Here is a 65,030-nt window from a genome sequence, read left to right as displayed (position 1 = left end):
AGTTGTTTGTTGCTGTCCTCTGACATTACACAGGTCAGCCATTTTGTCGACTCACTTCTGCATGAAGAACTTGTAGTTCAATAGGAGGCCACTAGAGGGAGAACAATGGGGATATTCTGATCATAGGCGTTAAGATGCTTGTCCATTTGCACAAGAAGTACTGTACTCTAAACCTTTGCACCTACTGTAATCTCTGTCATGGTCAGTCTCCTTGCGAGCTCATACAACAAACTCCATGTGATCAGAAGAGGGAGCATGTAGCTGTGCTCTCCTCTTCCTTTGGTGCCTCTCTCCTCTCTCCTGCATGCACACCAGACCACACAAGATCTGCAGTGCTCGTTCAATAGGAAGAAGTCACTTTTGTCACCTGCATGCATTAATAAATCCAGCTGGGCTTAACTGCAGCACAGTGCTTCTACATTGAAAGCGTGGTAGTAAATGATTAGAAAGCAGGGAAAAGCATTTCCAGTTGCTTGTGCAACACAGCTCTGATGTTGAGGAAAGACTACGAGGATCACAGGCTTCCGTTAGCCAGCACATAAACCAGGACTGTTCATAAACAGCCAGATGATAGATGATAACACCAAAATAATAATAATAATACTATCCTGTGTGTGTTTGGTCATTTTATGTCTGTATATCATTTGGCAAGGAGCCAACATTTTGAAAAAATTGATTAAAAAAAATTATTTATTTGTTTTCCAGATATTAAATGACAGTTCAAATGATTTGGAAAACGTGGGTGATGTGCAAAAGCTGCAATGCGCCATGGTGTTATTAATATCGAATTCACAGGATGTATCCTGTTTTTCAAAACTGATTGTCACCCGGGCTGATTAAATCTTTTAGATGGATGAATAATTTCGCTATGGTTAAGGTTTGTCTTGTAACACATCGTCACCCCCTCAGTCAGTCAGTAAAACATTTAATTAAAACAAATCTACAATGGTCCTTACCTTTTTCATTCAGCAGGGGACTGCAGAGCACACGCTGTTCTTTGAACAGCTCAGTCATGAAGAACCAGCAAGCGCGTTCATAAACTTTTCCAACTGAAGGATGCCTTGCAGGTGGAACCCGAAGAATCCATCAGTGTGCAGGTGGTGACCTTCTGCACATGATTAACGTTAAAAGGGACGTATAGCTGCAAAAGTTTGGGCGCCCCCTGGAGCGAATGCACACTTTATAGATTTTTGGTGTGCAGACAATAAGACTGAACTCCTCTTCCATTAGAAACACCATTGCCACATTTTGTTTAGTGAAAATGAATACTGTCTGTTTTCTGCACAAATTTGGGCACCTCGCTTTGTCAGCTGTGAGCAAATGCCCCATGTAATAGATGTTTCATCTTGCGCTAGCCAGCCAAAAGCCACTTCTCATTCTGAGTGGGATCTTTCAAGGTCGTTCACTGATTTTGAATGATGTCCAGGTTAGGGTACTGTGAAGGCCTTTCCAACAGATTCATCCTGTCTCTTCAAGGCAGATTTACTCAAAAAATCTGCCTTGAATTACAAGACAGATTTGGAAGTCCACATTGGATCTTTAAATTCAGTTTAATTCAAGAATACTTTAATAATCAGAAGAAATAGATAATGATTGACATGGATACAACTAAGAACAACTTGTCCTTATAAAAAGTCACTGTGTAAGGCTTTTTGTTGTAGGCAGGAAAGACCTGTACCAGTCCTATTGTCTAATAAAGATACGCAGAGGGTGTAGAGTGTTGTCCATTATATTTAGGCAAGCCAATTTTATTTGTAGAGCACAATTCGTACACAAGGTAATTCAAAGTGCTTTACAGCTAGATAAAATCACAAGAAGGCAATAAAATCATTAAAAAAAATAATAATCATTAATTAATTAATTTAAAAGTGAAGAGTGCAGATAAAATACTTTCAGGTGTCATATGCACAGCTAAACAGAACTGTTTTCAGCCTGGATTTACACTGTTGTGCACACATTTACACTGTTGTAAATGTTGCTGCACAACATTTAGCATGTTGAGCAGCATTCCTCCTTGCACAATCAGCTCTAGGGCTTTCAGATTAGTCCCCAGCACACAGCCAGCTTTCTTTGTCAGTTTGCTTAGCTTCTTTGAGTCATCGGTTCTTATGATGCATCCCCAACATATGCCCACAAAGCCGATTGCACAATCCACCACAGACTTACTGAAGATGTGCATCATCTTGTTGCAATCATTGAAAGACCTAAGCTTCCTAAGAAGTAGATTCTGTTGGGTCCCTCCCCATAAACAGTTACAGTGTTGCATATCCAGTCCAAACTGTTGTCCAGAGGTCAGTTTCACAAAGCAGGTTTAGTGAAAACTCTGAGTTTATTAACCCTGAAATGAGGGAAACTCTGAGTTTTCCGTTTCACAAAGGGAGGTAACTCAACCCCGAGAAAGAGGGGTAACTCTAGCCTGTTTCACAAAGAGAGGTAACTTAACCTCTCGGTCAGTTACCGGAGTAACAGACTCTCTGAACCTAACCTGGTCAGGACCAGGTTTTACTCAAGAAACCTCGATTTTCTCTCTGTCTCCGCCCTCTTTCAGCCACACACGCCATCTGATTTCCTCATTCATTCAGTCAGCAGAGCGAATTCTTCTACTTCTAGAAGTCCATTAGGCACTTTAGGAGACGACCTTTTTTCAAGAACATGCCGTGTCCTTTTGACAACGATCCCGTGGATGAAGGAGCAGCATTATTGAATTAAATATTCGTCGGGAGATGGTTATCAGACCGCGCATAGATGTTTTAGCATTTCCAGACAATTATCTTTTAGAGCGGCACCATCAGAATTTTGTTGGGACAAAAGAAAAAACGACATAAAAGAAAAATAAATATTTGCATGAATAGACTTAAAAAAGATATATATATATATATAGGCCTATTATATTTTATAAAGGCACGTGTATCTTGGGGGTGGATTCCCTCAGCCACTGCCCTTCCGTAAGAGGTGGCGGCCCACCACTCGTTTTACGGGCATCTGCCTTCTTTCTGTTGGCTCAGTAGAAGTCTGTGTTCGTTTAAATAGGCTTAATTATTTAACAGAACGTGATATAGATGAGAAGACATAGTTTATGTGTGTGAAAACAGCATTATGTTGGGAATAAAATAACTGCACAGTCAAATAGGCACTTAGTATTTACTTTACAGTGTAAAACATGATCAAAATGAGGTACGTCCATGCCGAGGTCTCACCTGTTTGAACAATGTTTTTATATTTCACCTTAAACTGGTGAAATGCTTCTCCCCCGTGGGATTGCACCTAAATGAAATAAATGAATGGGCTACCCCTGTTATATTATTGTGATTGCAAAGGACAACATTTAAACTTACGCTTTTGCAGCTGCAGCAGTGTTGCACTTATTTCTAAAAACGTGTTGAAACTCGCCGTATGAGCGCATTAAGATTTCCAATTCGAGGTTGGTGAAAAACGTAGCCCCTCCTCTACCCCGTTGCCATGGTGACTCGTGGAATCGGGGCTCCATTGATGCTGGCTTTTTAAAGTTGTGGTGAAACTACTCAGAGTTGATTAAACTCATTCAAATCAGCGTTTCTGGAATCGAAAACTCAGAGTTTTCTATCTCAGAGTAGATCAACTCAGAGATCAGGAATAGACTCAGAGTTTGTTGAACCTGCTTTGTGAAACGGACCCCAGGTGAACACCCAGGCCTGTGTGTTCAGTGATTTTTAAATGTGGAGGTGTTCGAGGGGTGGCACATGAGCACCACATCCTGCCTGCCTTTGGCTGTTTCCCTCTCCCAAATGAATGCTCCCTGACAGTATTCAGAGGCTCTTCCAACATAGTCAGTCATTATGAACTGAGAGTCATTCATTATGAACATGCATCTTTATTAAAACAATTTTAATCTGTGATCCACTTCTCCTGCACAATGTTCAATTTAATTATTTTCATTGTTTTTCATAGTAGTTTAATTGTAGGCTATCTTATGTCCAAAAAAGCTAAAATAAACTAAAAATAAAATGACATCACCCCTCAAAAAAAAACAATTATGGGTGAAAATCTCAAACTATTAACACAGAATTTAGTTGACAAAAACTGCACACATTACCAAACCAAAAAACCCAAAAGTGTTCTTCTAAGTGTTCTACTATTTTTCCCCATTAAAGGTGGGGTATGAAATGTTTTCTGGAGCATTTTTTATCATATTGTCTGAAAACCTCCTCACGACCCCATTGCACCCACTAAAATAGAATGTTTGGGGAAAAAACTAAATCTTTTACTCCATTGTAGAGGGTGTAGCAAGAGGAAATGTCTGACCAATAGAAGTAATGATGAGAGTTACTTCTATTGGATTCTGACACGCCAATCAACCGTCAGCCCCCCTCCCCCCTGCGCGTTCACAGACTCGTGACTCGTTCATGTGTTTTGAAGGCGTGGTTTCGAGGGGTGGGCTGAAGGGAGAGGCAAGGTTGTGTATTTTCAAAAATATAGCTTGCAGGAACCGTTTTTCCAAGATCTCATACCCCACCTTTAAAGGTAGGGTAGGAGATCCTGGATTTTGAGTCCAGCGAAGCTGCATTTTGAAAATACACCGGTAAAAAGTCCCAACCCTTTTCTTCACTTTCCCCCCGAAGCCACGCCTCTAGAGTACATGAACGCGCACGAGGACGAAGGTTCACGAGCGCTGTTCTGACAGCAAGCATCGATCGTTGCCGTATTTAGTATTTAGTTTATGCTAACTATACGTTTAATAATGCTAGGTGCTAGCCAAGCTGGCTCTAGTTTAGCTTCCTGCCAAGCTTCTGGACGCGTAATTGTTCACGGAGCAGGGTACGCGCACAGGGGGGGAGAGCAGATTGCAGTTTGATAGACGGCATCAGAATCCAATCATTGTGAACGGACCGTTCACAATGATTGGATACTGTTTTTCCTAGATTGTACGTTCTAGAGGCCACTAAAACTTTTCATATTTGTGTCAAAACTTTTAATTAATTGGTTGCAATGGGGGTGTGAAGAGTATTTCAAGCAATATGGAAAAAAATGTTCCAGAAAAAGATCCCCTACCCCGCCTTTAAGTTCGAGTGTGTTGCTTGGTGCGGGGGGGAGGAGGGTCTCTGCCGAAAGAGAGATGGTGTTGATTTTAGGGGTCGCAGAGCCGGCTTCCTCTGCATTCACTTACCAGTAAATGACAACTTGACTTGAAAAAGAAGACAACTTTCTGCTGCCTCTTCATTTTTGGCATCTCTGCCTCCTTCTTCTCTCTATTCTCTTCTCAATTTTATTCACTGTCAGCCATCGGTGAGTAACAGAAGCTCCGACTGGCACGTAAGTCTCATAATATAGTTAGTGTCTGACGTAATATAAAATTTCCCGGGCCTGCGGCCGGGTCATGGACAACAACCCCATCCCCCACGGGTGCGACGCCCATGCACAGTGGCGCAAAAAGCGGGTATGCAGTGTATGCAACGCATAGGGGCGCTGCACTACAGGGGGCGTCAAAACCCTCTCTAGAAATTTTTTTTTTCTAGTAGGCATTTTCTATGTTTAACAGCATTAAAACAGGGGAACAGCACTGATTAGGCGCCGCCGCGCCCCTCTGCTCCTTCACCTCCCCTCCTATAGAGCTTGAAAGTCCCACCTCCTTGACGTCATTCAACTTCCTCCCCTCGGGACCACGGAAGTGTAATAATTTGCAATTCAAGTCAATGACGGAGCCAAGACGGAATAAAACTATTTTTTGCGCTTGATGGAATTGAGTCTTGCATTTCACATATGTTGTGTAGGACATTTTTTAATATTTTTTCATACCAGTAGTGTAACAGTTTAGCGGGCATAAGTGCTTCATTGTTAAGTTATTTTTCTGAGCATTTCTCGAACTACAGCATGTAGCGTTTGGCACGGAAAATAAACGTCATCACGTTTGGGCGCGCGGAGGAGTGGAAGAATGGCGCTGTCGTTGGCCAGTTTCACTCAGTTTTTCGAGGGCGAACGAAAACTTGTGAGCCGAGGAGAGAACCACTACCAGTCGGGGCACGTGGAGAGCTTCTGCTATGCTGGTGGTGATATGTCTGGCTTCGTCCATGCCAGCCAGCGAGACCGCCGGTAGACAGTTAATGTGGGATCAGTGACGTAGCATATGCGACGCAATGTAGTCTTTTTACCCTAACTTTTTTTTACAACGTTTAACCAGGCACTCCTACGACAAATCGCCAATGTTTTTGCATGAACTCATCCATATTTAACCCCAGAACATCATGCGTGTACTGTAAAAAGGCATATAATGACTGGGAACAGAAGACATCATCCTGCCCATGTCAATAGATCCAGGCATGAGGTCCCATGGGGACGACGGAAGTAGGAAGAAGAAGCAAAAAAGGGGGCGGGACTTTCAAGCTCTATTGCTCTCCCTTCCCACACAGGTGGCTGTGAACACGGCCCTAAGAGACGCACTCAGGCGCGTTTTTTTTTTTTTTTTTAATCTTGGAGTATCACTCGTTGTGCACTTGACAACAAGATGGAGCAGCAGAAGAAAAAGCTATCCGGGGCGCAAAACAGAAAAAGGAAAAGGGAGAAGGATAAAAATGTTGGCGGGATGAAAAGAAGCCTTTCAATGTGGTTGAAAGATAGCAGGTAAGTACCGTCAGTGTGTTAGCAGGACAGTAAATATTAAGGTTAGCTAAAGCTAGCCTAATACGGAATCGTCCCATATTTGGCTATTAAATGTTGCCTCCCCTATTGACGCGATTTGTTTAGTATTTTTATGAATATTTGATACATACGCCTGTCACACACACATATCCACACACTAAGTGTAAGAATGACCGAAATAAAAGTCGGGAAATATTAACACAGGAAAGCTAAACTGTTTTAGCGGCAGTTCCCAGCTATGTTTCAACGCTTAGCCCTCAAGTGCTGCAATTTATTCACTCATATGTACATTTATTATTATTGATTCTTTAATTAAAGATGAGCTGTACACGTTAATGTGTGTATCAGACAAATTAGTCCTCAGTGTCACTATAGCCCTTCGACTCAAAAAGGTTGGTGACCCATGTTACCAACCTTTTTGGCAGAGGGACACTTGAGTTTAAATGTCTTATTCAATATCACTACAGTGGTGTGTGTTGTGATGTATCTGGTAAGTCAGATCAGATGAAATGTCCAGTCAGTAACTGTTATCCAACAAGGAGATCATTTAAATTAAAGTTTAATTTCTATTGTGGTTTGACTGCTGTATTTTTAAACCTACTTAACACAAAATTAATGTCATTCAGCTGTGAGGATGGAGAGAAGGAAGAGAAGATGACAGAGGAAGAATCAGGACAGACTGGGGAAGGCACCAGGTTGGTCTAATGCAGGTGGAAGTGAGGGAATAGCTACTTAATCCCAAGCAATAACGTGTAAACATTATTTTTAAAAACTGCATTAAGGTCTGTAATTTTTACAACTAATATATAATGCTTTTTTGACCATATGACTTAGTGCTGAATGCCACAGACAAAGGGTGAAGGAGACAGACACGAGGTCAGTGATAGAGGAGACAAGTGATGACATCAGGTAGGAATAATTACATTAGGGAGGCAACAAAAACCTATATGTAATGGGTTGGCTGTTGATTCCACTTCCACAGTGACTGCCAATCATATTTGCTGTTGTTCATGTATCTTGGACGCTCACTGGTCGGCAGGGCTCTCCTCAGTACATAAATATGGGCTGTGATGTAGGCGCAGTGCCAGTGCACGAGCATTGAGCCCATGGTACGTTTGTTACACAAAGCACAGCGTTATACTGAAACTGTATTTAATGTAATAATGCAGTTAGCATTATTATTATTATCGTATATTATGCTCAGTAAGATGGCGACAACATTGTATTTGACTAAATGTGTTTTTATTTTGTAATGTTAATGTAATGTTTGTTAGCGATCTTGGCTCGAAGGCTAAGCTAAACTTGCTAACTTTCTCTCATGAAGCTGTGCCGAACGTGTGCTGTGCTTGACCGTGAGCTGACCAGTCGTATTCCTTATCGTTATTCAGGTACATGTGTTTTTGTTTATACATTTATTTTTACCTGTTGTTGTACACAAGCCAGAGCCAGTGCACGAGGATTGAGCCCATGCTGTGCCGAACGAGTGCTGTGCTTGACCGTGAGCTGACCAATCGTATTCCTTATCGTTATTCAGGCAATAAAAGTCCAGTCCTGAAGCTAAGAGTGTCGGTCCTTCTTCAAAAAACTTAACGACGCAGACTACGGTTACATATATACCATGACGGTTTAAATTTCTGATGACCATCTTTCATTGTGTTCTTTTTTGGGAAAATTAGTTAGGCAGACATGGTGAGTTAATCCCCACAAAGGAGAATGTGGCACAGAAAGGTGCAGATGAGGGAGAGAAGCAGAGAGGTCCAGATGATGGAGCAGGAGAGGAGCAGAGAGGTCCAGATGATAGAGAGGGAGAGAAGCACAGAGCTGCAGAGGAGAGGGCTGAGGCAAGGCTTTATTCAGAAGATCCATCTGAATGGCCTTTACCACACAAAATGGGGGACACATTTAGGCAGTACATGGTTGAAAATGGCCCACAGAAAGTTTCTGATGGCCCATATCCTAGATCAGAGAAGAGTAAGAGGTGTTTTTCCAAAACGTACTGTTTTCGTATAATGTCTAATGGAGAGAAAATTGATTGGTTACTGTATTCCAAAAATACTAACAGAGTCTATTGTTTTGCGTGTAAGCTTTTTGGTGAAGCTAAAGTTTCTGATACATGCCTTGTGGCAGGGTACAATAACTGGCGATGTCTTTCAAAAACACTGAAGCACCATGAAACTGTCAAGTTGGGTGAGGAGGGAGGACACGGATGCGGACTTTTAAAAAAAAAAACCAGGAGCTCCGCAGCCGCTCGCAGCCTGGCAAACGCGGAGTCCCGCTCAATACTTCGCCACAGGTCACCGTAGAGGTCCCAAAAGCGATCTGAGTCCGCCGCGTCCATAGTTGGCCGGATCTTTCTGTCAAGTTGGGTGAGGAGGGAGGACACGGATGCGGACTTTTAAAAAAAAATAAGGTTTGGTTTATTAACAAAGAAACAAAGTGCAAACAAAAGGCGCGGCAAAGCCGGATTCAAAAAACAAAATGTGGCAAAATAAACAAAGGACTCAACATGGCATAAATAAATACTTAACTTTGGCAATATCGACGTGGAACATGGATCAAAAATCTTGGCATAGAAGGCAAACAACATACAACAAAGATCCGGCAAACTGACAGGGGAGGCAGGAAACTAAATAGGGAGTGAGAGTGATTGGAGAGTGAGTGCAGCTGAGGGAAAAAACACAGGTGAAGTGAGTGAACTAATAAACAGAGTGCAGGGAAACTAAGACATGACTAAACTAAACATGGACTGAACACAAAAACATAACCCAAAACATGAAACTAAAAACGTGAGTCCATGGGTGTGACAGAGCCCCCTCCTCAAGGGGTGGATCCCAGACAACCCCTAAGAAGTCTGAGGGTGGGAGGGTGGGAGGGAGGGGCTCGAAGCCGGTCAGGCGGGGGACCAAAAACAGGCATGTGGTACCGGCTTCGGGCAGCAGGAGGCAGTGGTCTGGCGGACGCCCCGACCTCTGACGGTGTGGCAGGAACAGGCAGTGGTCTGGCGGACACCCAGACCGAAGAGGTGAGTCCATGGGCCGGGGCCCCATGGGCTCTGAGGCCTTGTCGGCCCCTGTAGCCTCTTTGTCAGGCTCGTGGTCAGGCCCTGAGGCCTCTTGGTCAGGCTCGGGGTCAGGCCCTGTGGCCTCTTGGTCAGGCCCTGTGGCCTCTGGGTCGGGTTCATGGTCAGGCCCTATGGCCTCGTGGTCAGGCCCTATGGCCTCTTGGTCAGGCTCGGGGTCAGGCCCTGTGGCCTCTTCGTCAGGCCCTGAGGCCTCTTGGTCAGGCTCGGGGTCAGGCCCTGTGGCCTCTTCGTCAGGCCCTGAGGCCTCTTGGTCAGGCCCTGAGGCCTCTTGGTCAGGCTCGGGGTCAGGCCCTGTGGCCTCTTGGTCAGGCCCTGTGGCCTCTTGGTCAGGCCCTGAGGCCTCTTGGTCAGGCCCTGAGGCCTCTTGGTCAGGCTCGGGGTCAGGCCCTGCGGCCTCTTGGTCAGGCTCGGGGTCAGGCCCTGCGGCCTCTTGGTCAGGTTCTGGGTCGGGCCCTGAGGCCTCTGTGGCTGGGGCCAGCTCCTGGACGGCTGGGGCCAGCTCCTGGACGGCTGGGGCCAGCTCCTGGACGGCTGGGGCCAGCTCCTGGACGGCTGGGGCCAGCTCTTGGACGGCTGGGGCCAGCTCTTGGACGGGACTGCTGGGTCGCTGGACACTGTGGCTGTGGCTGCTGGGTCCTGGGAGCCTGAGGAAGAGGAGGGAGAGGAGCCGTACAGCTCAATTACCTCGTGTGGCTCCAAGCCGAAAACGTCCTGTGAGGCATCGCGCTGTACAGTCCTGGCGTGGTTCCATACGCCCTCCTGGATGTTGTCCCACTCCCGGAGCCCCCGCTTCGCCGATAGAAAAACCAGGAGCTCAGCAGCCGCTCGCAGCCTGGCAAACGCGGAGTCCCGCTCAATACTTCGCCACAGGTCACCGTAGAGGTCCCAAAAGCGATCTGAGTCCGCTGCGTCCATAGTTGGCCGGATCTTTCTGTCAAGTTGGGTGAGGAGGGAGGACACGGATGCGGACTTTTAAAAAAAAATAAGGCTTGGTTTATTAACAAAAAAACAAAGTGCAAACATAAGGCGCGGCAAAGCCGGATTCAAAAAACAAAACGTGGCAAAATAAACAAAGGACTCAACATGGCATAAATAAATAAACACTTAACTTTGGCAATATCGACGTGGAACATGGATCAAGAATCTTGGCATAGAAGGCAAACAACATACAACAAAGATCCAGCAAACTGACAGGGGAGGCAGGAAACTAAATAGGGAGTGAGAGTGATTGGAGAGTGAGTGCAGCTGAGGGAAAAAACACAGGTGAAGTGAGTGAACTAATAAACAGAGTGCAGGGAAACTAAGACATGACCAAACTAAACATGGACTGAACACAAAAACATAACCCAAAACATGAAACTAAAAACGTGAGTCCATGGGTGTGACAGAAACCAGTAGTTCTCACATAAACGCTTATCTGATGTGGAAAGAAATGGTATCTCGCTTACGCCTAGGTAAGACTATTGATAGTGAACTGCAGAGAACCATGGCAGCTGAAAAAGCACACTGGAGAAGTGGGTCTCGAGGACTCGAGTTATTGACTGCATACTCTTCCTTGCAGAGAGAAACATGCCACTACGGGGGAAAAATTCTCATTTAGGAAATCCTAAAAATGGAAATTTTCTGGGAATCCTTGAGCTCATTGCACGATATGATGTCACACTGGCAGAACATCTTAGAAAGGCTGCCTCCAAACAAACCACTGGATATCTGACATGGTGCACTCAGAATGAATTTTTAGATTCAATATCAGAGTGTGTTTTGGGTAAAATATCTGCCCAGATCAAAGCCTCTAAGTACTTTGCAGTGGAACTGGACTGCACACCTGATATTTCAAAGCAAGAGCAGGCCTCAGTCATTATTCAACAGTGGCGGCTCCTGACATTTTTTTTAGGTTGTGCAATTTCCAGTCTGTGAAAGCTGCATTAGAGTGTGCTGTGCGAAGCTGAACCGATTGCACTGATGCAAACCTGTTATGCTCCCACACATGAAATAAAATGTCCAATCGTCCAGAAACTTCTTGTCTTCCTTAAATAAACACAACGCAGAGTCGAGGGGTTATTTGGTCTGCCAAATAACCAAAGTGACTGCAATTTCCCCCATTATGTCCATAAGTACCATAAAAGTCCATAGGACTGAGGTATATTTGTCTAGGTAGCATAATTTATTGTAATAATTTAAAAATAATTTTTTGTTATTTTTTTGCATAATTTGCCAATCAGTTAATATTACACCTTAACCATTATTTATTTATTTTCCTCATATTGTTCCAGGATTCAATGAAATAAGTAAACACATAAGCTCTTAATGATAAGATTCATTCAATTTTCATTCTAAAGAATGTAATTAAAATGACAACATATAAATCCAAGTCAAGTGTTTATTGAAGTTTTGGATAAAAGTATAACCAGTTGTCAAACATGGTTAAGTGCAGCTTACTTATGTGAGATTTCTCTCTTTTCTAAATATATATAATACTGCACCATTAACAATGAATGTGTCATTATACATTCTGCTATCATTGTCAACATTATATAAAAGATTTAAATCATTACAAGTCAATGATTGATCACAAAAGGGTAAGTTATTTAGCTACATCAAATACTACCTGGAAAAATAGCAGGGTTGGTGGTGCCCTGGGTTTCATCTTTGCCTCGCAAGGCTAGCCCGAAAATCCTGCAAAATTCTTCCAAACTTCCTTCTCCGCATTAGTACGACGACTAAAGGGTACTTCTGTCAGAAATACTACCGTATTGTTGCACTCGACACTCGCCATCTTCTTCATAGAATGTTTTTTTTTTTTTTTTTCTTTATTGAAAACCACAATGTTACAACAACAAGTAGAATGTTCATGGTCCCGCGCAACAGACATATGACGAAAGCACGTTGTGCGTCGTTTGTGCGAGCACATAAACCCTCATAGAAAATGCATTGGGAGCAGGATTTTTGAAAAAAACCGAGGTCCCATTCATGTCAATGGGAGCTTCCTGGTGCAAATTCGACCCTGACAGAAATCGCACAAAATGGGCGTAGCAACACCAGGCGCGACCTTAATCTGATTGGACAATGACATATACAACCAGTTTGCCTACAGCAGATCAGTCCCACCTTAGCAACTAGATTAAAAAAAAAAAAAAACTCCGTGTTTGGTAGTGCGTCGCACAAATCGCCCCTATAGAGGAGCCGCCACTGTTATTCAATATATTAATACTGATGAGAAGAAAAAAGTCACTGTGAGATCAACTTTGCAAGCAAGGCACTACAAGCAGCAGCTGTGTCAATGGACACAGCCATTAGGCTAATTGAGTCGCTGAAAGAATTTTTGCTCAAGTATAGAGAAGAGGGCTTTCAGAAGTCACTTGACATTGCAAGCAAAATAGCCATCGAAATGGATGCTTCTCCTGAATTCAAAGAGAAACGACTTAGGAAGCAAAATAATTTCCCAGATGACAATTCATGCACTGGTCATCATGAAAAGAAACCCACAAGGCACTTCAGGTTCATGGTTTTCAATGTTATTGTTGACACACTCCTCCAAGAGCTGTCTGAGAGGTTTTCCAATTTTCATTTGTGTCTGAGAAATTTAAATTCATCACTAAAATGGAGCACATGACAAGAGCTGAGCTGGAGGAATCAGTGACCACATATGCCCTGACCACTTGTGATGTTTCAAGAGATATAATTCAAGAAATATACCCAGCAAGCCGTCTACTGAAGGGTTACAAGGCTCTAGAAAAGTTAAATTTCCTAATTCAAGAGGACCTTGATTTGGTATCTCCAAATTTGACAGTAGCCCTTAGAGTATTTTTAACCATGCCTCTGACAGTTGCATCTGCAGAGAGATCATTTAGCAAGCTGAAGCTCATCAAAACATACCTTCGTTCAAATATGAGCAATGATCGCTTGTCCCAGTTAGCAGTGATCTCTATTGAAAACAGTGTGGCACGGTCTATTTCATTTGATGTTATAATTGACAAATGGGCAAATGCAAAGTCACGGAATGAAACAGTTTAAATGTCATAAATGTAAAACTCTGACATGGACTCCAGGCTGTTAAGATTTCATATTTCCGCTACATAAAATGTTGAGCACTGAGAACCACTACTGTTAAATATTTGTACTTTATTGAACTTCTTATTTGTTTATGATTGAAATGATCACCTGATATAATTCTGTTGACCCACCTGTGTAAGCAAACCAGCACATATCAGGACCCCCTGCAGTTTGCTTATCGCCATGGAGTTGGAGTTGAAGACGCTATCATACACCTGCTTCAACAAACCCACTGTCATCTGGACAAAGCAGGCAGCACTGTGAGGAACATGTTCTTTGATTTCTCCAGTGCATTTAACACAATTCAGCCTGATCTGCTTCGTCTGAAACTCCAGAAGACTCAGGTGGAGGCCTCAACAATCACCTGGATTAATGACTACCTGACAAACAGACCACAGTTTGTCAGAATGAAGAATTGTGTGTCTAACCAGGTGATCAGCAGCACAGGAGCACCACAGGGGACTGTGCTCTCACCATTCCTTTTCACTCTGTACACTTCAGACTTCCAGTACAAGTCAGACTCCTGTCATCTACAGAAATATTCAGATGACTCTGCAGTTGTCGGGTGTATCAGAGATGGACAAGAAGCTGAGTACAGAGAGCTGGTGGACCGCTTTGTGGCATGGTGTGGGAACAATCATCTCATCTTGAATGTTAACAAAACAAAGGAGATGATTGTAGATTTCAGGAGAAACAGGGTCAGATCAAACCCTGTTTCCATCATGGGAGAAGAAGTGGAGGTGGTTGAGGAATATAAATACCTTGGTGTTCATGTGGACAACAGACTGGACTGGAGACACAACAGTGAAGCCATCTACAAGAAAGGACAGAGCAGACTGTACTTCTTGAGGAAGCTAAGGTCCTTCAAGGTTTGCAGCAAGATGTTGCAGATCTTCTACAAGTCTGTTGTTGAGAGCGTCATTTCCTCTTGCGTCATCTGTTGGGGCAGCAGATGATGTGTTCGCATCCACCTAAAAAATATGTAGTTGTGCCCCTGCCCATGCACCCAGGTATCCATAGTCCACCACCTTACAGGATGGGAAAAGAAGTTCGACTTATTCCTGGTCCTCGTAAAATCCTATCGTCTCATGTTTATATTTGTTGGAGATCACTGATCTAATTCTGTGCAAGGCTTCCTTTACCCCTGGCCACAACACAACTCGAAAGCAGAATATTTCCAGCTCACACTTTTCAGTTTTCAGGTGGTTCTTTTCAACAAATGTCTCCCTAGTCTTCTCCAAGTATGTCTTTGATGATCTTCGTCAAAGAAATGAAGTTCACTTTGAATTTAATCCATTTACATCAAGGGCTCGTTTCAAAAAGAAATTCGGCATACCTACGTGCTGCTTTTAAGACTCTGGATTCAGAAGTCATTGGTAACGTCTCCCTTATAATGACTCCCTCACGCCGACGTTTATTCAGGAGCGCTCCATTCTGCTCCTTTTCAGTCCCAAACATTGTGACATTACATTTGGACATTTTTATCGTATTGTTGCCGTCCCCTGCTTTGGGGTAGTCAGTAAGTGAAACATAAGACGCACAGTCAGTCACTAACAGGTTGGCTCGCACAAGGTTTGAATGTAAAACCTCGACTTGACGAGAGTTATCCTTACAAGTTCTGTGAGTGAATTACAGCCCAGTAGGAGAATTGCATTCAAAGACCTTTGAAAGGTGACCCTGTTTTGAAACGCCTGACAAAAATATCTAAGTAAGAAAATAGATTGGTTGTTCTAAGGGATCAAATGAATATAATCTGTCTATGCATTCTGTCTGTTCCATGTTATAATGTGTTCAGTCTAACTTTAAGAGTGTTTATAAATGCAGTTTCCATAATGAGCTTTTAGCAAGACTTACCTTGAAAAATGTTCACAGACAGTTTTATCTTGAATGTTTCTTTTAAAAAAGCATCGCACAACAGAGCTTTGCCATGAATAAATGTTCAGTTTTGGGAAGATTCAAGTTTGTGTAGCCGTGTGTACATGTTTTAACAGTTGAAAAAGTTCATGGCGGATGGAGAGTTTGGCAATGGAAGTTCTACATATGACTGTTCGCCAAAGGGACCAGAGTTTCTGAGTCCAACCCTGTACTTCTCAAAATGTAAAATGTTTGCTTCTGCTCTTTAACCCAAGGTACTAGATTTAGGAAGAAAAAAAAAGCTTTGTAAAATTAAACGATTTCTTCCTTCAAGGAGTTGCCAATATCATGGCAATATCCTAATGTTTTTCAAATACAAATGCATAATGGTGGCCCTTATACAACAAAACTCTCGAGGGTCACCAAATGGGAAATTCATCGTTTGAATAACACATTTATCCAGTCTGGCTGTTCCTGTCATGATGTGTTTCGGGGAGGACCCAGGTGCAGACACGACGGGAGGCAAAATAAAAGGGTTAAAGGGTTTATTTGATAAGGGAATGAACCAAAAGCACAGCAAAGCTGGTTTATCAAAACTAAACTGGACATGAAACTAGAAAACAACAAAACACTACCAAAAGGACAGACGAGGAAGGCGGACTAGAAATAACAGACCAGGGGGACAAAACCAGACCAGGAGACATGACAAGACTAAAGACCAAAGTATCGAAGACCAAAGTTGTGAAGGAAATGAAGAGGATCCGGCAAGGAGTGGTTGGACTAGACAGACATATATACTGGGGAGGTGATTACTGGAGTAGGAACTGGTGGTTGATTGGAAACGGGTTGCAGGTGAGTGAATGAGAGCAAAGGGCAGGAGAGAGAGACTGAGGAGAGAGAGAGATGGCAGAACACAGGGGGCGAGAGAGAGCACACCAAGGGAATACACAAGGAGAAAATAAAACAAAACTGAATAAACAGAACTAGAATGAAACAAAGACTAAATCTAAATACAGAAAACACAAAGTACTGAATAAAGACACCAATAACCAAGTACAAAATATAACCAAGAATGCAGATCCTGACAGTTCCTTCTCAGAAAAATCTTGTAGAATTTGAATGTCTCAGTGATACAGTGTGCAAGAGCGAATGTTGTGAAAATCTTTGTTTAGGTACCATGAACGTCACCAACAGGTCTATTAAAGTCTGGTCTGTGGTCGTTGATTTTACTTTGAACTAAAGTGTTGGACAGACGGACTGCCGGACCAACCTATCACTTATCACCAATCTCCTGCAAGAGAGCCCGTCTAATAAGAATTGAAGAAGTCTCCGGAACACTCAGCTTAACTTTGTTCAAAGATCCTTTTTCTTTTCAAAAGCTGGAGACATTTTGCACAAAATAGAGTGTAACATAACACTTTCAACCAAATAAAACTTGCTTGTCATAGTGCCACACTCTGAGGAGTAAGTGTAATTACAGGTGAGGTTTGAGTTTCGTCTATCAAATTTTTTAAAATCCTCCGAACATATGAATCCCTTCTAAGGTAAAGGTAAGAGTTGTGTTCCAGGACGAATTTTTTATTGCTTCACAATATTATCTGTGAAAAGATCAAATGTTTAACGTCAAAATAAATTGGAGCTTAAATTTGGATTCCCTTACAATATGCTTATACTCCTTCTAATCCACGAGCAGCTGGTGAGCTGGCCCAATCCAGTTAAAGTACATTTTCAATAAAGTGAAAAACTCTATACTAAACTAGAAATGATGTGACACATGACTCATGTTAATTGCTTACTTTCAAAGCTGATCTGATGGTATCCAGCTGCTGGTTGTGTGCACTGCGTCACTCTTCCTGCCACAGTAGGTGTAGCTGCGGATGGATAAAGTTACTGTGGTTTAATCTGTGCTTTCATGTATGTGACCAGCTGCTATTTGAACGTGTTGTGTATCTGTGATGAATGTTCGCAACAATTCAATTTAGTTTAATTTAGTTTAATTTAATTTAGTTTAATCTATGTTAAGCCTAATAGCAACACATGTATTCTCTGGAAACTAGACACAGATCTCAACCATATGATATCATAGAGAGAAAAATCCAAGCATATCCCTTTAAACAAAGAGTGGTGGAATTCAGCTTTAATACAATGCTCAGCAAGTAAAAACAATCACAGCACTCTTGCTTTTGTAAACCTATTAGTCACTTAAGGAATGTTTTTTTTATGTTTATTATTCCTAAGGGCCTTTCTGCATAATTCATTAAGCTTAATTAATTGTGTGTCTTTAGCCGCATTCGGACTGTAGGAACCTTTGGCAGTTCTTATAACCTTTTAATCCACGGGGCCGTTTTCTCCTGCATTCGGACATCCAGGAACTCGGGACCATCGCCGTAAGTTCCTATAACCATTTAGCTCCTTCTCCTCAGCTGGGTCTGTTCTGGGTTCTATAGGAACACATCTGACGGAGGTGTTTGGTGGTTGGTAGCTCCGCCCCATGTCATGTTGTCACTGCTGAAATGTTTCCTCATACCACACAGACACAACCGGCGCGTGTTTAATAAGTTAAACTTACACGTCGTCTCCTTTGTCTGCGGCGCTCTGCTCTCCTTTCTTCATGAAACCAAAAAGTAAGGCCTGCGCTCCATCCTTCGTCTCCTGACTCTCTGTGAGCTCTTCCAGCCTCCATGTTAGACGCCCGATGTGATCGTCCCTGATTAAAGTCCAACTTTCGCTAAAAAACGGTTTTACTCGCTCCTTCTGAAAAAGGGAGGGTCACCCCTAGTTACATTCACATACTAGGCTTCCAAGTGTTGCGTCACCTCCACAGGCTGTGTTCCTGAATTTACAAAAACAATGCAGAGCCACGAGCGAATCAGAAAGAGCCTGTACATTTTACGTAACACTGAAAAAAGGCGTTGCCCACTTGGGATTATGCCCGCCCATGGAAACCCGCCCCCCCTCGGATGGAATGGATCATTAGAAGTAGTAGTGAAGACACACTCGACTCGCTGCCTGCGGAGTTGAGAAGCTAATCAGCCAAGGGCGTCAGTTTGGTTTTAGAAGTGGTGGGGACAAAAAACGAAATGCGTTCTCTGCCCCCCATGGGCCACCCACCATCCAACACATTAAAAAGTAACGCATTCTAGATCTATTCCAGCGTCATGTTTAATAAGCTGCCCTTTTTTTGATGAACACATACAGAGTTTAAAAATGATATCCTTTACTTTCATGTTTCCATATCATTATGATCTGATTTGAAATTATGTATTTATTCATGAATTAATTACTGTTAATTAATTACGCTACTGTACTGTTTGTAAGAAAGAACAGTTAAATGCCACTGCAGTTGTTATTCCAGACAGACTATCAAAACAAACACAGACTTCGGCCAACGGGCCCAATAACTAAGCAGAAACCTGTAGTCTGTGGGGCTCCTCATTCCTCCTCATCGAGCCTCTCACTACCACCTTTCCATCAACTACATTTGACACTGAGCATATACAGCATATACCTAATACTAAAATGCTAACGCTGCACACAGAGACTTCATAGCCACCATGGCAAATTACATGGACCGCGGAACGTGTTTGAACAAGGGGGGGCCACAATCGCAAGAGGGGGTCACCAAAATTTTAGGTCGTACATGATGCATAGCCGAGGCTATGCACAGTATACACGGACACGCACGTAATGCCATCAGTCATGTCAGCCAGCACAGAACAGCGCAGAATAAAATGTACAAGAAAGGTACATCGGTGGTCGGTGGTAACGCAACTGAAGCTGCTTGCTTGTACCAGTACTAAAGCACTATGAGAGACACTGGACCCAGAGAAGTGCACGTTCTGTGGTGCTTGGTCAGAGGAATGTATGGGAATATGCTCTCTGTTTTATCAGAGCTGGGCACGCGCGCATGTGTGTATATATGAGAGAGAGAGAGAGAGAGAGAGAGAGAGAGAGAAAGAATGCGGATGCACATCACGTTGCCAGGATGATTTTACTTTAAATGTCCAAACAGCCAACAACACTAATAACCAAAGTCCAAAATATGCCAGGACAGAAGTGCGCAAATTGCCAAAACAGTCAACACAGCACAGAAGGCTATAGCCTACATAGATGAATCAATGGTCATGACTTTAGTTGGCAGCCAAAGTTATACTCTGTTAAGGAGAAAACTGGTTAATCAGTTCCCTTTGTGTTCTCTCGACATACAAGAGCAAAGACTTGTGCCTGTACAGAAACAAGTGAATGTGCACTCACCCCTTCTTATGTCATAATCACCACCAGTCATCAGCACCACAATACATCTCAGCCTTTCTGCATGGTTCGTAGAAAGCGCTAATTAAATGGCGAAGTAATGCAAAAGTATTTCTTGTCTGTAATGGTTAATTTTATGAAGTTAATTGATTGGTATACATGTTTGGGAATGGTATTAGATTGTTAATATTTGAAATGAATTATCAATATCAACTTTTTTAGGCTGATTGTCCTTAGGAGTGAGTGTGAGCATGTGTGTGGTTGTTTGTCTTGTTTGTTTCTGTGTGGCCCTGTGACTGGCAGCCTGTCCAGGATGTACCCCGCCTCTCGCCTGATGACTGCTTGGATAGGCTCCAGCCCCCCCGCTACCCGACTGACGGATTCAGCGGGTATAGAAAATGGATGGATGGAACTTTTTTAAGCATCGCTAAAAATTGCATTTTTACATCTCAAGAGTGTTTACAAAATATTCTCAACTCCCTTTAATAAAAAGCAGGTGCAGTGGAGAGATATACAACCGAGGAACAAAATGTGTTTTTCACAGCAGACATTTCAGTATATCCTTGCAGGATATGAACAGGTGCATTAATGATTAGCACATGGTTGGCACAGCTGTTTTACATCCTGATCAATCCGCAAGGTTTTTAGGGACACTAAAAGGAACTCTGCTTAATGTCATTCCTTTCAACTGATCTTTTAATGCAATGACAAGTCAAGATGTCAGCCATGAATAAAAGGTCTAGTAATGTATGAGATTTTCAACTTGCATAACAGTGTTTGATATCTCCACTTGTTTGGTTGATTAATTTTAAACAAGGTTGATTCTAGGGATCGTTAATTTAAAAAAAAAAAAGAAGAAAGAAAGAAAGAAAATACTGACCATGAGGCTGCAGTTCCTTTTGATGTCTAAGCAGCAATTGGCCGGTTTAGACTGGGATCAAAATTCAGCCCTTGCAATTTTCACATGGACTGGCCCAGTTCTCACTGTGAATTAAGTAAATCAACATGGAATATAATCTTTTTCCTAAAACAAGAGCTATGGACATCAAAGCAGAGAGCTCAGGGGTTACATGCTTGAGGCTTCCATCTACAAGGTTTCCTTCACCAGATTATTTTCTTTGACTCTTTGCCTGACTTGACTTCTTTGCCTCTTTGACTTTTTCCACTCCACCTTTTCTCTCTGTCAGACTTTCATCCATTTGTTTGGTGTTTTGGAACCACTGTCTGTCTCACATGGATTAATCCATGCTGACTCCAGACATTATCACAGAATGATCCATTAAAAGAGTTGGGGAGAGGTGATGGCACTTACCAAACAATATCGCTACCCTATATGTGGCAACTTATTCCAATGGGCTGTTTCAGTATCAAATGGGCTTCATACCCTTTAACTAAAAAAATTCCCTCACATTTTAGTTGTCTTTCAGTCCATGTACTCCCAACATCCCGTAAATTGTTCTAAAGTGCATTTTACTCCGGATTATCCCTTTAAGGCCAGCCTTTTCTAACCCCTTAGTAGGACTTCTTGATCACAGAAATTTCTTAAATATATGTGTGCAACATGCCATGCAGAGGCTGATCCCTCTTATCCCCTAAGGCATTCGAGTACTTGTTCATCACAGGGAGCTTTCTTCTTGATGTATTCCTTGATCTATGTTTTCTTTTTTCCCTTTTCTTCTACTGAAGCTCACTTGTCTCTGACCTGTTCTCTCCATCAAGTGAGGGGAGCTTATGATACCAGTGATCTGATGACTGACAAGTTAGACATGTTAACCTTGATCCTCCTATTCAGCTGGATCTTCGAGATTTTCTAGATACTCGGTCGTGGCTGACTTCCTTGTAGCCTCTTCATGGTTTCCATTTGCATGTGGGATCCCAAGATAGTGATCATTTAACTTCTGTTTGATATCCTTAGACCATCCATCCATCATCTTCCGCTTCTCCGGGGATCGGGTCGCGGGGGCAGCGGCTTTAGCAGAGAGACCTAGACGTCCCTGTCCCCGGCCACTTCCTCCAGCTCTTCTGGGGGGACCCCGAGGCATTCCCAGGCCAGCCGAGAAACATAGACTCTCCAACGTGTCCTGGGTCTTCCCCGGGGCCTCCTCCCAGTGGGAGGGGCCCGAAACACCTCACCAGGGAGGCGTCCAGGAGGCATCCTAACCAGATGCCCGAGCCACTTCATCTGACTCCTCTCGATGCGGAGGAGCAGCGGTTCTACTCTGAACCCCTCCCAGATGACCGAGCTTCTCACCCTATCTCTAAGGAGAGCCCAGACACCCTGCGGAGGAAGCTCATTTCGGCCGCTTGTATTCGCGATCTCATTCTTTCGGTCACTACCCACAGCTCGTGACCATAGGTGAGGGTAGGAACGTAGATTCAATTCAATTCAATTCAAAAATACTTTATTTATCTCAGAGGGAAATTAAATGTTGATGTAACTCAATTAAATCAAGGAGTTATATTATAGATGCTGATGGCTGTGGGCAGGAAAGATTTCCTGTAGCGGTCCGTTTTGCGTCCAAACTGAAGAAGCCTTTGACTGAAGAGACTCTGTTTTCCGATAACAGTCTCATGGAGAGGATGTTCAGGGTTGTCCATAATTCTCTTGATTTTATGCAAAATCCTTCTTTGCATTATTGTCTCCAGAGGTTCCACAGTCGTCCCCAGAACAGAACCAGCCTTCCTTATCAGGTTGTTGAGTCTTTTTAGGTCCCTGGTTCTGATGCTGCTGCCCCAACAGATGACGCAAGAGGAAATGACGCTCTCAACAACAGACTTGTAGAAGATCTGCAACATCTTGCTGCAAACCTTGAAGGACCTTAGCTTCCTCAAGAAGTACAGTCTGCTCTGTCCTTTCTTGTAGATGGCCTCACTGTTGTGTCTCCAGTCCAGTTTGTTGTCCAGATGAACACCAAGGTATTTATATTCCTCAACCACCTCCACCTCTTCTCCCATGATGGAAACAGGGTTTGATCTGACCCTGTTTCTCCTGAAATCTACAATCATCTCCTTTGTTTTGTTAACATTCAAGATGAGATGATTGTTCCCACACCATGCCACAAAGCGGTCCACCAGCTCTCTGTACTCAGCTTCTTGTCCATCTCTGATGCACCCGACAACTGCAGAGTCATCTGAATATTTCTGTAGATGACAGGAGTCTGACTTGTACTGGAAGTCTGAAGTGTACAGAGTGAAAAGGAATGGTGAGAGTACAGTCCCCTGTGGTGCTCCTGTGCTGCTGATCACCTGGTTAGACACACAATTCTTCAGTCTGACAAACTGTGGTCTGTTTGTCAGGTAGTCATTAATCCAGGTGATTGTTGAGGCCTCCACCTGAGTCTTCTGGAGTTTCAGACGAAGCAGATCAGGCTGAATTGTGTTAAATGCACTGGAGAAATCAAATAACATGATCCTCACAGTGCTGCCTGCTTTGTCCAGATGACAGTGGGTTTGTTGAAGCAGGTGTATGATAGCGTCTTCAACTCCAACTCCATGGCGATAAGCAAACTGCAGGGGGTCCTGATATGTGCTGGTTTGCTTACACAGGTGGGTCAACAGGAGTCTCTCCAGGACCTTCATGATGTGGGATGTCAGGGCAACAGGTCTGTAGTCATTGATGTCTGAAGGGTGAGTTTTCTTTGGTACCGGAACCAGACAGGATGTCTTCCACAACAGTGGTACCTTCTCTTGGGTCAAGCTAAGGTTGAAAAGGTGTTACAGAATCCCACAGAGCTGCTCTGCACAGGCCTTCAGGACTCGGGGGCTGACACCATCTGGACCTGCAGCCTTGTTCCGGTTCAGTCTCTCCAACTGCCTCTTCACCTGACTTCTAGAAACAGAAAAGTGGGAGGGGGAGGCAAAGGGGACAGCAGCATCTCCTGATTGGGTTGAAGACAAACTATTGGAAGCAGAAGAATCCATGACTGAGGTGGAGGTGGAGATGTTACAGGAAAGCTGTGGGTCAGAGGAGGGTGGGATGTCTCTTTGGCTGGGAACAGGAGGGGAGGATGGTGAGCTTGTTCCTGAACTGAACCTGTTGAAGAATGTGTTCAGCTCATTTGCTCTGTCCAGACTTCCATCCATCCGATCCTCCCTCTGCTTGAGGCCTGTGATCTTCTTCATTCCTGACCACACATCTCTGATATTGTTCCTCTGCAGTTTACTCTCAAGCTTCTTTCTGTACACCTCCTTGCTCTCTCTGATCTTGACTTTGAGCTGCTTCTGTATACTCCTCAGTAACTCCCTGTCTCGCTCCCTAAAGGCTCTTTTTTTCTTGTTCAATAGTTCCTTTAGCTCACTGGTGATCCAGGGTTTGTTATTAGGGAAGCATCTCACTGTTCTGGTGGGGATGGTGTTGTCCACACAGAAGTTTATATAGTCAGTCACACACTCAGTCATGGCATTACTGTCCTCTCCATGTGGCTTAAAAGAGAAATCCAATCAGTTGCATTAAAACAACCCTGTAAGGCTTCTTCAGCTTCCTGTGACCACTTTCTAACAGTCCTTTTTGTGACAGGTAGTCTCTGGACAAGGGGTTTATATGCTGAACAGAGAAAAACAAGGTTGTGATCTGATTTACCCAGGGGAGGTCTTGATTTGGAAATGTATGAATCCTTGACATTTGTGTAAAACAAATCCGATGTCTTGTTTTCTCTGGTAGAGCAGCTGACAAACTGTTGAAAAGTTGGCAGTGTAGCAGAGAGTGAGGCATGATTAAAATCACCAGATATTGCCACAAAAGAATTGGGGTGTTGTATTTGTATCTTAGCAACAACGGAACTGATGACATCACATGCAGTGTCGGCAACAGCTGAGGGTGGAATGTAAACAGCCACCAAAACAACACTGGTGAACTCTCTTGGCAAATAATATGGACGAAAACTTACTGCCAATAGTTCAATGTCAGGACTGCAGAGACGACTCTTCACAGTAACATGTCCTGGGTGACACCATCTGTTGTTGACAAGCACTGCCAATCCACCCCCTTTCCTTTTCCTGCTACTCTTTAAATCTCGATCTGCTCGTACAGTCAGGAAGCCCGGCAGAGAGACGCTGGAGTCGGGGATATGATCCTGCAGCCATGTCTCAGTAAAACACATAATGCTACATTCCCGATATTCTTGCTGAGTCCTTGTCAAGGCTAGAAGTTCATCCAACTTGTTAGCTAACGATCTTACATTGCCCATGATGATGGATGGCAGAGATGGTTTGAACTTCCTCTTTCTTTCTCTCCTCTTTGCTCCTGCTCTGCATCCACAACGCCTCCTTTTCAATTCCAGTGGGATTTCTGGCTTCAGTTGTCGAATTATTTCTGCTTTTCCAATGTTAATCAGCTGCTCCCTGTTGTAAAACACCCTGTTGCTATGGTTATGCATCATAACAAAAGAGCAAAATATACAAAAGTATTGGGAAAAATCAATCTAGCTGCACAGCATCCAAGGCAGGAAGGAACAGTTGTCCAAAAAATGCAATTTCTTCCAAGAAAAAACAGGAATGAAAATTAGAAAAAAGAAAAAAAAATCTCATTGTGAGGTACAGAGCTACTCCAACGTGCTGCCACCCTCAGCAGCGCATTCTAAACAAAGGACCGGCAAATTGACCGGTAAATCGAGAGCTTCGCCTTCTGGCTCAGCTCCTTCTTCACCACGACAGAGCCCGCATCACTGCGGACACCGCACCGGTCCCCCTGTCAATCTCCTGCTCCATTCGTCCCTCACTCGTGAACAAGACCCTGAGATACTTGAACTCCTCTACTTGGGGAAGGATCTCATTCCCGACCCGGAGAAGTCGTTAGACCACATTTATCAAATCCAATAGTATCTGACTGAGACTTGGCATATAGCAGGATATCATCCAGGTAGAGGAGGTGGCTTAAGGTTGTTTCACTTTGGAACCAGTATCAGCAGCCACTTTTAGACAATCTGACAGAGGGGTATCGGACATATGCTCCCTGACAGTGGCTTTCATGTTGTGTAGAGGCAGGTAGTTGAATGGAATTCATTATTTGGAGTCTCCAGCCTTGAGCTAACCACTTTGGATGAGTCTCATCCACTGACAGGTTCATTTGTGCTGCTAGACATTCATAGAGTGCAGTTAGTTTCTTTAGCCAGTGGTTGTAAAACATTAGTGGCTGGTGCAGTCTGACTCTTAAAGCTTGAGACTATTTCTTTGATGTCTGCTGCAGTGATGGACACCGTTTCTGTTTCTGGGAGATAACTGTGGTCAGGTCTCAGATCCACTAGCCAGGAGTATTGGTCTCATCAGATGCTTCTTTCTTCCATTTGCTTCTGCAATTTTTGTTCAGTCTTGGTCCTGGGTGAGTCAATTCTCATCTTATTATCCTACTTCTGAGGGTACACTTCGGATGGTTAAGTGGAGAACAGCCTATTTATTCTCCTGGCTTCTCCTTTGCTAAAGCACCCTATGAGGCCGATAGCCTTCTTTACAACATGAAATTCGAGGTTTACAGGCATTTGTATGTGCGCAGCTCTCCTAAGGACCCTCCACAGCCAAATATAACCAAACATCTCCAGTATAAATTTGTCTGTACAAACTCTGCTGCGCTGCCATGTTTCTTTTTAGATAGAACTTTAAAATTCTCACTCTGGGATGTAGCTCTTCAGTTATTAGCAATTTCTCTAACCGTTCCATCGTTCCATAGACCTTATGCTGCGTGTACACCAAGAGCGACCTCCGCTACCTGGTAGCGGAGGTCGCTGGAGAAGCTTCGCTTGAGAATTTGCTTTGGTAGCTTTGGTAGCTTTGGTAGCTCGTGACGTCACATTTAGAATGTTCAATTCTTAAAGGCCCCGCGGCTGTGCAGCACCCCCGCGGAAAAAAACATGAGGAAAGAGAGGGCAGGGACACGAATAAACGTGTTGTTATTTACAATTTGTTATACAAGATATACATCATGTTACAAATTATGTAAAACTACATTAGGTACACCTGAGAAGAGCAGGAATAGCAGAGGCAGCTGTGAAAATAAACTAAATTCGAAATAAAATCCGAAATAAATCGTAATTGCAGTGAGAAAGGTATGCGTGGGGTTACTACACTATTGTATTGAAGCACTCGACACGGCAATTGCAACAGTCTCAGGATTAAACGTCTATTGTTTGGATAGGAACCAAAGTTTACACGTTTGTTTCCGCGAACCCCGCGGATTGTCGGACCCCTACAATCTGTGGATTGTCATTGGTTTTCGCCGAAACGCGTCATAGCTCATTACCATAAAGTTAGCTTGAGTTTAATCGCTGGAATCCGCTCTGGTAGCCCAGGTAGCTCACCCTCCATAGGGAAATAATGATTTCCGGCGCCCAGGTAGCGCAGGTCGCTCTTGGTGTACACGCAGCATTAGGCTGAACTTGCTGGGATGTCCACTCTTAAAAAGTCTGGTAAGTGTCTTGAATGTTTTCCAGTTGTGAATCATGTCCCTCACTGTAGAATAATAGTTTGGAATAGTTTGGAAAAGGTCTCATAACTCTTCACATATTGATAGGCAGCAACAGTTGCTTTTCTAAGATCATTACTAGTCTCTTTCTTCCTTGGCATTGTGTCAATACACACATGAACGCTCCGGACCAGCAAACTGCCAAAACACCTGCTGACGATCAACCGATCCAGTGCATTTAATTGGCAGCAGTTTTCAACTTATCTTCTAAATCCCGATGGAAGCAGTAAGGTTTTAATTAGGCTTCATTTAAACTGCAAGTCTTGATGCCCAGATCTGATTTCTTTTGCCTAAATCCGATTTTTTTTTTAACGTGTGGTTACACGTACTTTAATAATGTGAATCATATCTGATTCACGCGATTACGCTTGCCTATCACCTGAAACATCGCGCATGCCTACTTAAGTGTTTACCAAACTCTACTGCTGAGGCAAATGGACGACGTTGACATGGGTGTGATGCTAGTGTTGCGGTACATGAGAAGTTCGCCCAACATTGGCAGGATTTTAAGGCAGAGAAGGAGGAAAAGGGCCATTATTGCATCCTGTGCACACGCTGCCATTATTGCCTCCTCAGCTGTTCAGAGGAGTGTCTGGGTGCGAGACCGATCCCAGGACTGGTGGGAGAATGTTGTGGCGGGCTTTGATGAAGAGCAGTTGGGTCAGGAATTTTAGAATGAGCCGACAAACTTTTGATATGCTGTGCGAGAGTTTGTCCCCATTCTTCTCCTACCAAGACACCACATTTCGTCGGGCGATTCCACTGAATATCCGATCTGCCTGTTTACACGGCGGTCGCATTGTCACATATCAGATTCGTATCTGATGAATTTCCACATATGAAGGAGGCCTGTATCCGATCTCAAAATATCCGAATGCATGCGTCCTTGTCCTATTTACATGGTCAAAAAACATATCCGATCTGTGTCACATGAGAGCAAAAAATCGGAATTGGGTAACATTTAACTGACAGTGTAAATGTAGCCTTAGTTTTTCACACACTGCTTCTGCATTTTAGGTTTCGGTTGTTTTAGGTAAATGAATAGTGACAAGGTGTAGAATGAAAATTCACCTAATTTTAAGACTAGGTAAAGACCAGATGATTTTTTTAAAAATCTTTTTTAACTATGTCCTCATGTGTGAAACCCTAAACAGTACCCAAGTATTAATTTGAACACTCTAAGGGAAAGATATAAATACAGATAACATAAGTGTTTGAATCATGAGGAAAAATTCTAAAAACGTGGACAAGTGCTTTTATTAGATAAAGAATAAATTACAAGAATAAGACACCAATGTATAACTAAGTCCATATAACACTGACACTAGTAACAACCACCAGTCACAGCAACTTTGCAAAAAGTGGTCATTAAATAAATGTACACTGTGACGTTACTCTGACTGAAAGAGCAGAGTGATGTGTGGTGGGCCATCACTTTAGTTTCAGGGGTTAATACCACAGCATTTTACCTTATGATACATCGGTTCAATGTGCACATCGCACATTCAGGAATAGTAAGTTGATGTAAAGGTGCAGTGATGGGAAAAAACGACTGGGTGTAAGCAAACAGGCATGCACGCACAAATACAATAGAAAGAGATTGTTTTGTAACAATGTCTCACAATTTCTGCTTCAAGACCCGTAACTGCACTGAAATCACTACTATCGTTGTTTTGTCACACATGTCATATCAACATCATACAAACATGTCTTACTTTTTAAACTGATAATTCTAGTATAATTTCTATACTGAGAGATTAAATTACTCTGTAGTTTTGGCATGTTTGTTCTCCACTGCAGGCTGTACATGGCAGAACAGTAGAAATGTAGAATTCCTGAAGAAAACTTGGTAAACACGTTTACAGCTCAAGTGTGTAACATTGGGGCTAATATTAAAGTTTCATGTAAACCTGAAACAGAGAGATATGTTGGTTACCACTGGGAGAAGTGGAGGAGGCGAGCCCTGTAAATTCCAAGATGAAATAGGACTAGATTTGACAGATATGATTTAAAGAAAAAAAAAAGAAAAAAATCTAAGTAGCTCAAACATCAGAGGCAAAACAAACTGCTCAAAGTGCCTTTTTCTCGCTCCATGAGCTTCCTGCTGTAACACTGCTGCCACCAAGTGGTGAGAAATAGAAATTTGATTCCAAAATGGCAGCAAAAATACTGAAGAGCTCTGCTGTGTTCACACGCGCTTTGCAAACTATCCACACACTGGCTGAGCGAGACATTTTCCGTCCCCTGCCATGAAATGAAATTCTTTTCTTGAATGACCGATGAGCTGTATAAGGTGAGGAGTTCAGTGTTCAGGGGGAAAAAAAGACTTCTTTACATAACGACCCATTTAAGAGATGAAATCAATTAAATTCTTGCTGTAAATCAGATTAAATGCTGCATTAAAACCCAAAAGTCTGTTGCTCAATCGAGACAAAAACACGGAGGGCGTGATTGCAAGAGCAAAGTCAGCAAATTAAAGGGTTGTGCTGTTCGAAAGCAGTAAAGTGAACGCAATTCTCCTTTGCTCCTCAAACCAATTAGGCTGAGCTGCATCGTGCCCCAAGGCCCACTTCATGTTTTGCGGTATCACGTTTAATCTTTCAAATCATAAAATATGCAGTCGTTCCCCCTGTGGACTCTGATATTGCAGCTGCATCCCATCTCAGCATGCAGGTGTAAAGTAACCTCAGTACATAAGTAAGTAACCTCAAGCCTACACGGGGGAACTGAATATTAGAGAACATTTACTTGTTTCCTTTGTGAATGTGGGGGACAAAGAAGACAGCGCAGTAACATCTGCAACATCTGCAAGGCCCTTCTGCCAGGAAAACTACGAGGATCATTCCCACATGTTCGGCTGCTGTTTAGAATTTTAAAAGGAACAATTCGAAGTTAGCTTCAGAGCTTGCTAGTTACTAATACACAGGAGTTAGGTTTAAATTTTTCAAAACAAGTCATCTTCTTCGTCTAAAGTCAGATGTCAGTTGCTATGCAATGCTAGAACGTAAAATAAAGCCTCTCATACGGTTGATAACGTGAGTACACTGCCTAGCTGATGGGAAAGGAAAAGGCGCTGGCAGTAGGTAACATGCTCATTTTGTAATGGCACTAAGTCTTTGCTTCCAAACATTTCAACTCTAAAATGACAGTAGATGAGGGTTTGATATGTTTGATGGAGAGGAAGGTGGATGAAGGAGGGTTGGGTGAAATTTGAACATTAAATGACACCACTTTTTACAGACTGATAGTTACAGGTTGAACATTTTTCCACACATGCAGCAATGCTGAGGTGACAATGATTAAAACACTGTATAGATTTAATCGGTAAGCTTCATCGCACTCTTTTCGCTCTTTCTGAACTATTCCATTCACCGACTACAGGTTGCTCTCTTGGGTGTCATTGGAAGATATGGGGTGGAGACCTCCGTTCGCGTTCAGTCTCTTGGCACGGTACGTTTCATAGTGAATGTTATGAGTGACTTCCTTCAAATCCTGGAGGTGAGACCTGCGAAAGACCAAAATAAAAGCACAGAGAGGACAGATTTCAGGTTACGTGTGCATGTTTCATTTTGAAACGGGGAAGGATCAGATTGATTGCTTTTTTACACAATGGACATTATGTGTCAGTTACTAAAAAGTACATTTATATATTCAAAGCTTGCCTTTTTTGGTAAATCAACCAATTAGCTGCTTTTCAGAAAACAAAGCTACAAGAACAGCCACAGCTGTTTTTGCAATCGATTCATCGCTTTAAAGTCAGACCTTTCGGTCCACGGCTGGCCTTCATAAAATCACTGAGTGGTGCTTGCGTGACACGAGGGAAAAATATCGCAAAGTAGGTTCCGACCAATTGAAGATGTTTTAAGATTTCTAAATTCAGGGCTAAGTAACAGATTCTGTTCATAACTTTTATGAATAGAATTTCTACGGTCTGCGGAGACCTATTACATCTTCCGAACTTCCTTCTTTAAAACAGAAAAGCACAATAAAGTACTCATACTACATTAGCATAATACTTTCTAGCACTGGATGCGTTTCACTTTGAAAATAGGGAATGTGAAGTTACATCAGACCGTGTCGTATGTCGGGTGAGGAATACTCTCTGTTACCTGTGAACTGAATAAAGGATCCTGACGTGTGTTGAATAATTTTGCCAAACTCGGAACTGGTTAAAACCACGTCGGACCTGCAGTGTGAGCCTAAAAACACTAAACTTTCACTAGTACGCATGCTCAAATCCCCACTAAACATTACCAAGTAACATCGACTTCACATTCTCATTACACACATTTGAAGAAATTCCATTTTTTTCCATTTGAACATCTACGTAAGACTACTTTACCTGATCAGGAAATCTCTCAGTTGAGCAAACTCACAATGGTTTGGATTTTCAACTAGAACCAACAAACAAACAAAATAAAAAACAGAATCACATGTAAATCAACATCGACTCTGTGGCAGAGCTGCTGAGATTCGTTTTAACATGACCTTTAACCTTTAACAAAAACACTCACCCTCTATGATTCCCCACGGTGTCTTCCTCCCCAGAACTCGCTTTCCGTTTACTTGATATTCTTTATCACTCCCCACCACAGCAAAGGGCATTGTTTCCTGCGGATGAAGACGTTTAAACAGTTCAGCACAGTAAAGAAAGCTGCTCAGGGTTCGTGAGATGAAACAAACCCACGCTTTGCCCCCCACTGCCACTGACATTCCTCCGAGAGGAGGGGAGTTATGGCTGCGGGGACTGGATGGACAGGGCAGGCGGGAGCTACATGTGAGCTGTGACAGACCAGGATTACTCACTCTGATCTTGTCGTTGTCACTCTTGTCCTCCATATCATCGTCAAACTCTTTCTGCGGGTAAAACTCAATTCCACCCATCTCCAGCTCCTTTCTTATCTGCAGCACAAATCCAAGCGAAGAAAATCAAACAAAGACAAAAGAGGTTGTGCATATAGAACCGGCCGCGCTCAACACGTTTGATGTAGATGCCCTACTCTGTGCAGAACAAGCTGACTTTCCACTGCACAAGTAAAATGAGCAGCTTTAGAGACCAGCACGTGCCCACGGAGCACATTTCTGCCCTACCAGAAACACATAGGAGTGGAAGACGCGATTCTGTACATGTTGCATCGGGCTTATCTGGATGTGCCTGGTTCATATGTGAGAGTCATGTTCTTTGACTTCTCCAGTGCCTTCAACACCATACGGCCTCCCATACTGAAAGACAAGCTGCTCGGTATGGGTGTGCCCCCCTCCCTGACATCATGGATTATAGACTATTTGTCTGCCGCACCACAGTATGTCAGGATGGGGAGATGTGTTTCTGGAACACTGGAATGCAGTACTGGGGCTCCGCAGGGTACTGTTTTGGCTCCTTTTCTTTTCACCCTGTACACATCGGACTTCAGGTACAACTCAGAGTCCTGCCACATTCAGAAGTATTCTGATGATACGGCTGTTGAGGCATGTGTGCGCGTTGGACAGGAGAAGGAGTACAGGGACCTTGTGGAGGCCTTTACTGACTGGAGCAAAAAGAACTGTTTGCTCCTGAACACCACCAAAACCAAAGAGCTGGTGGTGGACTTCAGGAGATCTAAAACTCCATACCAGTCAGTCTGCATTGATGGAGGGGAGATAGAGACCGTTCAGACCTGCAAATACCTGGGGGTGGTGCTGGATAATAAACTGGAGTGACGCACTGTACAGGAGGGGCCAGAGCCGTCTCTTTTTCCTGAGACGGCTCAGGTCCTTCAATGTCTGCAGTGACATGATGAGCATGTTTTATCACACTATCATTGAGAGTGCACTGTTCTATGCTGCTGTCTGCTGGGGGAGTTGCACGACAGACAAAAACTGTAGGCGCCGGGACAAACTGGTGATGTAGGCTGGTTCTGTTGTAGGCAGACGGCTGAACCCTCTCAGTGCTGTGGTGGAGAAACGGATGAGGAGGAAGTTAGATTCTGTTTTGGAGAACAATAAACATCCTCTCCACAGTATCCTGGCAGGACAGAGGAGCAGCTGCAGTGAGAGGCTGCAGGACTGAGAGGTTCAGGAGGTCCTTTGTTCCCACAGCCAGAAGGCTTTTTAACAGTGACTGCTGAGTTCTTCTCAAATTGATTGATTGATTTTTTTTTTTTTTTTTTTTTTTTTTTTTTTAATTTATTTATTTTTTTTTATTTGTTTATTTAGTCATTTATTATTATTATTAGTTAGTAGTAGTATTTTTTTTTTTACTAGAATTGGTATTATTATTGTTGTTGTTAATACAATCATTGTAAATATTTAAAAAAAAATTTGAGCTACTTGACTAATTTGAATTTCCCCCATTGGGGGATGAATAAAGTATTTTTCTATTCTATTCTATTTCTATTCTATTCTTCTATTTGAAGTCAGGGAAACTCACCCGCTGTTTGAACTCTTGTCGCTCCTCGATGGTCATCGTGTCGGCTTTGGCAATAACAGGAATGATGTTGACTGCGTGACACAGGCGCTTCATGAACTCGACGTCCAGCTGCCGAAGACTGGTGCAGATGGACAGAGAGAGAGAGTGAGTCAGGGCAGCTCGTATAAAACAAAGAAAAGATGAACGGGGGGGAACAAACGCCGGGAGGAGCAAGCTCCTAGTTTGTACCGTCTCGTTAGCTTTACTTGGTTCTGCAGCAGTTACAAAAGATTGCTTTAAATAAGCCCATAAGTGGGCTTATGATTGGACAAAGGTTGTGTTTAAATTCTTATCTGACAGCACACATAACATCCTGCTGGTCTAAATCACTCCTGCTGAAAAGGACGACAAAAGACTGTATCCATTTATCCACTAAAGAGGAATTTCACAGCTGTCAGCAACGGCTAATTGTGAGGTGCGTGGAGGGCACCGAGGTGCTGTCTGTCATATAAAGTAAAACAGTGATTTAAGGCTTTTTTACATGTCCAAAGTTTTTGGATTAAAGGGCATGAAGACTGTCTGCTCGCGTGTGTTTTTTTTTTCCACCAAAACATTTCAAACTCCTCTCATCTCTAGTTCTGCCAAAGCTTTACTCACGAGTGTCCAGTTGGGGAAATAAAATAGAGACAGCAGTGCACCCTGGTGTCGGGAATGCGCCTCTTTCGGGTGATGTTGACCTCCTCCTTCAGGAATTTCTCAAACTGCTCATTGATGTACTTGGAAATGGGCTCCCAGCTGCAAGCACGACAGAGCAGGTCAGCTTGAGAAGAAACATCCCTGCGGCATTTTCAATCTAGATATTGAGCCGCCCCCTCATTCCTTCATATACTGCCAGAGAAACAGGGAACTGGTGCAGTGATGTACTGAAACATGTGCAAACGTCAATGAAAGTAGTATATAAAGCAAAAACAGAGTGTGCAAAAACAAGTCTTTACATTCAACATTTGGTACGAGCACCTTTATTCTTCAGCACAGCCTGAACCCTCTTAGACAAACTTTCTCATAAGATGGATCAACTGAAGGACCAGATGCGGCTCTCAGGTCCCGTGTCAGATCTCTGCTGTATTTCTTTTCTCTTTCTCTTTAAAGACATCACTTTCAGATGCTGTTCATCTGCTGTCGACAGTGTTTAAGCCTTTCCGATTCTTTCGTCCATCACTTACCCAGTTTCCTCGTTGTTGTTTTTTTTTAAGGACGCACTGCACACCGTGCTGAGATGTGCAACTGATGACACACGATGTGTGTTTGTGACAGGCTGCTAGTCGCAAAGTGCTCGAAGAGACTACTTAGAAACACTTATTTGCCGAGTTGTCTGTTATGGGTAAACACAACACTGGTTGACACCCTGAGTCAGCTGCCTCACTTATGCTGGAATGATCCGTGGTCAGTGTTAAGTAGCTTAACAAACAAACACATTCCTCTGAATATGGTCTGGCACACGGAGCCGATTGAAGGTCCAAGGGAGCAAAATGCAAAGAAATGAGGGACTCCTGAACGGGAAACTGCTCTTGGTAGGATGAGTGGTTTTAGGAGGTTTTAAGGATTTCACAACTACGAAAACCCACCAGTTGTCATTGTTGATTTGGTCTCCAAAGCCTGGGGTGTCGACCACCGTCAGCTTCATTTTTACACCGCCCTCCTCGATCACTATTGGACAAAAAATAACCAAAAACATTTTGAATATAGAAATATCACAAACATCATGCAGCTGATTTATCTCTAATGTACAGTCGAGTCGGGATAATATCCCGCCGAGACCTTTTTGCATACTTTCATTGACTGTTAGGTTTTAATCAACCAAGCATGGATTCGGAAGATACGGTCTCCACCGGTGTCCACTGTCCAGCCTGGAGATTCAGCCGCTGTCCAGTGTCTCAGAGGAACAATGGCAGCTGTGATCTGTCCTTTAGTAGACGTTGTACAGTGCCGTAGGAAATGATCAAACCCCACCAGCGACTCAGGAGCCCTACAACTTTAACCCAGAAAATTGTGGGAATTTTCCTCTTGGTTCTATTATAGAAAGTCTGCCACAACATTCTGCATATGACACCTGAAAGTATTTTATCTGCACTCTTCACTTTTAAATTAATTAATTAATGATTATTTTGAATGGGTTTTTAAATTTTTTAAAATTTTTTATTATTATTATTTTATTTTATTTTTCCAATTATTTTTTTAAAATTATTTTATTGCCTTCTTGTGATTTTATATAGCTGTGAAGCACTTTGAATTGCCTTGTGTACGAATTGTGCTCTATAAATAAAATTGCCTTGCCTCTGTTATGTCTGTCTTGTCATTTGCACTTTTTTTTTTTAAGAGATAGAGAGAGGGCAAGAGGGAGATACAGGCAGAGAGAGAGAAGGAGAGGGAGGAGGGAGGAGGAATGACAACAACAACAACAGCAACAACAATAACAACAACAACAACATCATTATTTTGCGATCTGTAGGGAGTAGAGAAAAAAAAAAAAGGGGGGTTGGTGGGGGACAGAGGGACAAGAACAACATGCAATCATGACAACAACAAGGTTACTTACAACAAAAGGGGTTAAAATTGTTACAGAATTATACACGATAACTGGGGGCATAGAGCCGAATGACTGGACGAACAACTTAGTGAGTAGGAATGTAGAGGACTGAGATAACTGCCGCGTTTGGTGTGAAAACGTTTTGATGGCTATGTGTGTTTGTAGTTATGTATCGGTGGAGCACACTGTGTGTGTGTGTGTGAGTGTGTCTGTAAGGATTGTCACTTGGATGTGATCGAATGGGGCTGATTGATGATGTGGGCAGGGAAGTGACCACGCCACAGATCCCGAGGGCCGGCAGGCCAGGACCCGAACCGCTCCTTCGCCCGACAACCCCCAGAACAAGAGGGGCGCGAGGCCGTATATCCCAGAAATAACCACAGGCGAGCCCACCAAGGGAAGACCAGTGTGAGGACGCGGGAGCTCAGTCCCCGCCCACAGACCGTGCCCACAGCCTCGAGGCCCCGCCAGCCAGAGATCCGCCCAGGCCCCCAGCAGGGAGACCATCATGCAGCAGCGAGACTGCACCCCCCCGGCGTGGCAGGCCAACCGCCCCCATGTCATTTGCACTTTTATCGTCACCGTCACTTTCATTTTATTTTATTTTAGTACGACGAGGATAAGCCTGCCTTCATTGGCTGTTGCCTGTGCACTTTAATGTTTACTGTCATGTGTTACTTGTTGGTAAATGTCTTGTCCTGTCTTCACCGTGGGATAGTTAGGAACGCAATTTCGATCTCTCTGTATGTCTTATATATATGAAGAAATTGACAATAAACCTGACTTTGACTTTTGACTTTTCAAGTCAAAGTCAGGTTTTACAAATGGCTAATTAGATGTTGTTTGCAGCGGCTAAGTGATCATTCTCAATAAAAATAGTTTAGTTTAGTTTAATGTTTATTTAACAGGGACAGTGCACAACATACAATTGAGCCAGATTATAGCCACAAGGCTAATTTTCATCTGTAGTCCCTGGACAGGAATTGATGTTAAATTAAAAAAAAAGATAGAAATGAATAATAATACAAAAATATAACAACAAAACACAATATTGGGTGAGACTATGTGCAGAATAGGCCTACAGTATATTGCGTGACAAGTAGGCAAACACAATTTAAAAATAAACTAACGAAACAAAAACATGATATATGATAAAGTAAACACAAGTACACAAAATCAATGACTAAAAATGTCCACAGAATAGATCATGAGTTATATAAAAGATGTCTTTGATGTCATGGCTCAGAACCTCCTTACAAGCCGACAGAATAAACCTGTTTTATACTGCATATGCTTATGTTTGTGGATGCCTACGAGCCTGGCAAGGAATGTAAAAACATTTTAGAATTCTTTCAAATGAATAATTCAGCCCCAAAAAAAATTCAAATAAAAGCGTTTGATAATGGCCATTTTGTCCAAGACTTGGCCACCCCGGCGAATTCTTCCCAAGAGCGTTTCAGAGAAAACTAAAAATGCTCTCAAGAAGCAAAAATTGCTTGTTGCTGTTGGTTTTCAAAGGGAGAGACGTGTGTGAAATGTACATTAAAAGAACACATGAAGCAAAAACAGATGCATGCCGAGAAAACCGGGCCTGGAAACGGCATTTAGCAAAGAATTGAACCCAAATTCATTTTACACCTGCACGGAGGGCCACACTTCTCCTGTCTCTCTGCAGCAGCTCTGAATGCAGAGAGCATAATGATGTCAGGTCACTCACAGCCGGAGGCCGTGTGTGCATGATCGTGTTAACTGTAGCAACCAAATGCTGTGCTCAGTGGGGAGGATTTTGCAAATCCCCACAGTTTTTCTGGTGCTGGAAAGTCACCATGGACGCATGCTGTGATGAGCACAGTCCAGCACGCCACATACTGAAGAGTCCCTGTTCGACAGTAGCCGTCTGCCAGTCACTGATCTGATGCTTATACAGGGGGAGGGGAACCAAGGTCAGACATTTTCAAATATCAAACAGAGTAGCGTTGAATAGGTGTCGATGGCTCTGTATTGGAGATCTTTTCAAAGCGGTATCGTGGCCGCACAGCAACGTTCACAACCCACAAGTTTATGTCATTCTTCCAGCTGGGTAAATGATTGTTACCATGGAAACATGTCTCTTACTTCTGAAATTGTCTTGCATTGTGGCAGCAAATATATTCGGCTTCTAATTAGGTCCCCCGTCGTGTATATCTGTCTATCTTGTATCAGGCCACACAAGCAAACAAGGTTCAAATGTGGCGTTAATTTGTGAAACTATCCACTGACACTAATGAAATGATGTTAGGTTTTGTTACTTTTTAATGCCCGTAAAGCCTGCGTGTCTCATATAAGTCAGAAGTAAGAGGCAAACATACACTGTGCACAACAAAGCCCGACTGTACACGTATAATGTGAGAAAAATGGGATTCTAGCTGCTTAAGATCGGCCCTTTTGTCCAATTTGTTGTCTCATAATGCACCAAATGTTTTTCAGTGGTTTTAATGATCTTGTGTACTGCAGATGATGAAATCCACACGTAAGCTGCAACTTTATTCTTTAGTTGTTAGACTATCTGCTCACAGATTCTCAGAGTGATGACCCCCCCCCCCCCCAGCCTCTCTGACATGCTCTTTTTATATCTTACAATGTTACTGACCTGCTGCCAATTAGCCTAATTAGCTGGGAGAAGGCGTTCCACCTATCACCTATTCTTTTCCAGACTTTAAATCCCTCTGCCCTACAACTACAGTGAGTACACACACTGTACTTTTTTCACAAGTTTTTCACAAGAAATACAGTACAACACCTTTTTTTCCCACCACCAATTTTTATTTTATACCTCTAATCACGTTGAAATGTTTCAGGGTGACCCTCTCAGTCCACTCTTTCCCTCGCTTTCTCTGGGTCTACTTCTTTTCAGATCTGTACTCAATGATCACACCATAACTAGGGTTGCTAACCATCCCCTTGAAAAACGGAATCGTCCCGTATTTCTTTTCATCCCGCTTGTTTCTAAATACGGGACGATTCCGTTTTTCAAGGGACGGTTGGCAACCCTAACTATCACAGCCTGGAACGCTCACACTAGCAAACACATTAAAGCCAGCTCAGACTGGCTCTAATGTGTTTGCTAGTGTATATATTAGGGATAGGTTGCAGACCCCACCCCGTGACGGATTAAGCGGGTATAGAAAATGGATGGATGGAGAACCTTCATTTCCCTTGTCTGCAGATTGACCACAGACAGTTTTTACTGATCCTTCTTTTAGGTACAATCTTGTTGGGAGTCATAGTTCGAGCTGGTCTACGCTGATTAAACACAGAATGTCAAAACCATTACACCCCAGTCAGAACTTACATCGTACTTCTTCCGTATCACATCGACTCCATAAACTTTGAGATTTTAGAGATTAACATTAGGGGCTGTTGCTTATATGGGCTGCTTTTCCCCAACGATACATCCATCTGTCCATTTTCTATTATTTACTCAGAACAGACCTCTCCCCAGCTACCTCCTTGGGCTCTTCCTGAAGAACACTGAGGCGTTCCAAGCCTGCTCAGAGATATAATCTCTTCAGCGAGTTCTGGGTCTGCCCGGCCTCCTCCTGGTGGGACATGTCCCAAACACCTCCCTTGGGAAGCATGAAGAAGGCATCCCGACCCAATGCCTGAACCACCTCAACTGGCTGCTTTCTATGTGGAGAAGCAGCCATTGCACTCTGATTCTTTTTCGTTATGACCAAGCCCCTCATCTTGTCTCTAAGGATGAGCCCAAACACCCTTCGGAGGAAGCTCATTACCGTCACTTGTATTCGTGACCCCATTCTTTCAGTCACTACCCACAGCTCGTGGCCGTATGAGAGGGCTGGAAAGTAGATGTACTTGTAAATTAGCTTTGCCTTTTGAGTCAGCTCTCTCTCTGGCCAAATCCATTCCCACCAGCGATCAGGACCCTGAGATACTTAAACTCCTCCACCTGAGGCAGCGACTCACTCCCAACACAGAGCGGGAAATGCACACTTTTCCGACTTAGGACCATGGAGGTGCTAGTTTTCATCCCAGCTGCTTCGCCAAAGTTAACAAGTTGATTTTAGTTAAGATGGTGTACTCAATGCCAAACGGGGAATCAGAATTCCCAACTTCAGACTGAGAAAAAACATAAATTTAAATCATTTAAATTATTTTATTTGTTTCTCTTTATATTCTTTTATGTATTTTTAATGCTTCTTACACTCCCTGCTGCAATTCTTTTATTTTATGTAAAGCACTTTGAATTGTTTGTACATGAAATGTGCTATATAAATCAATTTTATTTGATTTTTGATTTGATTTGATAAAAGCGTCCTATTAGAAATCAGACTTCTAAGTCAGGATATAAAACCTCAAACAAAGTACCGGTGGACCATTATTGGCTCTTTTCTTTTTTAAGTTAAGAGAACTGATGAGAATTTATTGCTAACAGGAAAGAAAGACAAAAGATCAAAAGAGTTTTGACAAACCACTTCTGATGTAGAACAAATAGAACGTGATTTGACCTTGAAGTTAGACGGGGATAAAGATGAGGGAGCTGGATAATTCTACTCTGAGCTCAGGGGCCTGAAACAAAGTGCCAGGGTTGCAGTTTTAGTATTTTTTTTTTTAGAGTTTTTGAGTTGGCTGCAACTTCAGACGCCTAAATACACTCTCTGAAGCACAGAGACTTAGATTTATGCTGTCTGCATGAGACATGAAAGGTGGACTTTGTCTTATATTATTATATATTATATTATAGAGTAGCTTCATATTTCAAGACTTGTGCTTTAATTGCTTATCAGGAGAGGACGAGCCTCATTTCCCTTTACTTACCGTGAGACACGGACTTCATCTCCACAGTTTTGGAGATCTTGTCATCACGGCCCCATCCTGCACTCTTCCTGCTCACCTGGGACTTGAATAAGGTGTTCAACAGAGTTGACTTTCCGAGGCCGCTGTGACCTGAAAGGAGTGGAATGAGAGTAAAACAGGAAGAAAAGGTAAGAAAAAAAGGAGTGCAGTCAGAGAAAAAGAAAGTAAGAAAGTGTCCGGGTACGAGGGAAGTCCACTCTGACTTACCCACTACCATGATATTGAAGTCAAAGCCTGTCTTCATGGTCTTCTTTCTCATCTGTTCAATGATGGTGTCAATACCAATGTAACCTAGCAGAGTGGATCCCCCACTTGTGCTGTGGGAACCTCCGTGGCCGTGACCCCCGGCGTGTGCTGCAACGTGACCCCCAACCTGGCCAACACCATGCCCCACACTGTGAGCCACACTGTGACTGCCACCGTGTCCAAGACTGTGACTTCCAATGGGAACTGGTATGTTGCTTGGAGGCGGAGCAGAAATACCACCTCCTCCAACACCTGGGCCCTGGGGCGGGAAGGGGTTAGAAGGGGAGGCGGCCACATTCGGGGGCTTGGCAGGGACAACTGGTTTGGGTCTAACCTCTGGTGGAACTATGTCTGACATGTCTGCAGGGGAGGAGAAAGACAGAAATAAATTACATTAGCAAAAAGACAACAAAGTAGGTCAGTGGATCAGGTGAGGCCTCTTGTCCCTTGACTTGCTCTACATTTAGGAAATGGGTTGTTGCAGGAGGCTTAAAGGGTAAACCCTTGTGGGCATTCAGGTAAGCTAACAGCTTGGCTTTACTTGCTGAAGTTTTGAAAAAATGTTTGTCTATACTGAAACTTCATAGCCTAGCAAGCCAGACCCGTACAGCAAAAAGCTGTACGGGGTCTAGTGACGCTGGATAGCAGTGTGGGCGGGATAAACGGCTGTCTGTCAAGTTTAACGCCACGCAATAGGATGGCGCAACAACCAATCAGAGCGATGAAGAAGTTTTATGTAGTCAACGCGACGGAATGTACATCGTGGTTTGTAGTCTATCGCCTGAAAAGCTGATTACTCTTAAGCTATAAACTCTGTAAATATATAACTTTAGCAACATTTGAAACATTTTCAGGTGAGAAAGTAGTCATTTAGACCCCAAAGGTGTTGAAAATCTGACAAAATACCGGCTATTTACAATTTTGTTCCCACAAATTTGTCGCTACTAAAGCTAACCGCAGTGAGCAACGCACTTCCGGTTTTGCCGTTCGGCCCGCTGTCTTCGGTACATCATGCTCGCAATTGACTGGGGATTGCTCTCAGATGTAAGTTTACTTCGTTTCCCTATAAATCTAAAGAGAGCTAGCTAATGGAAGGCAATATAGCTGTTATATAAGCCTGTTCGCCGGGCGCAGCCATTGTTTACCTCTCTCTGGGACATAATTTTTTTTTTTTTTACCTCTCTCTGGAACTACACACTGAAACGTCGCACGTCTGTCGTCACTAGGTAGCCCGGCCTCTGACCCCGCTCCTCACGATTTGATTTGCTCGATTAAGTTTTGATTTGGAACCTCGCAAAATGACCACAAGTGACTAGATTAGCCCCGGAGCAAATTCCATTTGCGGCCGCTAGGGGCGTCTAGATTTCTAGGCTAGAAACTTCAAGGAACAATTGTTTCTCAAAGAAACTTTAAGAAATAAAACTGGAGATCTGTAAACCTTATAAAGCCAATAATACATCAGCTGTTTCACATTGAATCAAGTTTCCCTGTCAGTGTCAGTTTGTCCCCTTTGCAATTTTAATTTAGTCGTGGCAAGCTATCCTTAAGCCTGGGATCAATGGCATGAAATGAAATCTGTTTAGAATTGGCTAAATCTCGAGTGAGAACAATGAAATCACCAGCTGTGAAGCATCTGCAAAGCAATCTAAGTGAGAGAAAGTGCTTCTTTTTGACACTGGCGGGGGTCAGATTACCCAGGCGAACATTGCTGTTTTTGGGAATCACATCTGCTCTGGCAAAGATTAAAATAATGTGACTCAGCAGCTGTTTCTGGTCTGAGCTGGCAGATATAAAATTATGTGACTGACTGGCATCTTCTCAGAAATGATGTAATATCCCAGATACTTCCAGAGATAAGTAAGTAAGTAAGTAAGTCATAAAGAGCTCCATTTTCCTCTAGTTGATGTCCACCGCAGTTGTTTGTTTTTGTTTCCAGTTGGGACAACTACTTCTTCTACTGAACCACTAAAATCGTAGCCTATATCGTCACCCTCTGCTGACACTATGTGGCCTAGTTTATTCACTACAAACCACAGAAACGTATCCGGTTCACGTTTGTTTTCTTTTTTCCGGCTTTTCAAAGATAGCTTCGGATTTGCTTTGCTCATAAATGAAAACCCGGCTATTCCTAAGTGTCGTACATCATTATAGATAAAATGCCTACAGAGCAATGTTCCCTCTAAGCTGCGCGCCTGCGCAATCACGCACTGCTCGCACATTCTCAGCGCACAAGAAAATCTATGCAGCGCATAGAATAAAATTCACCATAAACGTATTAATTAATATCTAATACCAGGCGTAATGTTTTTCTGTACCATTTTTCAATGTAACGCAATGAGTGACAGGTGTTCAGCCAATGATACGAGTTTACTTACGCTATGCAGCCAATCATAGCATTGATAGTGCTTGCATATGTGCCCTGCCCATACGCGCCGTGCAGGTTAGCTAGCTAACAACAGTGTGGCGGAGTTAAGGCTCGTGTATACTTCGCAGCAGTGTGTCGCAGTGAGCTTGTCGCAGACACGACGCAGTTATTTTTGATTTATGCCTTGAAGCGCGGTCTGCGCTATGTTAATCCCACGCCACAACGCAAGAGGGACAATCACGAACAAGCTAGGATTGTGGGTGTTACGGTTACGGAGGTCATTCAACAACAATGGCGACTGGACGAATGCGCACTTTGATTGAGATGCAGCTGATCGATCTAGAAATAGAAGAAATATTGCTACTACTGGAGCTGGCAGAGAGGGAAAGAATCGTCACGGTTAGCACGGTTAGCGTCAGCCGGTTAGCAAACCGGAAATACGCATAGTGTAGAGCGGATGTAGAGTTGACCAATCAGAGGCCTCCTTTCTCTCCTCCCTGCGGCGATGTCTGCGGCACTGTCTGCGGTTAGTTACAATTTTGAGGAGATGCACCAGAGTGTCTGCGTAGTGTCTGCGTAGTGTCTGCGTGTGGTGGGGGGTGGGGGGGGGGGGGGGGGGGGGGGGGCATGTCTGCGTTAACTGCGACACACACGCAGACGATCTGGTTTCCGACCATAAATCAGGCTTTAAGAGACGCAACCACGCAGCGACAGCGACACATCCACTCACCAAGCCAAAGTAAAAAAGAAATGAGGTTCTTTTAGGATGGAATGGCTGTCTGAGTATGTGGAAACAGAAGAACAAGCGGTGAAACTTGCTGATTATTTTTTTCTTTTTTGAGTGAGAAAGGTCTACTCTGCAAAAGGCTCTGCAGGCTGCAAGCATGAGTCTCACATACACATGTCATGAACAACAAGATTTTTGTCTTTTTCTTTATTAAGTGGGCCAAATCACTTAAATCACTTAACTAATGAAAATTGCTGCTGTGATTTGATTCTTTTAATAAGCCATGTACCTTGCTATGATCCAAGGTTTTGAACGGGTGTGATACTGGTATGTGGCCACAGCGTGCACATCTGATGTTGCTCACAGTGGTCCTCAGTGTGCTCAGAGAGCTTGTTTGTATGCCGATACACATGAAAAATTAGAGGGAACATTGCTACAGAGGTAAACTGTATTTCTAATTTGTAACAAATAGTTTTTTGGAGAAAGAGTGCAGCATAGGATGAAAATAGAGCGATGAGTCCGACAACTACAGATGCTTGACAGGTGTTAGTTATTGTGTTACCCAAACATTTTGGTCCATGTAAATAATTCATCCTAAGAGATAACATACTATAATTTGCCTTTAAGTCTTAAGACTTACAGTGCGTGTCAGGTATCAGAGAGATAGAAATCTATTTTCACTAATATATTTATTATTTATCAACATATAGGACCATAGGGAAATGCCAAGACAAGATGTTAAAAAATTCTGTCATAAGTTCATAATGATTCACTCGAGTGTAGGGCTGGGCGATAAAACGATAACGATAGCTATCGTTTCATCGAGATATGAAAGATATGAAACATGGTCGATATACTTTTCTATAGATTACATTCGCCCATCTTTTGACAGACAATACGAATAGCCAATGACAACGAGAGTTGAGCCGCGCTGAGCCAATCACGTGGCTGGAATAGAGCCGTGCCAGCAGCTAGTCGTAGCGTGTTTGTTTGTTTGTACTGCTGCAGCCGAATAAAAAAGAAAATGAGTACTCCCTCAGAAAAAATGACGGAAGACACAGCCCAAGGCGTAAGGGATGGCATTGTTGATAAGAAGGGCCCGAAAAGTTTGGTGGTGTGGAGGTATTTTTATTTTTTTTTAAGTCAGACACGAAACAGAGTAGGCTAGTATGCGCTGCAAATTATGTTGAGCGCGTGTTCCGACAAATACCGCAAATCTTCTTCGTCCCCTGAAGCAGGTGACTTTTTTTTGATTCGCTGACCGGTCAGATATAGAATAGAAGAATAGAATAGAAAAATACTTTATTTATCCCCCAATGGGGGAAATTCAAATTCGTCAAGTAGCTCAACATTTTTTTTAAATATTTACAATGATTGAATTAACAACAATAAAACAAAAATAATAATACTACTACTAACTAAATAATAATAAATTACTAAATGGCAAAATAAACAAATAAATAAAAATATATAGGTATATATAAAGATATAATAATATAAAGATATAGGATTTTAATTAAAAATACCTGTTCTGTTTTTATCTGAAACAGTTATACTGTGTTACATGTCATGTTCAACTTTGACAGAAAATAAATATTTAATCAAAAATGAACCTTCTGATATCTTCAAATCTCAATTAAGCGTAACAGGGAACATTTACACAAAATAATGATTTGTTTTATTAAAAAATATATTGTGATATGACTTTTTACCATATCGCCCAGCCCTACTCGAGTGTACAGAAAACTTTCACCAGTATAGATTGTGCTGTGGTGTGGGACAAACCAAGAATCCTGCTGTCAGTAATATATGCAAGTCTCTTTGCTGCATCCCTAATGTATTTGTTTTTCTATTAACTGTATCAGCACGTCAGTTTCAGCCTTTCTGCAAACCCCTAATTAGCTGACCACAATAATTTTGGTATGTCGCTACAATTGACCTATTTTTCCTAAATAAAGCAGCTTAGTGACACTAAGAATAGTGTCACATTTCCATCACTACTTCAACATCACTTCCCATCATCAGTGGCCCCTTATTCTGCCATGAATCAGTCTAACCAGTAACCAGGTACTATAGACATCAATGCCGCAGTATTGCCGTGAGCACACTTTGGTTTTTAGTCAAATGACAATGTAGAGGTTGGAGGAGGGGATTTGTCACATTTGAAGCAAGAATGGTGCTCAGAGGCACCTATACCACTAATCTAAACTCATAGAGGCATAAAACAATGAGAAAAACACAATAAAACCCCAGTTATTCATATGATGGTTATGCGTTACTTTTCACATGAGTTTAGCTCATTGTTTGATGAATGAACTACAAAGTCAACTGAACATAAATTGGCAATAATATAGGTCTTTTTTTTTTTACTTCCAAGGTAAAATTGTGAAAATCAGCAGGCTCCAGCTTATTGGAGGTGGTTAATATCTGGTTTTCTTAGTTAGTTGTGATGGGTTAGTCTGAGTTATTAGTCCAACAAAACAAGACATTGTCATTTCAATTCAATTACATTCAATAATGATCAATTAATCCCCAAAAATGAAATAAATCAGCTGACAAATATGTAGAAAGCGAAAGTGTAGCAGAGAGGGAGGTGGGACCTGTCCGTTTTTATCTGCCAGCGATCTCACACTTCCCATGATGAGCAAAGGGAAAATGGTTTAACCCATTTTCAACTCTTCTCCATTTTGCTCCTGCTCTGCATCCTCGACGTCTCCTCTTGAACTCATCTAGATTCGAGGTTTTATTCCAGGCATTACCTGGGCTTCGGAAAGCTCAGTCAGCTGCTCCAACAGCTTAACAACTTTACCGTTGCTATGGTTATGCATCATAACAGATGTTGAAAGAAAATAGCCAGAGTTACCAGCAGAAGTCCTTCCAGCGGCACGGCATCCAAACCAGCATGTAACACGTTTCACAAATGTTGGTTTTTCACAGAAAAAGAGAAAAAAAGCTCAAAGAAAGAAAATCAAAGAAAGACACAGTCTGCCCAGATCCACTGCAGCAGGTTGAACATTTAAAGTCATCGCCCTGGACTTTAAATTAAACTTGTGGCAACACTTTTTCAAACTTAATTCAAATTTCAAGAAGATAGTAATGAAAACAATCGTACATTTTGTAAAACCACAGCTGAAACGTTTCGTCCCCTTAATCACAGATACTGGGAGGAAACTCAAAGCGGAGCTGTGCGCCTCTGACACCACTTGAGCCGAAAGATGTTTTGTGAAATGAGCCTTTAAGGGGAAGCGAGCAGATGGCTCCAGCAAAAGGCGTGAAGGCTGAGCCAAGAAGACCGCAGATACTCCGAGCCCTCCGGTGTGCATATGGAACAGCCTGCTGCTGTGTTTTCAGCCAGTCACAGAGACGGTGCACATCACACACAGGTCACTGAGGCAGGCGGCTGTCACTTTGAGTCACTCCGCTCAGCAGTCCCGCAGCTCAGCCTGGCCTCTCTCACACATTCGCACTCACAGCTCAAACATTCGCAGCTAAATCATTTCAGCAGCGAACTTTAGATATACTGAGACATACAGCAACTGAGGATGCTCTAACATGCCATTTAGAATTTGTTATTTCTCAAAATAAGTAATGGGTCTCTAAGCACGTTAACGATAAGAGCCGCAGCACACAAAGCCCTAGCAGAGACGCAACATTTGATTATTTTGATTCAAAAAACAACGCACGGGGGTCAGCTCCCAGCTCAGCCTACAGCCCCATTGTCTGTCTCCACTCATGCTGGATGATAACATTTACGGTTAGCATCAGCTCCGTTAGCTAGCTGCTAACCGCAGCCCGCTAACGGCCGGCTCGGGAGTGTCACACTTACCGATTCCCGGTCCAGTTAATCAGCTTCAGGAGAAGACAACGCGCTTTGTCACTGCTCTGTAGTCGCGTGGAAACCAAGAACAAACAGAATACTCAACACAGAGATAATGGGAAAAGGAACGGTCATGTGATGAGCCTGGGTACCTCTTCTTCACTCTGGCCGAGAGCCCCCCCCTCCCCCTTGGCTGTTGCCAAGGCGACAAGAGGACAGGGAGTGGGGAGATGCAGCGCACATGCGCAGTGGGAATTTACCTCAAAGGGACATTTTTTTGTTGCTGTTGTAGTGCCCTTTTTGTCTGTAATACACACTATTTTTAGGTTTGGACTGTAACACGATGAGATCAAAATGAGCCAATTTAAACGACAATTAATTTGCTGAGAATTGCGCAACATCTTATTTTATCTTATTTGATTTTGTTGTATTTTATTGCTTTCACTGTTCTGTTATTGTTTTTATTTGTTTTTACTTATTCTTCTCTTTGTTTATTACCTGCTGTAAAGCACTTTGGTACATCGTAAGGATTGTCTGTAAAGGGCTGTATAAATAAAATACATTTACATTTACATTTACAGCATTTAAAGTTTGTGAAACACAATTCTGGGAGATTCTGGAACTTTAACTAAAGAAAAATGTTATACTTGTTCTGAGGATGTCACTTTTACCCTCTATATTATGTGTCCCAATTCCATCTTTGACTTCTCACATGTTTTTTTTTTTTGTAAGCTGATGGTCTGTTCACTGCTTCTCAGACTAAGCTTGTGTTTTAGCTAAATGACAGAACCTCTTTGTGGGAAATGAGCACAGTGTACAAGTACAACTCTGGGGAAATTCTGTCTGGCTTCACATTTACAGTCACAAATCCCAGACCACCTGCCATGAGAAGGTTTCCAATAAAAGTCTGAGCTGTTGTTTCTCGCTTTTTGTGTTTGTTGAGAGTAGTGAGAGAACGATGGGCGTCATGAAGCTTAGATATGACCCGATTATGGTTTAATTTGATGTTGCAGAGGTGTAAGTCCTGCTTGCATACAGAAGGTTTGTTGCAAAATTAATCAAATTTTAAAATAAAGAGAATTTAAAAACAGTTTTAGCAAAATATGATAAAGAACAGATACCCTGGTTATTTCTTTCCTGCAGAGGTATAGACATACAGTTCTGTGCAAAAGTCTTGACCCATCCCTCAATTTTTTATATTTCAAATCCAGGGAGCCAGAGGTAGCAAAGGAATGCAAGTAGTCTTTTTAGGCACTTTGGTACTTTGGTACTTGCAGCCTGTCACAAAGACACATCATGTGTTCCAATTTATTTAGTATTATCTATGAAAAAAAAACTAGATAGCCAAAGATAACGAGTCTGACAGACATAAAATAGCATTTTTGCACCAACGAGTGAATTCCTAAAGGGCTGAAAAATGTAGCATATCTCAGCATAATGTCCAATGTGTCCTTAAAAGGAATGGATCAAACTAGACTTGTGGAGGACAAAAGAAGGCAGGCCTAAAAAAAAACTAGCAGATGAACAGTATGTGAAAGGGATGTCCATAAGAAATTGAAAAAAAGCCAGTAAAGACTTAGCACAGGAACCTGAGACATGCATCTGACCCCTCAGTTGACCCATCTACTGTCTAATGAAGCCTCATCAGAAATGTTCTCCATAGCAGGGTGGCTGTCAGAAAGCCATTCTTAAGGAAGGAAAACAGGCTGAAGTATGCCAAATGACAATAATGTGGCTGAAATTTAGTGGCAGCAGGTCTGATGGAGGGATGAATCCTCCCCAGAGCCCGGACCTCAACATTTTCGAAGCAGCGTGGGATCATGTTGGCAGAGAACGGAACAAAAGGCAGCCGACATCCAAAGAAGAGTTTTGGGGTGTCCTTCAAGAAGCCTGGAGAACTATTCCTGAAGACTCCTTAAAGAAAGGACAAGAAAGCTTGTCGTGTTGAAGAATAACGTTGCTCATACCAAATATTGAATTGAATGAAGAATTGAATAAACTCTGTTTTTGCCTTTATACACTACATTTCCATGTTTGCACACGTTTCAATACATCACTGCCCCAATTTTCTGTTTTCCTACCAATATACAAAGAAATGATGGGCGGCTCAAAACCTTTGCACAGTATCCATCCTTCTATTTTCATAACTGCTTAATCCACATGGGGTTGCTGTGGCAATATGGAGAGTAGAGAGGCCTGGACATCCCTGTCCCCCGCTACTTCCTCCAGCTCATCCTGGGTGACCCTGAGCTGTTCCCAGGCCAATCCCTGGGCCGACCTCGGGGGGCCTTGTCCCAGTTGGTCGTGCCCGGTACACCTCCAAAGGAAGGCAACCAGGAGGCATCCTGATCAGGTGCCCGAAGCACCTCAACTGGCTCCTCCCGATGGGGAGGAGTAGCGGCTCTACTTTGAATGTCTCCCCAGTGGCTGAGCTCCTCACTCTATCGTGAAAGCGTGAGACTCGCCACTCTGCGAAGAAAACTCATTTCAGCCGCTTGTACTTTGCACAGTACTGTGTGTAAAAACTGAAAGTTCTCAATTCAAAGGAAGATTGGCTTACAAGATTACAAAATTCAAGATTTGATTATTATTTGATTCATGCATTAGCAGAATTTTTAAATTTTTGAATTCGATGAAAAGTGAATCTAATGACCTTAGATTGAACTCATATACAGCTCATCTTGTCTTATATTTGGAGCTAAATGCAGCTGATAAAATCTAAAAAAAAATCTAAAATTGATTCAAAGGGCAGTTTCATTTACAGTTTATATGGATGTTTTTACTAATGCATGAAAAAGTGAGCAGAATTATTATGAGTCTTGTCAAATTGGAGCTTGGTGTAAATGCTTTGTGTAGCTGAGTTTCGAATGTAAAATCTACCCTCTTCACCCCTAAAGAAGAAAGGAAAAAAAACACAGTTGTGAATGTTTTTAATTGTCTGTGTGCTTTTCTATCCGTGTGGGGAAGATGACCTAAAGTAGAGCTGTAAATATCCTAAATGTCACTCTTTAGATTCAATTGGCTGTAATAAAAAAGAAATAAAAAAAGTTAGGTGTCACCATAGTCACTTAAGCTGAAGGACTGTTTGACAGACAAAATAAAATTTCAGTTTCACTACTTTTTTTCTCCTCTTTTAAATCATTAAATACTTTTTAGTCTGAAACAACAGTTACTCAGTTAATCTTCCATAGCAACAGATCCACCTCCATGACAACCGAAGACACTATCCAGTGACAAACATCTGTAGCTGAGGAACGCTTCGGACGAAGCTGACTGGTGGTTCTGGATTTGTGTTTGTTTTGTCAAACCCAGCTGAACACATAAAAACTCGGCTCGTGCTGCACTCATGATTTCTCATGGGCCTCATAGAGTGGAAATGCAAAGGCGATGCAGACGCCTTTTATGTCATTTTTAAAGCTCCATCCTGTGCTACTACACAATAAAACCAAAGCTTATTGCACCACATTTTTTAAAAGTTCCTTTTTCCTCCCGTTTCTGTGGCGCGGTACTCACACTTTTATTTCAGAAATGCTCTCCTCTCGTCCCCCCTTCGCTTTCCTCCCTGCATGTTTTCGCTGTGTTTGTGTGCCTCTGTGGAAAACTGCTTTGGCGTGTCTTCCTGTCCTGTTCACTTTGACAGAGTCTGCTAACCACCGTCGTCACTTCTCTCTGCAGTGTGTCTGTTACTCTGCTGATAAGGAGCTATGTCCTCTATCCTCTTTGACCACCCCCTCTTCTGAACCCCCACTCCCACAGAGAAAAAAAATATTGAACTTCTACTGAAAATAAAAACTAGATCTGGAAGACTCCCTGACACCTTAAACCTGATAAATGTGTTGATTTGGGTTGAGTTTCAGTCATCCGAGTACTCACCCACGTACACTGAACCTGGGTAGTACATGGTGACGTAATAGGGATCCTCTGAGTCCTCGGTAATGAAAGATCTGTCTGTGACAGAGCACTTCAGTTGATGTGTTTGTGGAGAAGCTGTTGAAGTTGTCGCTTCTGCTCTCTGGTATATTCTGTGCTGTGGCGGCTGAAAGACCCCCTTTGAGCATCTGCCAAAGCTGTTTGTGTTGAATGGGCTGTGTGCCGCGGACGGGGGCCAGGGATATTCTAGTAGTTTTTTTGGCACTACGTGGTGGTCAGGTGGGTCTGAAACATCAGTCTGATTCGGACTTGTGTCCCTGACGTTTATCTCTTTGTGGCTTTTATGTCGCAGCTCCTGATTTATGCGATATTTGTGTGGTCGAAGGTCTGGCTTTGAAGAGGGTCCTGTGCACTCAGCAGACACGGGGTGGGAGGCCTCATGGGTCTGAGACGCCAGAAGACATGTCTTAAGTCGATTTAATCCGCGTACACACTGAGAATCATCCGTTTTCTGATCGATGTCTCTTGACCGGCAGCTGTAATCCTTTGACACACAGTCAGGCCGATTTGCTGCACTCTTTACATCCACCTGGGCAGTTTGACTCTGGGTCTTTGAAGGGAATTGGCATTTCTGAAGGCTCTTAATGTTTTGAGAGTCACCAACTCGTTGGAAGAGTTCAGATGAGCTTCCTGAAAATGTCTTCTTATTGTTTTCTTCCTGCGGCCCTCTGTGAAGAGGACTTGACGGAAGCACTCGAGTTTCATTGTGCAGGTCGAGCTGTCTTCTCCTCGTTTCCCTGTTGGCTGAGAAAAGACCTAAAAGAGGCTCAGCGGGCTTTTCAAGAGTTGCCCTTTTCCCAGAGTACAGTCGTTCATATAATTGGTGACCAGAGGTAAAATCTGAGCTTTGAGTGTAACTGCTCTTCTCGGTGGCCCGTCCATCAAACACTGACTGAGAGCCTCTGTGAACAATTTCAGAGCCTTCTGCTGCTTCACTCAGTTGACATTTTTGTTGCTGTTTGATGTATAGATTTGATTTTGACATCGCAGCAATGTCTGCATTCCCTGTTGGAGTCTTTGGTTTATCTTTTGCAGTATTTTCATTTTTACTTGTTCCGACTTTGCTTTGCAGTAAGCAGGGACTCCTAGATGTGGCGTGTAGCCTGTAGAATTCACTAAGATGTTGGGACTCTCTGCTCGTCGTGGGGCGGACTCTTCTCAGCCCTGGATGAGTAAAGTCCAGCAAAGCTTCTTGGTCAAGAACTTCATGCTTCACCTCACCTGAAGGCTCCACTTTGGTGTTAGAGATGGGAATCGATCGAGCACGTCTTTCTCTAGCAACAGGAGAAGGCTGCCTTCCTCCCTGCCCATCCGAGCTCGTGCCCTGGCACAGGGACGTCGGAGACGGGCTCAGTCTGGGTGTTGGGACAGTCAGTGTTGGAGATACACTCGGCTTTGACTCCGGCCCGTGCGGGATTGGAGAAAAAGCCATCAACTGCGAGGCGGGTAGATGAAGAGAATTGCTTGGCTTTGATTTGCGAGCGGGGGGAGTGGGAGGGGAATTTGGCCCTGATGCAGGAGAGATAGAGATGCCGGGCTTTGCAGACAGGGACTGAGAGCTGTGTGTTTTGGGTTTGGTCCTCGGAAGGGTTGAAGCTCTTTCTCCGCTGTTTCTCTGTGAGTGCTGACATGCTTTACTCCATGAGCACTGAGCAGATGTCTTGGAGAAAACTAAACCATATGATCTATGAGGAAAAGATGTAAACTGTCAAGTCAAGGCGGCACACTGTTAAGGAGCTTATTAAACCGTGGTAGAAAACAAGCCAGACAGCAACTTACTTGTCAGCTGTTGACAGTTTTGTGTTGTGCTTTTCAAAGATGAGTCCCTTCTCATCAAAAGACGGGATTTGAATCGCCTTCTTCTTGACCACAGGAGAAGACAGAGCCAGAGGAGGCGACAGACAGACTTTTGGATGTTCATTTGTGTGCCTGCAGGACGCAGATCCCTCTGACATCAAAGGTGTCAGACGGTGGAAAGCGCTCATTCTGTTTTGAACGAGCTGAGAAGAGAGAGATGGAAAATATCAAAGGAGAAAAATGAAGGCAAATGTGGTTGTAATTAGAAATGTCTAGCCTTTCAATTCAATAAAGTTTTTCCACTGCCACAATCTGGCAGCTGTGGAAGAACTATAGAGATCTTATACTTCAATAAAAGTGGAAGAATAATTAAAAAATGTATGTTCAAACTTATATAAATACCTTATTCTAAATCATACTTAATATGAATGATGCTGCATTTTACTAAGCGAGGTGAAACCGGCGTTACCTTCTAAACAATGTTTGGTGCTTCATCTGTGAAAATGTTTGTAAACTGTACTGTACACAGTCTTGAGCCACCCCATCATATTTTAACATGTCAACAGGAACACAGAAAAATAGTGCAACGATTTATAGTAACATATGCAAACATGTATGGAACTACAGTATTTAAGGCAACTGCAATTCTAACAAGCTTTAAAGTCAATATTTAGGATTAATACTAGCTCGATCCTATTCACAGAAAGTCCTCAGTCAAAATCAAACCGGGAACCTTCCTGCTGTCTGGTAACAGGGATAACCACCACACCGCCATGCAGCCCCATATCTGTCATAACCTTTATTCTCCAACACAGCCTGAACCCTCTCAGACGAGCTTTCTGTCCTTTCTTTAAGGAGTCTTCAGGAATAGTTCTCCAGGCTTCTTGAAGGACATCCAAAGCTCTTGTTTGGATGTGGGCTGCCTTTTGTTCTGTTCTCTACCAACATGATCCCACACTGCTTCAGTAATGTTGAGGTCCGGGCTCTGGGGAGGATTCATCCCTCCATCAGACCTGTTGCCACTGATTTTCAGTCCACTTCTTGTGTCCTTTGGCATTCCTCAGCCTTTTCTCTCTGTTTCCCCAAATAGCAGAACGGCTTCTTGACAGCTACCTTTCCTCTCAGGTTATTTATGAGGCTTTTGTTAACAGTAAATGGATCAACTAAGGGGCCAGATGCATCTCTCAGGTTCTGTGTCGGGTCATTGCTGGATTTTTTCTTATTTCTTAAGAGGCTTCACTTTCAGATACTCTTCATGTTTTTTCCTGTTCTGACACTTATTATTTCATCCTCCATTTGTCCAGTTACCTCATTTGTTTTTTAAGGGCACATTGCACATTATGCTGATATGCCAAGTTATGAGCTCATTTGGAATAGCCTTGTTGGTGCCAAAAGACTTTTCTTTTTCATGTCTGCCAAACTGTGTTCTTTGAGTATCTGTGGCTTTTTATAGTACACGCAACTAAAGTAACGGGAACAAATGATGTGCCCCTGCAACAGGCTGCTAATGACTAAGTGCCTAGAGACACAATTAAAGTTGACTCCATGCCAAGTTGTCTTAATTATTTTAAAAGTTTGGCTCCCTGGAAGCAAAATATAAAGAAATGACGGCTGGCTCAAGACTTTTGCACAGCGCTGTGTTATGAAATAGGCACTAACAGCTGTAAGACTGTAGAGCAGAGCAGTTTGTATAAAGAAACATCCAATGGAAATGGTCAATCAGCACTTGTGCGAACGCACCAAGTCACTGCATCCGTTTGCAGTCTGAGACAACAATGCTCAGAAAAACACTACGGATTCCACCACATGAAAATCTTTACAGGGAAATGTACAAACTATTGACCAACCTGATGCTTGATGCTCCGTCTGTGCTGCTGTCAGACTGCATGAGTAAACAAGACACTGAGTGCACAGCAGTAGGAAGCAGTGGGCACACAAGTGCCATTCTCTCCATTCCTCTACACTGAGCCTTCTCTGTTTCACTCCCACTCTGGTGTCCCGTTTGATTTGGTTCATGGGAGACTGTGAAGTCTGAGTGTGGTCTGTGCAGCCTGTCTGATCACACAGCAGACTTACACTCGAAGTCCTACTCAAGCAGAACAACAAAAGCAGCAGCAAGAGGTTCCTGAAGTACTGAGAGTGCAAGTCTTGGACCTCGGTTGCATCAACTGAAGGTTTACTCCTGCAGCTGTTTAAGGTGTTGCTGGTTATAAGTGATTTCTCTCCAACCACATGTAGGAGGGTATCTAAGAGAATACCTGCATAGCTCAGATTTAAGATTATAAACAAACAATGTATTTGGTCATTTCATTTGAAAAACTTGTTGACTTTGTAACATGCAAACCTGATAAAGGTGCATTCTGTTAGACCCCAATCATGTAGTTTTCACCTCTAATTGTAACCATCTGAGGGTAAGAGCGCAGTATAAAAGAAAGTGTACGCTTTCACTTTCAATTGTTTTGTAAATGAAATGTGCTATACAAATAAATTTGACTTTGACTTTGACTTTGACTTATGAACCCAGATGGTCATGTAGAATATCGACTTGCTGATGAATCGAAACTTATGTATTTGTTTGGGGAATTTACAGAGAGTAGTGGATCATTTCTGAGCTTTAACTGTGAAACGGCACCGTTTTGTTCATTTCAAGTATTTCAAGTTCCATCATGGAATCGGGTTGGCATTATTTATTACAACATCTTAAGTGGGAGTATCACATACTGTCAGTGGAGCAAACAGCGCATCTTTTCCAGAGGACATGGATGGGAAATGCAGATACTATGAAGCACTTCAGTAAAAGTTGATGTGAACCACTGTTCCATGAAACTTGAGTTTCTTCACATCAAAATGTTTTTTTTCTAAAAGAGTGATTGAAGGCTGCAAACAAAAAACAAATCCAAAGACATGCTGGATTATACTAGATCGAACAGTTTTATTTTTGTATGAACAAAAGAGGCATATGATCAGCAGAAGAGTGTTTTTACACACACACACACCGTTTCCTCATCATGCTGTCAAGTAAGAACAAACGATATACATTTAAAGCACCACCAAATGCTATTTTTATGCTGTCTTGGTCCATCTATTACCTTGGCACCTCGCATTAGTCACTTGAATTTATATGGAGCACATTATTCGAATGTGTTACACCATTTTGGCACAGCAGCGCTAACAATCCACGCGCATCTCAGCAGCTGCCATGCCGACATCAGGGAGAGGATTAAAAACCCTCTCCAGTGGCAGCAAAGTCATTGCACTTTCATCGTTCACTTCATTTTAATTAAATTGCACAATATAGGTAAACTTCATGAAATACATGAAAAGTGATTGTCAAACTACAAAATGTATGTAAAAGTTGGCACAAGGATAAGATGGCATGAAATTTACATACGCTAAAGGGCAACGTGTCTTCCAAAAACCTCCCAATCACTTTCTGCATGTAGTCTTCTCCTCAGTGGGCATTTGGCATCATTTAAAGGATTTTTTTGATAAAAATTCAGCTTCACTTTTCCCTGATCCCTGCATCTAAGATGCGCAGAGAGCAGGGAAAAGGTGGAATGACACAGAATAAGGTTTTTTATTTTCAGATCATCTCCATCATCCGTGTCCTCCTCTTCGGTTTCCTTTTTCAGTCGTCCAGGTGTTGGCCCCTGTCCCCGGCGGTGTCACACCTGTGCCCCTGCCCAGATGGCCCGCTGCTTACCCGCCTCGCCCTCTCCATCATATCAGGGCATTGCTATCGTCATCTCCGCAGTTCACGCTGGTCACCAGCGGGTGATGCCGGATCGTTTTGTTACTCCATTTGTGGGCATCCTGCAGCCCGGGCTCAAGGAAGTACAGGCACGCTCCGAAGCCTGCCAGCACCAAAACCGACACCAGCAGGTAGAGGGGCACGAACCAGTCCAAGAACAGCCACGACATAACGACTGTCGGAGAAAAAGGGATGGGAACGGTGCAGGAAGAGCGGAGGGGAGAAGATGGATGAGGAGGGATAACAGAGAGGGCAAAGGGAGAGAGGCGAGATGAGGGATGTTGAGAAGGGTGAATGAGCAGTTACTCCAAACCTTACAAATGTGCTTGACAAACTGCTGCATATACGCAACATTATCTGCAGAAAAATCCAGAGAAAAAACCTCACAATTCAAACAATCACGAGTTAGCAGGGTCCTCACTGTCCATCTTTACTTCTGTCAGACTGAGATTCCTTATTAGTGACTGGCACATGTGCCTTCAAAAGACACGAACATGATTAAACAGCCCAGAGGAGTCGTGTTTTACCTGCGGACGATGCTCGACGAGTCGGTCTCTTGGTGTTTGATGGTGATGGTATGCGATGCAGAGCAGCCGGCGGCAGTCAAAACAATCATGAGATGAGTTCCAGCGCTGCAGCTCCGGCTGTTGCATGTGAGGCGGCAGAAATCACAGGTGCTCTCTGAGAGACAGAGACTGCATGCGGCTTCATCCTCCAGCTCCCGACTCTGACGTTCAGAGGAGGGGCGGGGGTTGCCATGACAACACCCCTGCTGATGGCAGAGAGGATGGAGGGAGTGGGAGGACAACTTATATAACTATAATCATTTTTTGGGGGGGGGGGGTTTGGGGGAGTAGGATGGAGGAGGACGGGGAAGTTTAAGCCCTTCAGATGTCTCTGGTTGCTCTCCTCCTTGCTGCTCACTGCATAAAATCAATTCCACTCCATTTAACACCAGAGCGATCATACAGTTTATGTGACACTGAGCAAGAAACGGGGGACTAAGGTGGGGGGGGGGGCATTTTTGTGTTTTATGAATCTCTGACTGACAGCAGCTGCAGTGTTTAATGGAGTCACTCCTCACACGTTTTTTTTCCCCTCTTCCTGCGGTTTCCGTCCAAGACAAAAGCAGAGAGGATGGCCTACATAATGAAAAGTTATCAGAGGATGTCGTCTTTCTTAAGAAAGAAAAAGACAGCCAATTTTAGCTCACTCTGTAAATAGGTTCTTGAAAGGCAGCCGAGTAAAACAGATCAACTTCAAATGAAGAGCTGAGATTTCTGAGGTTTAATTTGAAGGTTTCACAAAATGTAGCGACAAGCTGAAAAGCTGAAAAGCTGAAAAGCTGAAAAGCTGCACACTTTTCTTGGAGGAGACTAAAAAATGGTAATAATATTCCAAGAATATAAATCCCAGTGGCAAAGCATATACATAGTGATTTAGACCTCAAAATATGGGAAACAAGGACCTTGTGTAAAAACACCAAACATTTCCTTGATAATTGATGTTTTAAAAGCACAATCGTTTCTGATGAAAACCTAATGAACCAATAACAGCAACCAAAACGTCTTTGGTGGTTGTGTTAAGTTGGTCTTTTCAGCAAGATGGTGTCAAGTTAAATCAGTAGCAGTTTCATTTCACAAATAACATCTTCAAAGAGGTTTAAACTGCACTGCAGCCCTGGCTGTGGTGTGGACGCCGGCCGGCCTGCCCTGATCTGGGCGGTTCCCCGTGGTTCCCCCCTTTCCTCTGTGGTCATTGGTGGGCTGGCTCCCGATCCCCAAGATATCGTTTCCTCACTTCAGCGTCAAGCCAGATGTTAATGTTGATTGTTGTTGATATTGATGTTGCTCAAGTTGGGGGGTGGGGGGTGGGGGGTGGTATGTGTGCAGTGTGGTTGTCGGTGTGATGTTGTGTGTGAGTTTATGCATGAATTGATTTGATTATTGACTTTATTATGTAAAGCACTTTGTGCTGCTTTTTGGTATGAAAAGTGCCATATAAATAAAGTTTGATTTGATTTGATTTGATAAAACATGCCAACGTGATTATTTCAAGTCTCTCAGCTGTGTGTGGGGGTTTTAATGTGTGTGTCTGCTGCTGCGGTGTGCAACAAGTCAGGAACTGGTTGAGCAACGACTCCAGGGCTGTTTGCAACTCCAATTCTCAAATAACGTGGGACGCTGTGGAAATTACAAATAGAAGCAGAATGCAGTGATTTGCTTATCTCATCAACCAATATTTTCCTCACAATGGAACATAGAAAACACCAAGAGCTGAAAAATAGATGAAAAATAACAATGAAAAGGCTGGAAAAGTTTCACTGATAATAAACAGCTGGAGGAATGTGTTGCAACTAATTGTGTTTCTTGGCAGCAGGTCAAAACCTAATTTGCCATACGGAAAACCTTAATAAGGCAGAGTCTAGAGAATAAACGTGTCTACAAATTGTTGAGTAATTTCAGAACAATGTTCCTCAATGTAGAATTGTGAAGAATGCGGCACATAATGTTAGCAAAAGATTCTGGGATCCTGAGACATCTCTGTGCACATCAGACACGATCAATATTCAGTAATTGAATAGACGTGATCTTCAGGCCCTCAGGCAGCACTGCATTAAAAACAGACACGATTCTGTTATGGAAATCACAGCTTGGGCTCAGGAGCACTTGCAGAAATCGTTGTCTGTGAACACAGTTTCGTCCACAAATGCAGGTTGAAGCTCTGTGATGCATAGAAGAGCCCATATGTGAGCATGATCCTGTCTTCTCTGCACCAAAGCTCATCTAAAAATCGACTGAGGCAAAGTGGAAAAGTACTCCGTGGTCACATGAGTCGAAATTTGATAGAAATATTTCTGGAAATCGTGGAAATCGTCTTCTCCAGACCAAAGAGGTGGAGCTCAGCTCAGATTCCTGCATCTCTGATGGTACATTGCATTAGTCCCAATGGAACTGGCAACATCAGTGCTGAAAGGTATATACATGTTTTAGAGCAACAAATGCTCCCATCCACATGAGGCCTTTTTCAGGGAAGATTTTGCATATTTCAGCAAGACAATGCTAAACCACATACTGCACCTGTTACAACAGCATGGTTTCACAGTGGAAAAGTCAAAGTTTTAGACGGCCTGCCTGCATTCCAGATGATAAAGAAGACCCATGAATGTTGAGCAGCTACAATCCTTTTACAGACAAGAACGGGACAACATTCCTCTTTCAAAGGTCCATTGACGGATCCCGAGATAAGTTTATAGATTGTTGTTAAAAGAGGCAATGCTACGCAGTGGTAAACATGGCCGAAAAACTTCTCGAAGAGGTGTTCTTGCCGTCAAAATAAAAATGAGCGAATATTTTTCATGAAAAAGTAAAATGTCTCATTTGTAACCTTTGATGTGTTCTGTTGTGGATTAAATATTGGTTTATGAGCTCTGCGAATCACTTCACATCACTTTTCAAAATTGGGGCTTTGGATGAACATGATTATCTGTGCGATTACAGTTGAGTCGAATCCAATTAGATTTAATTTCTTCCTGCTAATCTTTCTTCCACACCATCAAAACGCTTTTCATTCAAGACCATGAGCAAATTCCTCACTGCCCTGAATTCCTTGAGTCTGCACAGCTTTTGCTCTGGTACTGATTGTGATTATAATTCTGTCTTTGAATTGTGTAGCTGGCCACTTTCAACACTTCCTATTAGATTCTAACCACTTTACTCATCCCTTATTACTAGAGAGTAACTAGGGTTTATAGTCGTGATAGGAAGAATTTCACCCAGAAAGAGGTGGAATGTTGGCAGGATAAGAATAAAAGCTTAATAGTTTAGACTTTGGGTTATTTCCTTACCCATTCATCTTCAGCCAAATGCTCAGTTGCAAGACAATGGAGTGGATGAGAAGAGACTTGGACTGCAACAACAGGAAAAATAAGCTGGTCCATCACACCTCTATATTCAGACTAAAACAGGAACTCGTGTCTGTCTCAGCAACAGAATCAGGTGGATGGATGGGGTTCATTTTTTCTGATGTAGACAATGTCATCCAGGTGTTTTCTTGCAGCTGTTTACTTTCCTCCTGTTGTAATTAAAAAAAAAAGAAAAGTGCACCATAGAAATACGACTTCATCCGCAATCACCCGACAACAGAAGTAAACAAGCAAACAAACGTGTTTCGTTTAAACAGACGTGAGTTTCCAAACTTCACAAACAAGCTTTTAATACAAATCCTCCAGCTCTAATACGGGGGAAGAATCTGCAACTATTTTTCTTATTTCTCCTCTCAAATGTGCTCAGGAACAGATTTTGGTGGATAGCTTAAAAAAGACAAATGAGAAAAAGGACAAGAATAAGAGAGTAATAATAATAATGGCGACAAAAAGAAAACAAAAAGTCTAAGTAACAAAGAAGACAAATTCACATACAATAGAGATACTTACAAAAAAACTATAGAAATGTTTAAATGGGAAAATAATTTTGGCTTGTCATGCCTGTATATTTCCACATTTATTTACGCTTCTGTCTTTATATTTCAACACGAACGTATTGATTTCTGTGCATTTCTAACTTTATTTTCTTATTCCACATATTTCTGCTTTGTTGAACCATCATTCCATAGTGCATTTTTTTTTTAAATGATTTAAAATGGCTCAAATGTTTCTTTATTAAAACATATTGCAGAAAAAAAGTCCTCCTGACCACCGACTCCGATGCGTTTCCTGTCCGCTGTGGCTGGTTTGGATCGGTGTTCACAAACTGCTGACGTTTTCTGTTCCCAGTGTCAATTCATTCATTCACAAAGACTCAAGAGACCGTCGCACGTTTCTCACCTGGATCGAGCAAACAAAATACTGAAGTTAATCCTCTCCTTTGCCTCACAAACAGAGATGTATGTTTGGAATAAAAAAAAATAAAAAAATGACAATGCTAAGGCCTTGACTCAAGATTATTTAATCAGCAGCCGTTAGAAGGTACATTAAATGCCAACATCATGCAAAAAGAATAGTTGAAAACATACATATGACTGTCTGTTGTACAGAGGAAGATACAGATAGAGTTTTTTCCTTTCAACAATGTTGTTTACTGGCTCTGAAAGTGCTCCTCTGACCACAGAAGTCAATGTTCCTGCCAGGTCAGAGGGTCTTTTTAACCGTCACTCTTCTGTTTGCACACTGAAGGTCAACTGATAAATGCAGGCTTTATGTCCAAAGTTTTTCCATGAGTTGCATATTTGGTATTCCATTTTCATTCAAGTACATACATCACATGTTACAGAGCATAATGTGACCAATGACTCGCCCACAGGTCTGCACTCGTCCAAAGCATCTTCTTCAAGACACCGAACATTTCTGCTCACCCAACAGTCTCAATTCAATTTCTCACAAACCACCTGGGAGTTAAAGAAAGGCACACAGTGCCATTGTCTCTCAACTAAACATGAGAAATACCTATGGAAGTACTTCATATAATTTAGGAGTGCAACAAGATTGAAATACAGTAACTGACTGATGCTACGATGGCTGAATGACTGACTTTTAAGCACCAAATTAGTTCAAATAATATTACTACAAGAGGTCAGCTGTTCATTAAAGTTACTAATAAAATGGTAGAGTGAAAAATAAAAACTGAAACTTGTTTAGGTTTGCTATAACTTAGGAGTCTGAACATCTGCTGTTGAACTTGAGAGCACTTTGTTCTGCAGGAAGTCTGACGCGAGAGGAGCAACGACTTCAGGACTGTTCAGGTGGACGTGATGATCGCCCGGCACCGTCACCACCGTGTGCTGAAAGACAGAGTGAAGATGATGCTCAAAATAATAATGACTCAACCTGCACTCGCTTACTTTTTGCCCACTTGAGAGCAGCAGAAAGATTCTGTGAATGCAACACTGTCACATCATCTTATATAGAAGAGGTGAGTAAAATCTTGTGACATCTAGTGGCCATCTTGCAGAATGCAACCAACTGAATGCAACCCGATAACCTTCCAGGCAGGTCAGAGTGTAAATGGAAATGGATCGAAGGGCACCGGAATTGCAAATTATTTGCACCAACCCAGCAAGGACATCAGCAATTACACATTCAAACTAAACTCAAAGAGGGTTTAAAGCCTTTTATTTACTGTTGGTTAAACAGTCTTTTGCTATATTGAGCGTGATGACATCACGATGACAATACATTTTCAATATATTGTACAGCCATACTGAAAAGATTCAACTTTTTTATTCTATATTATAAACCAAGCAGTCTGTGGACGTAACAACAGAAAAACAGTTAACTGGAGGTGTTGGAATCTCTATAAACCACATTACAATTGATTCAAAAGTTAAAGGGCTAAAGTGTTAACTTATTAACTTGTTTTTGAGGTTGAGAAAAAAACAACAAAAAAAAAAAAAAAACATATTCTGCATCACCAAATCGATGCACGTTGACTCCTGAAGCAACATAATGCGCACAATTTGTCATACTATAACTTAACTCCTTTGTTTAGTGGCATCTCTGAGGCTCTAATTATTTGTAACACATAATATATATATATATATATATATATATATATACATATATACACTTTGTTGAATAGAATCAATTAAAGTGTGGCGTAATTTCCAGATTTAAATCCAAAATTCGACATGTTCGACTAAAGTAAAAGGTGAGCTATCCAAGTAAAAGAAGAACCTCTTTGAGACACAGAAAACCCTGCTGTCAGTCTCACTGCACCCACTAAGCCATTAATCTCACTTTATAGGATGTTCCTCTCATGTCCAAGTCCTGTGTTTACTCTCCTGTTTTAATACATATGGACTCCTGTGGGAAATATTGAGCTCTTTAAGCTGCTAAATGCTCCACTGTGTTGACCAGCTGGTCTCTACCTGTGTCTGCAGTAAAATCCCGATTAAGTAGGGTGTAGTGGACTTCTAGAGCTTCTTTACCGAGAGCAGCTACCTGACAAGAAAGCCGAAACTTGCTCTGGAAGCAGGGAGGGGGGCTGCGGATGGAGCTCTCCAAAGGCTGAGATGCATCTTTTATGGTGCAACAGAGTTTTTCCGAGATTCACAAAGAATAGAAATCCTGAGGTACTCTGACGCACACCCTCTGTTCCCTCTCATCAGCAGCACTTGACCAAGATGCAGTATGTAGGTCAGCGCTGAGGTTCACGGATATTAAACATTTCTGTGCTCACACCAACACGGCTGAGGCTGTCTGCCTGTTAGGCTCAATTACACACAGGCTTTGCAGCTAAAAATAGGCGAGAAGATGCAAGCACA

At 42.6% G+C, this 65,030-nt stretch overlaps 2 protein-coding genes across 3 annotated transcripts in view; both read right to left on the bottom strand.

The window, feature by feature from the left end:
• Positions 1 to 28,547: 28,547 nt before the first annotated feature.
• Positions 28,548 to 51,968, bottom strand: septin3 (septin 3). Of its 2 annotated transcripts, none has more exons than XM_075462710.1 (10): positions 51,806 to 51,968; positions 41,345 to 41,743; positions 41,099 to 41,227; positions 35,319 to 35,400; positions 34,351 to 34,488; positions 33,715 to 33,832; positions 32,112 to 32,207; positions 31,820 to 31,916; positions 31,648 to 31,699; positions 28,548 to 30,810 (listed from the first exon to the last, which is right to left on the bottom strand). In XM_075462710.1, exons 2-10 carry the CDS (start codon positions 41,739 to 41,741, stop codon positions 30,681 to 30,683), a joined length of 1,239 nt encoding a protein of 412 aa, XP_075318825.1. In that variant the 5' UTR covers positions 41,742 to 41,743; positions 51,806 to 51,968; the 3' UTR covers positions 28,548 to 30,680. The 2 variants fall into 2 exon arrangements, with proteins under 2 accessions (XP_075318825.1, XP_075318824.1); XM_075462709.1 differs by lacking the exon at positions 51,806 to 51,968 and adding an exon at positions 48,302 to 48,498.
• Positions 51,969 to 63,161: 11,193 nt separating this feature from the next.
• Positions 63,162 to 65,030, bottom strand: part of serhl (serine hydrolase like) — a 12,090-nt gene continuing 10,221 nt past the window's right edge. The window contains exon 12 of the mRNA XM_075462708.1: positions 63,162 to 63,548. Within this exon, the coding sequence (XP_075318823.1) occupies positions 63,411 to 63,548 (138 nt within the window). The 3' untranslated portion in view covers positions 63,162 to 63,410. The remainder of the gene's footprint in view (positions 63,549 to 65,030) is intronic.

The sequence above is a fragment of the Odontesthes bonariensis genome, chromosome 4 (assembly GCF_027942865.1).
Source record: "Odontesthes bonariensis isolate fOdoBon6 chromosome 4, fOdoBon6.hap1, whole genome shotgun sequence".
Lineage (NCBI taxonomy): Eukaryota > Metazoa > Chordata > Actinopteri > Atheriniformes > Atherinopsidae > Odontesthes > Odontesthes bonariensis.
The sequence above is the reverse complement of the archived record's forward strand: the minus strand, read 5'-3'. Positions and strand labels throughout refer to the sequence as shown.

Coding starts and splice junctions, on each gene's coding strand:
- septin3 (XM_075462710.1), bottom strand. CDS start 41,741: ATGTCAGACATAGTTCCACCAGAGGTTAGACCCAAACCAGTTGTCCCT. Junction 35,401..41,098: donor GATGAAGTCCGTGTCTCACG/GTAAGTAAAGGG, acceptor TTTGTCCAATAG/TGATCGAGGAGGGCGGTGTA. Junction 30,811..31,647: donor CTGAGAGATTTCCTGATCAG/GTAAAGTAGTCT, acceptor GGTCTTTCGCAG/GTCTCACCTCCAGGATTTGA.